Raw genomic sequence first — 72,089 nt, forward strand, 5'->3', positions numbered from 1 at the left:
AACATACAATACAATCACTCTTACAATGATCTTCCACTCTCAGAATATACCCAGAATGGTATATTTATAAACGCTTCGGAGGTTTCCATCCAATCACATTAACGTTCGAATTCAAAATTCAAAATTAGCCTCGTTGCCCCGAGCCAAACCGTCAATGATTTCAGGCAGAATATAAATACAGCCACTGCTACACTGCTGCATTCTGATTTCCGTTCATACTTTCCCTTAAAATTTGAGCCACAATTCACAACAATTTCTTTAGTAACGAAAAGGGTAAATAAATTGGATTGCTTGATGCTCTTGCAAAAAATCTCTAGAAAAATTAACAACTGGACTTCAAAAAAAAAAATTCTTATGCTGAAAGAACTCAGTTGATTAAATCTTTTCTGCTAAGCATTCAATCCTTATGGGGGTCAACTTTTTGCCTTCCAAACTCAGTAACAAATGAGTTAAATAAAAGGCTTAAATCTTTCTTGTGGTAAGGTCATGATTGGAAGACTTCTGGTTGTAAGGTGAAATGGGCTAATGTATGTAAGCCTTACTCGAAGGTGGTCTAAATATATATGATATTTATTAATGGAACACTACAAATACTCAAAAGATGTTGTGGCAACTAATTACCAAGAAAGACTCTGCTTGGCCTTCCTAAATCTATGCATACATGCCAAAAGACATAAATATTTGGGCTATTAAACCCCCTCTATTCAATACTTCTACTTGGAAATCTGTCTTAAAAGTAAGAGAAGTATTACATCCATGTGTTAAGCATACAATAGGGAACAGAAGATTTACATCTCTATTATATGATAATTGGCATGTTAACAGCCCTTTAATCAACCACTATGGATCTTCTTTTTAATATGAAATTGGAGTTCAGCTAAATGCAAAGGTAAGTGAATTAATTGCAGGTAGGGGCTAGAAATGGCCAAGGAGAGGCTTTGTAAGAGTTGAAAATTTTAAAAATTCTATATCTTTTAGTCCTAACTCTAAGAGGTAAGATATTATAAAGTGGGTTGCTTTTTCAAATGCAAAATTTACTCTGAATTCAGCTTGGAATTATATGAGGAAGAAGAATTCTACTATGAGTTAGGCAAGAATCATTTGGTTTAAAGGTAACATTCCCAAGAACTCCTTCATAAGTTGGTTGGTTGTTTAAAATAGACTCAATGCTCTGGGAAGGCTTATAGAAGATAATACTTGTAGAATATGCAATAAAGTTAAGGAAGATAGAAATCACTTATTTTTCACATGCGAATATTCAAAAGTTGTCTGCTTCAGGATTTTCTCTTTAATGAATATAGCCAGAAGGTGCTCAAGCTGGAATGAAGTGTTGCTCTCAATCTCAACAGCAAGTAATAAGAAAGCTATCTCCAAGCTTATCTGAAATGCAATCGTATACCATATTTGGAGGAATCAAAACAACTTTCTTTTTTAGGATCTCTCTATGAATGTAGATAGTATAGTAAACAAGATATTATTTGATGTAAAAGGGAAACTGTTAGGAAATTGAATGGGTAGGAACAGTATCACATAGTTAAAATAAGAAATGAGAAAATAGGAATTGACACCAAGATTTACATGGAAAACCCCCAAACAAATTGAGGGAAAAACCATGGCAAGAGTAGAAGGAATCCACTATGAAAAATAATGATACAACTTCTCTCAAATTAGGAGAAACTAGAAACACAGGCTACAACAGAGACACTTTGCAGGAGAGTACTTGATTTCTCTCTCTAAAGAATGAGTTGGAAATGCTTGGGATGATTTCTTCCTTCCCCACCACTTCCTTATTTGTAGGGATTTTGTAAGGTTCCTTTTCAAAGCCGTCAAATGAATAGTGCAGCCACCTTTGTAGACTTGTGCAGCCACTAAATGAATAGTGCAGTCACCTTTGTAAGCTTGTGCAGCCACCAAATGAATAATGCAGCCACCATATAAATAGTACTGCCACCATATGAATAGTACAGCCCCTATTTTGGACTTTGAATGCTAGAAATGACTTTACAATTCAACAGAAACCTTATGGTATTCAATCATAAAGTTCATGTTTTGAACCTTTATGTAAATTTTTACCCTTAACTAATATATATTCTCACATTTTTTTCCAAAAAATAAAAAATAAATTTATTTTTTGTAGTATCTAATAGAGAACAAAAATATAAGGAAAGGGATTTTCTAAGCTTCCTTTTCAAAGCCGTCAAATGAATAGTACAACCACCTTTATAAACTTGTGCAACCACCAAATGAATAGTGCAGTCACCTTTGTAGGCTTGTGCAGCCACCAAATGAATAGTGCAGCCACCATATAAATAGTACTGCCACCATATGAATAGTACAACCCCTATTTTGGACTTTGAATGTTAGAAATGACTTTACAATTCAACAGAAACTTTATGGTATTCAATCATAAAGTTCATGTTTTGAACCTTTATGTAAATTTTTACCCTTAGCTAACGTATATTCTCACATTTTTTTCCAAAAAATAAAAAATAAATTTATTTTTTGTAGTATCTAATAGAGAACAAAAATATATGGAAAAATAAGTTTCCTCCTTATTTTCCTTTCCTTTCCTTTTCTCAAGAAAAATCTTTGATTCGAACAAACCCTAATGCTGAATTTGAGAGTATGAATTTCGAATCTTGGATTTCAATTTGAGTGGATTTGAATAAATTTCAATATAATTTTACATTACACCTTATCCAAATCCAACACAAATTCAAATCTAAAGTCTCTCCAAACATGGGTAAGGGTATTTGGAAATAAGTTTTCATAGACTCAAGGAAGAAACCTTAACCCAATTGAGGATAACTTCACACTTAATGCAATTGAAGCAATTAATTCCTCCAAAAGTGAAATTAGCTATCCGAAATTTGAATTATACACAAAATGACAAGTAGCAAGAGATCTCAATTAATTGGGTGTCTAAAGTAGCATCTTTTCATTAAATGATTCTTTCTCAAGTTATCTTAAATTATTTTTCATCCCTTATAATTTAATCCTCTTTATTTTCAGTTCATATTTTAGAAATTCAAGTAGTGAGTTGTTCAATACCTGGGATGCCTAAAATAAATATTTATTTTATTAAATAATTAAAAAAAGCAACTAGAGGACAATAGTTTTTTTCAATAATCATTAAAGAAAAGAATGTGCAAATGCTATGCAATCTAATTTAACTGTAATTTTAAAATTAAATAGCTTATTTATCTTTTGAATGATTAGCTTATTTATTCTCTAAAGTTTATCATATTCTATCAAAATTAAATAGCTTATTTATCTTTTGAATGATTAATCGTGGATTAATTTTGAGAAACTTTTAAATAGAATTGTATATTACTCAAAAGCTTGTTATTTTATAAGTGTACCATTTCACCTTTATTAAATCAATCTCTTTCATACCAAATGATATTCATTTTTGGGAGGCTTGTCGAGTTCTCTTGGTAAGCATTGGATTGGAACAAAAGAGAAATTTTCTGACCCCCAAGGCGTGGTTCAGGTGGTAGTGCGGATTGCGGGAGTGCCTTTCACGAAGTCAGGTGTTCAAATCTTCCTGGATTCGTTTCCGCCCCTAGACTCTTGAATTTACCCTCTCTTTGGAGTTGTGGGGTCAACTTCAAGGGGCGCAGGATTAGTCGCGTGGACCGTAAAACGGACACGTGGATACTCGGTGTGTAATCCAAAAAAAGAGAAATTTTCTGATATAAAAATTTGAATCTAAAGATTTGATCTTGTTTTAGATTGGATTTTTCTTTTTGTCTTTAATTATGTCATTATGCGTATGTATAGTTGGTATTTCCTCATAAGAATAGTTTTATGTGACTAATGAATTACCCATTCTGGATCTTATGGAATTACATATATATATATATATATATATATATATATATATATAATATTTTTGGAGTGAAAGTGTGCATACATAACGTTGTTATATAATCCACGGCCTAAGATCGATTTCGAAAACTGTATTAATAAGTGGTAAGTTGTAAATAGTGAGATTAATGCATACACAGAATTAATTTGAGTAGTCATTAATTTTGCCTAAATTTTTCACATAGTTCTTTATTATTAGTAATTAAAATCTGACTTGATAATTTTTGTTAATGCATTCAAATTCATCAAACTAATCAAGTTGTTACTCTCAACTTGATTCAAATCCTATCAAGAATTCGTGCCCAAAATTAATTTAACCGATATATTTAAATCATTTAATTTTAGTAATTGAAATGTTCATGTACCAATATTTTTCACTTTAACATATGTCAAAGTATCTAAAAAAAATAGTCATAAAGCTCTTAGGACTGCATAATTTGTATGCCTAGTTGGTGGTCTAATTCAATTGGCCTATTTGCATTCTATAATATCATATTTAAACCTATGTTTGCACCTTACATGATATTTGATGTGAAAATTATTTAGTTTAACCACAGAAACATTTGATTTTAACACTTATTTAAATGTAGACTAAACTTTACTTATTGACACAAGTACTTATAAAAAGTAATTTTCAATTCTTAAGACATCCAAAACAAGAACTATGGGAATGTTTAGATTTGAATAAAATCTTCAATTTTGTAATATTCGTATAGAAAATTAAAAATAACTAAAATTTTGACAATATTTACATTTACTTGTAGAATATAGTTTTATTTTTAAAAAAATATTTTCAAAATTAGTAAATGCCGCCTTGTTTTCAATTTTTTAGGTTTGTATATAAAAGTTAAAAAATATTTTTTAATTTTTTTATTAATTTCAAATTTCTAATATAATTTTTGATACATTGAAAAACAAAGTATCTTTTTTGCAATTATTTGGATATCTAGAAATGTAAAAATGAGAATTATTTTTCACAACCACAAAAACCCTATTTCTATTTTTCAAAAAAAAAATGAAAAAACTGAATAAAATAAAATAAAGAATAAAAGGTTGATATTTTGTCTATTCTTTGAGAAACTAGACACATAAATCAAAAAATTATTTCCAAGTGGTTTCTTTTCTTCTTTTTTTGTATCGAGGTGAGGAAGATAAATAGTTGTACGTACTGAAACGAATCAACGGATACAATTTTTTTTTTCAAAAATTATTTTTAAAAGAGGGGTGCAACACTATCAACGGATACAATTATTCAAGTTCAACAATGAGATCTTTTTGAATTAATATATAAATACATTAGGAAATGCACATTTGGGCAGAGAGAGAGAGAGAGAGAGGAAACATAAAACACATGCATGGAGATCCCAACTAAGGAAAAGGCAAGTGACAACTGCAGTCTGTTCTCCATTTTCATTAGTTCAAAGGAATGTATGACATAATTACAATTCCCAAACCAAATTATAAGACAACAAAATGGCTCACAATCTTTAACTAGACAGTAAATAATTATCAATTTTACATTCCTAAATTCTGTGTCCATTAATTCCATACCTTATGATTTCTATACCACTTGACCCTCATCGTCAGCCTCTAAATGCTCTGCTTCGCTGGGGTTTTGTATGGATCAGACCAACATTTATCGTCCTGAACAGCCTTTTTCCATCGTTTTTTGAAGATCTCCAACTCCATATAGGACTGCCGCCTCACCTGAAAAAAAAGAATTTATTATATTAAACCTGTTGAATGACAGTAGCTTATGATCTTAAATCACATCAAGCAGTTTGCAAGAGGCTGTCTGATTAAAAGCATCATCGTTTTTTCATGTCAGTCTCAACTTCAACTTCAATGAATATCTGTACTCACAAGTCACAATGGAACCTAGTACATACAGTTTGTGCCCTAAGGTCCTATGAGTAATCAACTGATACCCAAATGGAAGCAGAACAGTAGGAGACCACCTACTAAAACCTAAACTATGGGAACAATGCATGAGTTTCATATTGGGAAGGTAAATTTTGTACGGTAAATTTTTGTTAATCAACCAGGGCATTGGTGTCCTGTTCTTGTCAGAGGCTTCATATGCAGCTTACATGGTGTTACTCTCATGTGGCAGAAGTGGTGGATACCCTTTGCTTTCTCTCTCAGTATCCATGTTGATGTGTGGCGCATATTTAAAGGGTATGATCAATATCTGGTGGAAGGTTTCATGTGAAGCGCAAGAGATCTGAAGAATTTTTTTTCCTTTTTTAATTAGTGCATTTGTTGTTAAAGAGGTTAGAAGCCAGAGATTGAGAGCAGGGGCTGTGTTGGGCACTGCTAGACCATGTAAATGTTGCTATGCTGTTCTGGGAACCACACCCCCCCCCCCCCCGGCGGGGGGCGGCATTAATCCTACGATGTTCATTTCCCCAGAATCCAAGATAAACACTCTACTCTCTTGGTTGTGTTTATTCGTAAGCTTACATCATTTTGATTTTCAAGGAGCCAAAATCTCAAAAAATGCATTCTAAAATTATGTAGTGATGACGTAATAAAATCCTTTTGCAATTCAGGAATTGTTAACAAGCATTTCCCATGATAAAATCAGTAATTAAAGAAGCACACAAGCTCGTGCATGAATAAAAAGTGAAGAATGGGAGCAGTTTCCTTGAAGTTCATTTCAAAACTTACTGAAACTCTGTTATCATTTGCATGAGACTCAAGTGAACCCTGCAATTCAGAGGGCATTAAATGGTAAGCTGCAACTCTCAATCAAGGAAATGCTACAAGGAACATTCTGGGTATAGCAAAGATACCAGTTCTTTCACGCTTGGCATGTTCTTAGCTTCAGAATTATGATTGTGTGTCGCCAAAATTGTCTGCATCAATGAACATAGAAATCAGTATGAACCATCCGGAGGGACACCAGGTAAGCATAAGCAAAGTGCATCTTGTTGCATGACCTATATATGCTGGTAGATCTAATGACTTGAAATCAGCATATGCATAATATGACACAGAAGCATCCATATGGGGAAGAACCTTGAGAAATGTTGCCAAGCGTAGCAACAAAGCTCTAAGCCAGTAATTGCTTTAAGTACCACAATTGCTTTTAAAGCACCTAGTACACACAAGTATTAAAGATCGACCCGCTTCACTGCAAACTAGCACAGTTGCACTACTTAACACTTTCTTCCCATAGAACATATTTCTTCATTTTCTATCCAATGATATCAATAAATGGCTCAAAATGGCAGAAGAAAAAAACCGAGGACCTTCCAATAAATAAAGTTAGTCACCTCATAAATCCATTGAACTTTAAATATGCAGAATATCAATGATGATATTGTGACTATAGGCTGTCATGACTTGGTCTTAACAGTTTATTTGTGTAATTTAGCAACTATTTTTCCATGTCCCTAAACAATCTTTTTTGGAACTTGTTTTGATAGTACAGGATCTAGTAACTGCTTTTTTACAAATGGAAGTTCCATTAGTTAGAAGGAATTTCCCAATTTTGACATTATATCAGATACAGGAAGCTGCAGTTTTTCCTTGCCTATTAGGTCGATCATAATTGCCCCACTTTAAGAAGATTTATTAAAGAGTGATAAATGTTCTTCAGAGAGGCAGGGACAAATGAGTGTTGAAGGATACTTGTAAAGACAACATCACTGACACAATTCCCATGACTTGGCAAAAAATGTTCAAGCATCCCTCCTGCCTTCCCCAAAACAAATGAAAGGTCTTGTTAGAGAGAGGAAAAGATATGCACATGGTACAACCACAATGGTCTTACTGATCAATGCTGATTTATACAGTGGAAAGGGAATACCACAAGGAAAGCTGCCCAACTAGAAATAAAAAAGAACAAAAAGGCATCAAGTCAGGAAAAGGTGTAATTACAGTGAGATCTTAAGGGGTAGGAATGCCTCGATAACAACCCAAAGGATAGGCACCTGCAAAATTGTATGACCAAGAGTTTCCAGATGCTGGAATTCATTGAAGGGTATCTCCAACGATGTACCAAGATCCACTATCTATCACAAATGATACTAATTTAGTGTCTGAAGTTTCTTCATAACTAACATCAGCGCACTTAGTGGCGCTAGTCCCCATCAAATTCTTGAATTAATGTTCAGGCACAAAAAATAGGCTGGCTAGTGCTAGCTGATCCAGGTTTCGTCATGATCAAAATTTCCATTATTGTGAGATTAATGCTCAGGACACTTGCTAGCATTCTTCAGCTAATTTTTTGGTGGCAGCCGCACCCATGTTCACACATGCAAATTCTTGGTTTTGAACCAGAAAAGAAATGAACTCTAGCCCTTAAATTTAGCACAGTTCAGTGTTTATTTTCACTGATATTGTATCCTCAATACAGTTTTTATTATAGTCCCTGTCTCATTTCATTCGATTTCTAGGAATACACATTCGGCAAAGCAAATGTAACCTTTGTTTCATGAAAAGGAAAGAAATGGTGTGCGCTTAATCAAGTTCGGAAGTGGAGTACTGGGCAATCTCCCGTATTTACATGTGAACTAATGTGGTATCATCTCTTGCAACAACATGGTTTTACTCCTATACTATCAATGAAATATACCCTGACAATTAGTTCGCTATTTATAGAGCTTCGAATTAAATCTTTCATGAGCACACTTAACACAATGAGGTTGACTCGCTTGGTGTGGGGAAAAACTCTTTGACTGGACGTGTTTGTACTACTTGCATCTCTCCTTGTATGCAATTGCTGATTTGTTTTCTAAGGCATTAGTTTCAGTTTGTTTTGGGATCTCATGTGACAAAGGCTATAATATTTATAGTTAAGCTTGAGGGTGAGAATTATGAATAGCTATTAATGTATATAGGGTATGAGAGCAATTTCATACATACTTTAATATAAATACATCCCTAAGAGAAGGAATAGTTGGAAGATTTCTTCTCTTCTCATTTCTCAAAGCTTAACATATCTACTTTTAACAACGAAATAAAAATGAAAATTCACAAAATAAATGCATTGAAAATAGTGACAATACCCGCGTATGTCATAAATATCAAAGGGGTTATCATTCTCAATATTTTAAAAGATAATTACTTCTGTTTTGAATCCTTGCTTCAAGCATTGGTCTCTCTTTTTTTTCACCATGGGGGAGAAAGGAAGGGTGGGTGTATTTTCAAACACCAGCCAGATGCCTCCTTCAAATACCCCATGATTTTCATGTGATCTTGGCTGTTAGTTAATCCTAATCTAACACAGGGCTACCTGATAATTAACTTGAAATTAAGTAGGACATTAGCTCAATTAAAACTTTAAAATGTGTGGTTTGGTGTGGGGGGAAAGGTGGATGTTGAAAACTAAAACTTCCTCGACAGAAATTTTGAGGGCCTCAATTTACAGAAATTTCAATTTAGACTTGAAGAAACACTGGAAACTTATAATAGATTTCAACAATTCCCAAAACTTCAGAAAAAATTATTCAAAATGGAAATTGAAACCTGTTTTTCTTTAGAACCCTCTCAAAATCCAAAATTTTGGCAAATTTTCTGAAATTTAAAACTCTGATTGAAAATAACGCTAAACCTTGGAAGCAAACTAAAATTACGTCCATTTTGTCAAGCACAAAAACATTACTGCAACAAAATTTAGACCATGTCTGTCAACCATCATGGGATTGTACGATCTATGATCCTACTTTGCCAAAACTATCCCTAATCCTGTATAAAATCACAAATTGGTAGGATCAGTATAGGATCATACTACAGTCCTGGTGTTCGTCCTGTATTTATAGAAGGATTGGACAACTAGGGAAATCATTTGATTTATCTAACATTAACAAGATTATGGACTCAAATTTATTTTTAGATAAATGTTCATTAAGTGGCTCAAACATCAAACATCAGTATTTAGGTTGAGGATGAATTTAGATAATTTTTTACTAAATTAATTGTTTTACAGTCTTGGTGTATGTTTTGTATAACTTGTAGAAAGATTGGACTACTTGGTTGAGAATGAATCTAGATATTTAATCCACTGATGCATTGGATGATAATAATGATGATCACCACCAAAATTTTAATGATGGGCTTCATGAGACCACCCATGATGATCTCACTGATAGAGGCAAACCAAATAGTGGTAGTGAGCTAACTTGAAAATTTGGCTCTGGTTACTTGTTTGCTAATTTTTTTACATATATTTTAGATGTTCATGTTTTATAATTGTTTTTTGACTAATTTGAGTAAAATATTATGCTTTTATTTTCTTTTCTTTTTCTATAGTATCTATTTTTTTCCCATTATAAGGCGCATTTTGATTGAGTTAAGAATGCAACAATTTGAACACTTGTCTCCTTGTTACATGGGAGCTCTACCTTATAGCTACTTTTTCCTAGTCTTGAACATATACCAGATAAATTTTAGGTTTATGACATTTAAATTTATGAAAAGTAACATATAAATTCTTTTTTATACTTATTTTACATTGTTAGTAGAATCTTATAATCCTTGATTCGAGTTTATGATCCGCTGCAGCCAACCATCCCAGCAATCCCATGTATGATTCCAATTTTGACAACCTTGGTGTCAACTTAGGACTTTAATCGGAGGACCTTTATATATAAACCTTCATAGCCCAGTAGATGTAAGATATAGTTGCTAGAAATCAAAACCACACACCACCAAAAAGGAAAACAACAGCAGCAATAGCCCCCGTTCTTTTAGTGTATGCAGGCCATGATTTAACATCATGATGTCATCATGATGTCATTGCCTCTTTACTTTCACCCAAGGAAACAAACCTATTTGTTAAGAGTTTGCATGAATGGGGCCAGAAAGTAACCAGCAAACCCATGCCTAGAACAAGCGTTATGTGCACATAAAAAGCTAACAAGAGGATCAAAGCTCAAGTGACCATCTTACCTACATTAAGGGGAGAGTGAGAGGTTATGTAATTGTTTAAGATGCTTGACAAGATTCGATTCAAATTAAGGCACCTTTAAAAGAACATGATTGTAAAATTGGAGGACATGAAATGCAGTGACATTAAAAAAACAAATGAATGCAGCAACAAACCAGACCTGGGCAATGAAGTACAAAATTGGGAATGTAAATTTGATAAGAATAACACCCATAACCTGGTAGATGCAATATCTATCTAGGAAATATATCAAATAGATGGAGACATACTCTGAATCAACCAGACAAAAGTTCAATATGATGACATTATATTGCAATTTGTGTGGCATGGATACTATTTCTAACCTTGTTTTCAGCAATGCCTCCAAGCGTGGGGAAACCGTAGTGAACTATGTACTCAGAGTCCACAACCCCTACATTTTTAGTTCGATCGCCCTGTCACAGGAAGGCCACTAGAATCAAATAAGGCACGAAAACATGATAGAGAAAATGACAACAAGAGAAAAAGAATGAAAAGAAAGATTGCCTGTGCACAATAACCGAGCTGCATATCGAGGCCCCAAGCATGGACCAAGTCATTCTGTGAAAGGTACGAAAGAGCAATTAATGTAATAACAAAGCTATAGTAAGCCATAAAAACCAACATGATAATCAATGTTGGTAAATTGGTTATAAATTAGGAACCTTCATGCAACCCCACCTTCCCCCTAAAAAAAAAAAAAAAGAGTAAAACCCCAGAACCAAAGGTGAAGAGAGGGAACTTAACAACCTTAGCAACCCAATCTCACACCCTACAGTTATGTTTAGCTCACAAAGTTATCCAATAATGATAACCAAATAAATGTTATATATATATATATATATATATATACATATATTATATATACATTGTGTGGATAATGATAACAAATTATATATACATATGCATGCACATATACACCAAAAATACAATAAAAGCAATTAAGAAACTCATTTCTGTTCATGGTTTACTCAGTTTGACTTCTAATAGCTTAAAAATATTGCTCCTGCTGTCCTGCATATTGCATCTAAATAGCCAGAATAATAAATATGCCAGAGAAGGCACACCTGAATCATATGCCATACACAGCGCCAGGCAGCTTTTGAGAAAACAGGAGCCATCACTTCTATCCACCTGTAGCACAGACTCCTGATCTCAGGTCTCCTCAAGTTATAGCTTCCATCATTTTTTTAATGAGAGGTTTAGGAATAGATAATTTTTCCAAAAAAATAATGTAGAACAGCACCACCTTTTACCAGCATTTAAGAATATATAATTATTTACCCCGTGCATGGAGGAGCTCTACTATTCTTGTCACACCCCTTACCGCTAGCACCAGGCTTGTAAATTCTCCTGCTAGCACAATGGAGTGAAACCACTTACAAAATGCATATTGAAGTAAACTGCCACAAAGGCAAACCTTATTTCAACCAAAGTCAAAAGAATGCATAGCGAAACAGGAGATATCTATAATATATATGGCTAGAACTTTAGTATTAATCGATGAACAAACTCAAAGGCCACACATTACAAGAAACAAATTTAACATGTCATGCAAGATAATACATAGGTCAACTAAAGCAGAGGATAGCAACTAGCCATTTTGAGGCACAACGGTTTCAAGATTCCAAAAATGCACTAACAGATAATTTCAACTGCCCTTTTATGCGAAATACCTGTGCACATTTGATCTTCTCCCACGAGCAGTAATTTGGTGATGCACCTCTGATTTGACAGGATCAAGAGCAGGCTGTGAAATCTCAAGCCCTTCGGATTTAATGATTGATAAATATCTACAAGTATCAAAGGCAATCTAGTTTAAGAATCTAAAAAATAAATAACCATATAATATAAACTACTACTTGGCTTCTCATGAATAAATAAAAAACAGATGTATTTCCTCAGCTATAATTTATCAAGAACTCGTCTGGGAGGATTTAAATTGCTGCTAAGCAATTCAAAATAAGATAAAATTAAACAAGATTCTCCCCCCATGAACGAAGCAAAAAGAACTATCTATTTCTTCTGCTATAGTGTGGAATTTTGCATAGTTTTGCAAGAACTCGTCTGAATGGATTTCAGTTGCTGCTAAGCAATTGAAACTAAGATACAACAAGAAGAAGATGTAGTCTTAAGTCCCAATAGGTGGAATCGGCTATATGAATCCTTTTCCACCAATTCCCCGATCTAGCGCACTTTCCTCTGCCAATTTAAGGGTTATATGATCCTTTCTCACTACCACTTCCCAGGTTATTTTGGGTCTACCTCTACCCCTTCTACAACCACTAACAATAACTTAGTCACTCCTCCTCACGGACCTCACTGTTGCACTACTTGGCCTACGCTTCAAACGTCCAAACCATCTGTAAGTCGCCCCTCTCTTATCTTATCTTATCTTTTTCTAGAGCTATGCCGACCTTATTGCAAATATGTTTGTTCCTTAATTTGTCCTTTAAAGTTACACCACTCATCCACCTTAACATCCACATTTCTGCAACTTTTACTTTTTGCAAATGTTGCTTCTTAGTCGTCCAACATCCTGATCCATATAGCATGGCTGGTCTTATAGTCGTACTACAAAATTTTCTTCTTAATTTTAAGGGTGTTCTATTGTTACATAGCACACCTAAAGCATTTCTCATTTTTAGCCAACCTGCTTTAACTCTATGTATTACATTCTCTTCAAACTCTCCCTTCACTGGCATGATAGATCCAAGGTACCAAAATCTACTAGTGCTATTAATTCCTGGATTATCAATTTTGATCTTATCTCCAATATTCCCCCCTCACTAAAGTTACATTTCATATATTCTGACTTATATCTACTTATTCTAAATCCTCTAGACTCTAAAGTTTTTCTCCAAAGTTTTAACTTCTATTCTACTCTATTTCTACTTTTATCAATAAGAGCAATATCATCTGCAAACAACATACACCAAGGGATCTCATTTTGGATACTCCTAGTGAGTTCATCAATTACTAGGGATCTTTTGAAACCACTTATGCAAAAATATTGTTTAGAAAAAGTGCTGAATTTAATAAATAAGTAGTTTTAAATTGGAAAAGTGTTGATAGTTATAAGTGGTGTTTTGTTATATTTAAAATAAGTAATATTTGGATACTTACTTTATTATAAGGTGCTACATAATTATTTTTAAATACATTTTAAATTAAAAATATTAAAATTTTTTAATTAACAATTTCATTAATAATTATTTTAATTAAAATTGAAATATTTTCTATTAAATAAAATAATATAAGATTTTTACTTTTAATTAATAATAATGTTGTCATTAATGCATATTTATTTATTACCACCATATTAATTTATGATAAAATAATATTATTCATTAAATTAAAATTTTTAATTCAATTAATGTTAATTTAAATTAATAGATAGCTTTTGTTAAATCTAGAATTTAGTTATAATAACTAATGTGTCATAATACATAGTAAAATAATATACAATTACATTTAGATATATTTTACATAAAAATATTAATATTTTATGATTAAAATTTTAAATGATAATCATATTAAATTTATAATTAAAATCTAAATATTTTCTATGAATTAAATGATATAATATTATTATTTATTGACTAACAATAATCTTGTTATTAATATATATTTATAACATATAATTATCACATTAATTTATGTTAAAAATGGTATTAATAACTAAATTAGAATTTTCAATTTAGTTAATGTTAATTTAAATTTATAGACGGTTCTTTTTATTCATTTCCAAAATTTAATTATACTTTATTAATATATTATAATACATAGTAAAACAATATATAATTATTTTATAATATATTCTAAATTAAAAATATAATATTTTTAATCAAAAATTTAATTAATAATAATGTTAATTGTTATTTTTAATTAACATTCAAAAAATTTTATTACATAAAAATAATATGATATTATTTTTTGATTAATAATAATCTTGTTCTTAATTTACATTTATAACATATGATTATCATATTAATTTATGTTAAAACAATATTATCAATTAAATTAGCATTTTTTATTTTTAAATATTAATTTAAATTAAAAGATAGTTCCTCTTCCACATTCCAAAATTGAATTATGTTTCATCAATAATTAATATATTATAGTACATAATAAAATAATACATGATTATCTTCTAATATGTTTTTTAAAATTAAAAAAAAAAAAAGCCACTACAGTTTCTTATATTTACAAAATTTACCCCACCTATGAACAGTCACTTATAAGTGGCCAAAAAGCTATGTTAGATTGCTTCTCAAACTTCATTTCAACTGTTCTCAAAAAAGAGGTTCTGGAAAAGCACTTTTTCCAAGAAGTGTTTATTGCAGTCTAAGCCAAACGTCACTTTTTTAGTAGAAGCGCTTATTTTAAGTGATAGGTTCTATAAGCACTTATTTTTAAGTGCTCCCAAATAGAGGCTAAAGCAAAAAGATATACACTCAAATTAGAACCCTTATGTACCCCTCTTGTGATTGGAAATTCTTTAGATTCTCCTCCTTCAGTCTTAATACTAGTCACTACTCTATCGTACATATCCTTGATGGCATCAATATATCTACGACAAGAATTCAAAAAAATTAACCCCAAAAAATAAATAAATAAATAGTCTCTGTTTGTGGTCTTTCGAAGTTAACTTCTCCTTGTTGGAAAATTTTAAAATATCAAAAAATCCCAAGGAAGGTGCAGAACACAACAACAAAGGGCTATCATTAATGGTGAAAGCAATATTCTCCAAATCCATAAACTCTTAAGATCAGCAAATAATGAATACCATAAACTCATTAAGATCGGCGAATAATGAATACGTGTTGCTTCAGGTAAAACTCTAATGATGAGAGATTAAACATCCTAAATACAATTTCTATTAACATCATCACACAACTGAAAACAATCAAGGATATGATACCATTTCTTGTTGAAATCAAATATTATGGATAGTTTGTAAGGAAATTTACACGAAAAAAAAAAATAAAAAAAGAGAAGAGAAAGAAAAATGCATATTGTGACCCCCGCCCTTGGGCCCACTAAAAAATATTTAATTCAAAAAATTACTTAGAAACTTATATTATTTTTAAAAATGATATTTTTGCAAAACATGGATTTCCAAATGATGAAATGGTTTTGGATTCTTTCCAAGTTTTTCAGGATTGGGACAAACCATTATTCCTAAATTAAGAAATCATGTGATAGGAACCCTAGATTGGGCCAACAGCACAAATGTATTTAATTTTGATTGAGTAATAGAAACTTACCCATCCTAATGCAAGGACCACAACCCTTAAGCCTTAAGTGGATAGAAATCCTAGTGGACCACTACCTCTTAACACATAACCTGATGTTGAGAAGTCCCCATCTACCATCATCCCCAAATAAGCAACCTTTAAATAATGGGCATCCAATCACTCGGAAAATAAGCAAAAAAACGTACTCCAAGTTTCAAAAGGCAGCCTAAAAAAGGGAGTCTAAGATTCAAGATTAAGTTACAAATTGAGAAGCTTAATGAACTTCAACTAAACCTACCACCGTCAAACATAAACAAATCAGATGGTGGAAAAAAAACCGAAACAAGAAGAAAAAAAGATAGACATTCCCAATCAACAGCCATGCTCAAAAACCCTTTTCATCTACTAGTTAACCTCTAGCAATAACTAAAATAAATACATTAACGATTGCAAAATCACCATATTCTAAAAGGAAAAAAATAATAATGTTAAAGAAAACATAAACGTGTTTTGGTCATGGATTTGGACTTCGGATGAAACTCCAAGAAACCTACTTGCACTCATTTGAATAAGGAATCAAATCCATAGTAGTTCATACCTTCGCTGAAGAAAGGGGTTGAAACAAAATTCATGTTGTTAGCCTTAGTGGCTATATAATCATATTTAATGTGTTTTGATGATATTAACCTATTTGTAGTTCCAAGTGTATTCTATCTTTGCAGATCACGTAAAGTACAGGAATAAGTGACAAATACATGAAGGTACTGGATCAAAGGCAAAGATCGGACCAAATAGACGTTCGAGTAGGAAAGATCAAAAAGACACTCGGAAAAACTCAAGCACATCCAAGGAAGCTAATGTAGCATCATATGTAATGGGGAGTGTTTGATGTAGTGTTTATTGTAACTCTTGCAATATTGTTTTCCGTATGATCATTGAGCAAGAGTTGAGCAAATTGCATGTGCATGCTAGTTCGTAAGAGTACATAGGATATCACTAAGTCATAAGTTTAAGACTCATGGTTTTCAAAGACAAAACAAAGAATTTTATAAAAATATCCTTTACTCAAATGTATTTTTATATGGGACAAGTTTTAAATCATATTAGTGTAATAATCTTTTAAAAACTTGGTCCTCGTTGGGTTTAAAACCTCAGTTATGCACCTCTCAAATTTCCTAAACATCCTTCAGTACTTGGAGCATAACTTTTAAAACTTTCATGTTGAAGACTTTCACTAATTTGGGTAATCAGTCGACGGTTTGGGGTAATCAGTCGACGGTTACAGGCAGAATGTCGCCCAAATGAAACAATCGACTGATTGGGGCAATCAGTCGATGGTTTGTGCCTGGATTCAAGCCCCAATAGCTATAAATGACTAGTTTTCAAAGTAATCAATTAATATTTTAAGCCAACAGCTATAAAACAGCTAGGAACCCAATTTGCCCATAAATACAAGTCCAAAGACTTGTTTAAACATTGATTCTTAGTTATTAACATTTAGTGATTATCGTTCCCAAGCAAACTACATTTTAGTTCATCATTTTTGTGTTCAATCTCTCTTTTGCTCTCTAATCTTGTGTTGATTCATTACTTAAGAGATTTGGGTGAGGTTTGTGTTGTACCAAATATCCGCTCATTCAAGGAGCTTTCTTTGTAATTCATCTTCTTGTTGCAAAGGGTTCTTGGTGAACCGAGTTGCGAAGGGTTCTTGTTGAACCATGATTGAAGGTTCTTGGTGAACCGATGCAAGGATTCTTGGTGAACCTTGCGGCTCTTGGTGAGCGAAAGGGATTGGTTCCCATGTGAAGGTACTTGGTGAGCAATAGAGATTTGTTCCCGTTTGTAAAGGTTTCTCCATCAGTGAAGGATTGTGGAATCCTTGAGTGTGTCTCAAGGCGTGGACGTAGGCAAGAGATTGAACCACGTTAATATCGTTTGTCAAACTTCTCTTTCCTATACTTTTTCATTTATATCTTGTGCATGATTTACATTATTTATATTGTGATATAATTGTTTGCATCTTGCCAAGATTTGTTATTTTGTAAAGGAAAACTAAAATCCTCAAAAGAGTCCATTCACCCCCCCCCCCCCCCCCACCCCCTTCTCTAGACTTGACTCTATGGTCAACACATGCACATGCACACACAAATTTCACACAATCATTATGCAATATAAGCACACTATAAGAAAATGCACAAAAACAATTATCATGCTGCCAACTAATCAATAATCGCATCCCTAAAAAATGCTTCTAGAGAACTAAACTAAACAGACTAATCCTTTCGAAGTATGCAACGCAAACAACATGATGAGAAAAACATAATCATACTCAAACAAATAATCTAAAAGCACACAACAATGGAACAAGCAACATATGGTTGATCAAAAACATAGCGTGCTCTCAGTCACATAAATCAAAATAATATTCTAAGCATGTTCATAGTGATACCAATCAAACATAATGGATGTGCATTTAGAACGCATGGCTCTCTCTAAGAAAATTAAAGTGAACTTGAGTATGCAAGAGAAACTCACTCCAATGTTGCAATATCTCTCTATCTCGTGCACCAAAATAATCAATTTTAAGCGTGTTTATAGTGATATCAGTCAAACATAATGCATGAGCACTATATTCACTTTCTCTCTCTTTCTTCTGTCCCATCTTTGGGTACCTATCATAAGATGTATGGGTACTAGTTTGGTCAACATTTTTTTCTCTGGAGCACCAAAGGCAAGCATAGCATTTATATGTTCCTAAGTTCCCCCTAAATCTTATGTTGGTCAGGAAAATTGCAAAATCCTTGGATTGTTCCATAATGTTTTTTTTCTCACTCTATGGTCATTTAAAATTTGGAGTCTAGTTGTTGATGCCTATCCTTGTCCATACCAAGGGTTGCTCTTGCATTGCATTGGCATACCACATCATATGCCCAAGCCTCCACATTTGCAACAGTTGAGCATGTGCATGATAAGCCTACGCCATACCTAATCAAGCACGTGCCTACACAATAAGGTTTCCAAAGTTCGTAATAGTGGTTGTTTTCCATGCTTACCAGGTCTCCTACTCCCCTTGGGCACAAAGTGATTAAAAGATTTGGATTACAGGCATATGGTTAGGATGCTAACATGGGTTTAAGATCTTCTTTTGGGTCCTTTGGGATGTACATCTCAATTCTATATTAATGGGGCTGTTTCTTCTTTCGTTCTATGTAATGGGGAGAACATTTCATGGGATATCCACTTCAATCTACTAATGACAAGGAGGTGGAGGAATTATATTCTTTGCTAGGGTGTCGTCCTTCCAATAGGGAGGATGTGCGGAAGTAGGTGTTGGATTCTTCTGGAGACTTCTCTTGCAAATCATTCTTTTGAGTTTTTTTATCCAATGTAAACCAAAGTTCCCTATAAAATTAAAGCTTTTTAATTTGGTTGGTTGTTCATAATAGAGTTAACAATAATGATCTGATGTAGAATAGGAGGCATTCTAAGGCATTACCTCCAAATATGTGCTTCCTCTGCTTCAATATAGTTATAATATGCCTCTCATTTGTTTATGCACTGTTCTTTCTCAAGGAGGAAATGGAACAAATTATTTGGTATTATTGGAGACAATTGGGTTTGAAAGACTCACAAGAGAATATGCTTGCCATTTCATTTTTAGGTTGGTAGGAGTAAAGAGAGGTCAACCTTATGGAAAAGTAGGTTATATGCTGTGCTGTGGGGGTATTTGGATGGAAAGGAACACTCCCATATTTAGGGGGAGGAAGACTCATTGGTTTTTGGTTTAGGATAGGATTCAATATTTGGCTTCCTTATTAGAATCAAGAGAACAAGGGTAAGGATGAAAGAAGTATTAAAGGAGACATAAGGAGAGAATAAAGCCAACCAGAGGAGAAGACCCTCCTGGATCAGTCACATTATAATATAGTATTTTCTAGAGAGAAGATCTACCCACAGCTTGATAAGCCATAAATAACCATAAACAAGGCAGCTGCCTCTCTAACATGATTGAATGGGCAGTGATCTCTCTGGGTAGTGTTACGCAAAAATTACTGAAAAACTGAAAACCAAAACTTAACCAGACCTAGATAAGTTTTGGTTCGGTCTTTTTTTCTTCAGTTTCAGTATCTGTTTCTGTTTCTAAGAATAAACGAACTGGAAAAACCAAAAACTGAATTAAAATATATTAAATTTATACATAGTGCACAATATATTCATGCTCTATTAATTTACTGTGCCCTCTAATTAGTCATTACTTATTCCAACATTCAATTAAAAATTATTATAATTTAAAAGTTAAAACCTGCGTACAGCACATTGTTCGCTACAGTAGTTCAAGGGAAGGCCAGAAGGGGTTCTATAAATGTGGAGAGTCTACGCTACTTCTTTCACACCTCCTGGCACTTGTTAAGAGTCCATGAAGACTGTTGCCCATGGGCAAAGATTCTACATTCAGCTTGGCTCCTTGCCCCAGCAAGTTGAACTTTTAGTTTAAACATTGAAAAACAAAAACTAACCAAACCGAACCGTTAAACCAACGGTTTGGGTCTTTGATGCAAACAGCTGTAGAAATAGAACAAGAAATTCAAAAAAAAAAAGGACTGAGATTTCAGGACAGTGTTTTAGCAACTTTTCTTTATTCAAATAACTACTAAATCCTCCAAATAATAAAGAGATTAGTGCTGTTTCTATGCACATCAAAAAAATAGGACAGTGTTTTTGCACAACAGCAGGTTAAACCTCAGATTAGTGTTTTGGCACTGTTTCAGAACTGTAACAGCAGCTTTCTGCTAGTCTCTCACGCATTTAGCAGTGATGGAGACATTAGTAGGTGCGCAGGACCGACTCCTCAAAATCTAAGCCTCAAAATATTCAAACCATTGCTGGTCTGGAGCTGAGCTCTGGAAAGAAATCTTCTCAAAGATAAATGCTAAAAAAATGCCCTGGAAAAGTGGCAGAGGACTTCTATTTATATTAGGCCTAAAGCTTCTAAGAGAAGCCAACTCCTATTTTGCACATAACCCCTCTAACAACCACTTATCTTCTAAAGCCCCACCAAAAATATCTACAATCACAAAAAAAAAAAAAAAAACCCCTGAAATATTACAGAATGGCCCCTCAAGCTAATTTGACATAAACAAACCCCCAAAATTCATAAAATAGAAAAAATAACCATGGCAGCCATAAATAACGACACTTGGCATAAACAGAAAACTAAATTTATATTGCAGAATTGCATCATTCCCCCCTCCTTAGAAAAGGCTCACCTCCATGCGAGTTGTCATCTTTGCTGCACAGCACTTGTTAGGGTCAATCATCATGATTCCTTATAGCTAATCCATGAATTCTCATAATCTGGCCTGCCAGCCCATTTTACCAAGAATCTGAAATAAAGTCTAGCCCTAGTCTTCACCTCTCGCACATGCATGACATCCTCAACTTTGTTTCTGCTTTTCTGGAAGTGACTTTGGTGGAGTTATTGCACTCAACACTTTGTATATGACCATGGAATGGGCACAAATCAGCCACTTTAAAGATTGGTGATATATCCAAGCCGTGAGGGAGTTCAACTTCATAGGCATTCTCATCAAATTTGCACAAACTTTGCAAGGCCCAATCTTTCAACTTTTCAACTTGTGGTAAGCACAGAAATCTCTCTTTCCGAAGGAAAACCATCACCTAGTCACCAACCTGATACTCCTTGAACTGCCTATGTTGATTAGCAGCTTCCTTGTAGAGTTGGATCATACATCTTGACATCATTCAACATATGCTCCTATTTGCTTATCTAAGACTTTTGATTGTCAGGCTTTCCTTTCCACATGACTATAAATCAGAAGTGATTATCATTCTCTTTCAATTTCCTGCTCCTTGTTTGCCCTTTTTGCCACATCTTCTCCTTTGCCGGTAAACATTTTTGAAATTTTCCTAGTTTGGAATTCATCCTTATGACTGCACTAAGTGCACTTCATAGCCCATGTCTCAATTTATCATTTCTAAACTTGCAATGACGATCAACAGATTCTTTGTGTCTCACATGTGAAGATTTCTCTAGAGATAGTAGAGCATCCCCCACATTTCCAGCATTCTGTTGCTGTCTTACCCTTGATTTGGCTCTGGTAGAAGCAACTAATTTATCAATTTCTTGTAGAATATGCAAATTGTCAACAGACTGAGAAATTAACAAGGCATCTTGAAGAGATGATTATCTCATTTCCTTTGTTAAACCACAAAATCCAATATGGCAGTGGATGTCTTCCTATTTTCAATGCCAGCGTGTCTACCATCTCTTGAGAAACCAGATTCTCACTGTTCCCACTATCAATTATCAAGTTGCAAAGCTTTCCACCAGCTGTGCATTTAGTTCGGAAGATATTTCTTACCTAGCCAATTATCACAGCTGGTTGAAGGGGAAAGTAATCACCTTCGAATGACTAAAGCCTCACCAAGGACATCACTCTCAATCCCTTCTTCCACCGCATCCTTTTCAGCTTCCAGTTGCTGCTCTCGGTCCTCAAGAATTGCAAAATTCTCTTCACCATCAGCCTCCAGATCCTCAGTAAGCCTTCATCTTGTTTTGTACACTTGTTGGACTTCTACCAAGCTTGAAGCATCTGTAGCATTTCACCACTGTATTCCCCTGGTTAACTTGGGCTACTTTCTCACTATTGTTGCTGTTAGGTTTATTAGCACATGTAGGGACTGCTGCCTGACCACTTATGGTGCTTCTACCCACCTTACTAGTTGATGCACCACCGCTGCATTCCATACCAGGCTTCTTAGGCTTGTTGCGTATAAATTGTGACTCAACTTTTAGTGCAAGCTAATAGGCATCACTAACCTCATAAGGACGCTGCAAGCTTACTTGGTCTTGTACAGTCATTTAGACCATTCACATAGCGACCAACCCTTAAACGTCAGTTTCAGAAAGATTGCACCTCAATGAAATCCTATGAAACTCCTGGGTGTACTCTTTGACTGACTTCCCAAGCTGCCTTAGGTTTAGAACCCTTAGCACAAGGTTTTCTCATAATACTGGGTTAGAAATTGAGCCCTCAACTTCTCTTTCATCTAATCCCATCCTCTGATTTTCCTTTCCCCACTGTTCTTGCGATCAATTTGATAATGTTTGCATCAAGTAGAAGCAGGTCCCCTGAGCTTTGCTCCCAAAAGCTTCACTTTCCTCCCTTCAGGCACATCTTTCCGTTCAAAATTACTCTCAATACTATCAACCCCGTCCAAGAATTCTTCAGCTTCCACATCAGCACCAAATTTTGAAATATTTACTCATACACTATACTTTAGGATTTTTTCGAACACATATAATGCAATCTTCCCATCTTGGAGGCCTTTCATTTTGTTGTGCAGGCCTTTCACTTTCAGAACTCCTATCATCACTAGATCTGTCAATTTCAGCCTCAAATTGCTCATTTATTTCATTTCTTGCTCCCCCAACAAAATCATATTCATTATCACCATCATTTTGACAGCCTTGATTACCCCATAGATTGTGTAACAAGCTGATTAAGTAGTCCAACTCTATGCCCCCTATTTCCTCTTCCACCCCTTGCAGCCATGAACCCACGAGATCAAACTTGCTCCGATACAATTTGATGCAAATAGGTGAAGAAATAGAACAAGAAATTCAGAAATAAAGACTGAGATTTCAGGATAGTGTTTTAGCAACTTTTTTTTTATTCAAATAACTACTAAACCCTCCAAATAATAAAGAGTTTACTGCTGTTTCTATGCATGCCCCCAAAAAAAAAAAGCTTTTTAGCACAACCGCAGGTTTATCCTCAGATTTGTACCTATTTTGGCAATGTTTTCATATCTGTAACAGCGGCTTTCTGCTAACCTCCCACACCTTTAGCAGCAATGGAGGGATTGGTAGGCACCACAGGGTCAACTCCTCAGAACCCAAGCCTCTGAATCTTCAAACCCTATCTGGTCAGGAGCTGAGCTCTGGAAAGAAATCTGCTCAAAAATAAATGCCAAAAAACCTCCCTGGAGAAGTGGCTGAGGACTCATATTTATACTAGGCCTAAAGCTTCCACAAGAAGCCACTCCTATTTTGCACATTACCCCCTTTAAGCCACTTTGCTAAAGCCTAACCAAAATAACTACAATCATAAAAAATAAAAAAATAAAAATAATAAAAAATAAAAAAATAAAAATAAAAAAAACCCTGAAATATTACAAAATGAACCCCCCCCCCCCCCCCAAAAAAAAGCTAATTTGACAAAAATAAACCCCTCAAAATTCAGAAATTACACAAATACCCCTAGCAGCTATAAATAACAACACTTCACATAAACAGAAATTAAATTTATATTGCAGAATTGCATCAGTTTTTTATAAACCAATGGTTTCTGGTTTGGTTTTGATTTATGATTCATAAAAAACAAAGTGTTTCAGTTCAGTACCCGACTACCCGATTCAGGGCATAATCGAACTGAATAAAACTGAGTACACCCCTATCCCTGGGTTTGATGCCCTGTTTAATATCAGGTAACTGGGTAAGCAAAAAACTAGGGTTTTCATCCCTAGTGCAAGCCCATCACCAATTCATTTCTAGCAAGTTCACCATTAGTGATTCATGCGATTAAGGTTTTTATCGTCATGTTTTAGATTGATGGAATCATATACATGTATAATTGCTAGATACATGTTTACCAGGTGAATTGGCTGCCCATTCATAGGGGTATTAGGACACTGGGGCTTTGATTCCTTTTCTGAAAGGGATACGTCAGCAATTGATTTAGTTTAAAAGTGGCACATAAACACTTTAAGCTTTTTAACCACAAATTGTCAACAGGTCACTGTACATACACACTTCAAGCTGCAAGGAGATCCAAAATACCAGGTGCTTCAACATTTCAATAGTATCACCTTACTCCAACTTTTACCAACTAAACAAATCTGACAACTTGGCAGTAGGCAACATCTAGACCAAACTCACAGCTCATGACATGTAAGATACGCTGCATTTGTTTGCTCGAATTGAAGGCATCACTACTCCACAAACCTTACATGATAATAATATCAAACTAATATTTTGAAATACACATTACAAAGATGCAATAAAAAATAACAATAAAAAATAAAAATAAAAATAAATAAAAAAACTCACATGTAACATATTGTGTTTTAATGCTCTAACATACCGTTTAGGGTGGAAATTTTCCACTCCCAGGTCCTCATCCCATAGGAAAACATAATCATAATCTGCAACTATTTCTGGATGTAGGAAACGCTTGGCAAACCACCTAAATCATAAACAATGTCATAATTGACAACCAGGGAAACAAATTTATTAAAATGTTTCATCTGAATTGATGATCCTAAACCCTAAGAAAGTGATAACTGTAACCTGCAATTACTTCTTAACGAAAGAAATTTGACAGACCACTAGCTCATCATCATCATTCATCAATAACAAAGATGGTGACCTTAAAGCACATGTTTATGATGATTGATGACATAATTTCCATTAAATTTTTTTGAGAAGCTAAGGCCTTACCATTTAGTTTGGTTGATTGCTGATACATGTATAACACGATCATTCCATTTCAAATCTTTCCATTCATCAACAATACCGTCATAATGAAAAAGCATGACAATGAAACCACTTGATAGAAACTGAAAAGGAATAAATAGAGCAATTATCCATGAATATAGCCAGAAATTTGGGAGTAGCAAAACATACAAATTTAGATGATTACCCTCTTAACCATCTTATTTACATATTCTTTCTGTCTTATTCCAACCGCAACAGCGAATAAATTTGTTGAAGAGCTTATTTTCTTCTGTTTTCAAGATAAATAAAGTCAATAACTATTTTCAACTAAAGAAAATAAATGAGGCAAAGCAAATTATTTGTATATATGTGATGCATTAACCAAGTAAAATTATACTGAAAAACACCAGAGTTTTTTTTTTGTCTCTCATAAGTATGAGATACAAGCATTTAAAAAGACTGGTTCATACAGAATTTGTTCTTAGTTGTTCATACTTAAATTACACAATCAGTTATTTGCCATTTTAGAGACTCTGCATGGAAAATCCAAGACTCACAGTCAAAGCTTAGTGCCTGAGACAAAGCTGAAAAATAAATAAATGAATAATGTAACAGTGGCAAATTTATCTAACATTGAGAAGTAGCAAACAGATCTATTTGAAAAATTCACTTGAATTACAAATCATCCTCCAGGAAACCCTGTGATGAAGTTCATAGAAAGTGTAACTGGTGTCATATCACAAACAACTCAAGTAAATGAATATTCACAACGACATGGGATCATGCAGCCAAAAAATAAAGGAAATAAAAAATCTAGTGGGGATCAGCAACATGAATCCTCATTTGCATTTCCACTACATCCATGACCATACTACTGTTATTTTCCAGGAAAAAAAAATTGCATTTTGTCACAAGTTTAACCCATCTGTAATTTCATTTATTTTTTCTTGGCCTCCATCTAGCTCATTTAGCACCTTCAACATGAATCAAAGGATTCAAATCTCTCCTGCATGATGGTGCATTTGTTGGCCTTCCTTGTTGATGCTCAACCAGCTTGAATGACTTGCTCTCTTAATTCAAATTCATCCTTCTACTGATGTAAAACTTAGTGAATGTTTAATGCGTTTGTTGGCCTTCCTTGTTGATGCTCAACCAACTTTAATGACTTGCTCTCTTAATTCAAATTAGTCCTTTTTACTGATGTAAAACTTAGTGAATGTTTCATTCAGTAACATGGACACTTATTTGAAGATTTATGAGGACCTTTAAATTTATAGGATGGAAGTGTATATTGGTGCTTCATGAAGTACTGATCCTTCAGCAGGTTTTCAGCAATGAAAAGCAGGATACCTTACACAGAACATAGGACCTATCTCTTTGAAGCCTTCTTTGAATCGAAGACAGTTATTCAGAAAGGGTGCGGTTAGATCACCACTTTACCTAAAAGCTTAAGCTGTAAGATTAGCAATGTATCTCAAGCCTAAACACTACCCCGTTCATGCAGCCCTATTGCATGAGGGGAAATGACCAACGATAAATAACAGTCATTACAGGAAGGAGTCAAAAACTTTAAGAACCATAAAATAAACACAACCCAAGATCTCTTCACAACCATGGCTTAAATACCATGTCAGATACCACTTCACTAAAAGCTTAAGCTGCTAGGTTGTGGGCCAGCAATCTATATCTACGTCCACATTCCAAATTCTACTATTTGTTTAACATCTATATATTATCTGTCTAATGCAGAACTTCATACTAAAATCCCAACTTGCAAGAAGAGATATTGGATCTCAATGCACTATTTTTGAAACAATTGTGTTTACTCAACAATTATTCAACAGATCTAAACATTTTTCATTCTTTCAGCTCTGAGCATCAAAAACATGACTTTGGAAAAGCTGGATGGTAGAGTTGTAGAGATCTAAGGATTTTAGGTTTGCAACAATGGAGGGGACCTGTAAATATTTCTCTTTTTTATATATGCAATTGATACATTTTCTCTTATGGAGATCTAGCTTATGGAATTAGGAAAGCTCAGATATGCCCAACTTCGGCTACAATCTAATTTAAAAGTAATTTGTGTAGGATTGAAACTATTCAAGTAACGCTACAACTTTTTTCCCCTTGTGGACACACAAAAATATCCACTATGAAATGCCAAAACGGAAATACCACCAAAGCATATGTGCCACGTACAGAAAGAAGCCAAAATTATCTACAGACAAATTTCCCGAAAAACTCACCCAATTCGTAAGAAGAGGACCGCTGAGCTCACAAAAATAGCATGTACTAAGTTTTAAAATATTCAGCTCGACAACTTTAAACACACTCTAACACCTATCCCAAAGGCACTACGTCAACCCCACTGAACTACCTTCCAAATAGGGGGAGAGAGAGAGAGAGAGAGAGGCTAAAGGGTGACATGAATCCTTGAGACTAAGAAAGAAAAAGAATAAATGAAAGTACAGACAAAAAATAAAGAAACAGCTAATTCAAAAGGCCCTCTTTTTTAAACTCTTCTCCTCATAGTTCATGGAGCACTTTTGATTATCCAACTCTATAAATTAAAGACATTCCTCTTACACTGGCACCTTAACCTAGCAATATCTGAATTAATATTATTATCATCATTAAAAATTGGATCCTCTTCCAAGTCAGCTGCTGGGACGCAAGACGTGTCATTTGCTACCAAATGAAGAATTACAGCCATACTACACACAGATTTCATACATTAATAAACTGCAGTCAAATTCAAAATCACTACCAAATTCACTAAACTAGTGTCTAGAAGCTTGGTGTACAGACCTTGGATCGTATTCATGTAGATTTGGTCAGAATGCAATATAAAATTGTATTGAATTTCGTTCAAATCCATACAAATACAAATTCAAGCTCTCAAACACAAAGTAGCTTCATTCAACTCACTCCATTTTTTAGAGACAACCCTTTTCTCCATTATTTTAAATTTTATATCCTCAACTAATTACTGTATCAAGCTGACACTCAAGCAGTTAAAACTCCCATCACTATTCCTCTAAAGATTTTTTTTCTTTTGTACACCACTCCAGATAAAGCCTTTGCTCCTCCAAAAAATTTATGTCTCAATCCTTACTGGTATTGTCCTCAATTAAGCAGCATCTTTCTCATAACAGGTGCTCAAATTCCTCAAATCACCGCTAAACTATCTCAAACCGCAATCAATTGCTTTTGACAACCTACAACTGTATTTAAATGCTATTAAACACACTGTGACAACCCTCCCCTGACCCTTACAAAGCGGGGAGCCTTAGTTTCTTTTTCTTTTCTTTTCTTTTCTTTTTTTTGGAAAAATGATATTTTAGTAGCAGTGCTAGGATCATGTGTGCCTTGCATCAAAACCAAGTAGCAATTTTTTCGTTTTTGAAGTTATAAGTAAACAATTGATAATTTGAACTTTGAAGCTTTGAAGTGGCTGCCTTTTTTTCTAAGTGTGATTGCTTGGCAAATGCTAGTTGTGATTATCTAAATATATCTTTTCAAATAGAAAGAGAAAAACATCACAGAAGAATATAAGAACAAAGAAAAGGGAGAACAAGATGTCCTCCAACAAAAGATTAAAGATAACAAGGCAACTGCCCTCCAATCTATTTTGCACCACTCAAAAAATGCCACAAAAAAGCCAGACGAGAAAATAGGTGAACCACTATATCTCAAAGGAAATAGCACGGTATAACATATCCTTTGAGGAAGTGCTTGACAAAATTAAGTGTTACGTGTTGGAAACTAAATGAAGTTAAATCTGTGAACTGGGTTCTGAAAAAGCTGGAAAAAGTCTCTCTCTGAATGCAAAATTACTTCAATGGTATGGTAACTAACCTCTGAATATGTGTGTTTTTTGCTTTCTACCCCTCTTATCTGTTAAGAGCAAAAACAATTGGTTAAAGACTAAAAGGCACTTGCAGATGTCAAAATATTTCTCCTTTCAGCAAAAATAATCTCCCCAGTCACCTTTGTTTTAATACAAATATAAAGTGTTGTAATGTTTCAGATGGAGAAGAAAAGAAGAGGGGGAGAAGAAGAGAATGAGAGAGAGATAAAAAAAAAAACTGATGACAGTTTCCTGGAGCTTTACATACGTATGCCCTCTTATATATTAATAATTTAAAAAAAAATGAAAACACCCAAACTGGCACCACATAGCTACACAAATAGTCTATCCTCTTCTAACACTCCCCCGTAAGCTGGAGGTGCATAAATATCACCTAACCCTGGGTAGTTAAAACCACTAGACCAAGCAGGCTTTAATAAAGCCTTCATGAAAACATCGCCTAACTAATCCACAGATTTTACAAACGGAGTTCTCACAACCTTCTTCAAGACAGAATCCCTCACAAAATGAGGATCAACTTCAATGTGCATTGTCCTCTTACAAAATACTGGGTTGCTAGCAATGTAAATAGCATCTTGGTTATCTATGGGCCTTGAAACCAAAAATCCCATCATCAGAATAAAAGATTTCAACTACGTAACCTCGCCAACACTATAAGCAATGCCGTGGTTTTCTACTTCAGCACTAGATCTAGCAACAACAGATTGTTTCTTGCTACACAAGATAACAAGATTACCTCCCACAGATGTATAGTATCCAGTGGTTAACCTTTGATCATAAACTGAGCCAGCCAAAGCTACATCAGCGTATCCCATGATCTCACAATATTAAGCATACTAATAGACCAAACCTCTGCCAAGAGAGCTTTTAAGATACTGTAGAATCCTACAACAGTGTTCCAATGTGATTGTTTGGGATTTTCCATAAACTAACATAGCACCGCACAATAAAGCATATGTCCGATCTAGTGATAGTCAAGCAATGCCAACCAATTGCCTATATTGACATTTGCCTTCAAAGTCTGGTCCAACATCCCTAAAGAACTTCATGTTGCGATCATAAGAGTATCACTTGTCTCCTTATAGACAAAGATTGAATGATCAGATGGTAGTGGATAACCCAAAATGTTATGACCATCATACTAAATTTGTCAAAACAAGCTCGAGGATACCTTGTCATTCCCCCTGCCCCCAAAAGCAACAAACCTAGGAGGTTGTTCCATATATACCTCTTCCTACCAATCTCCCTACAAGAAGGAATTTTTCACATCTAGTAGAAGGACAACCAAATGAGATCAATACCGGAATAGAATTTAGTCGAGGAACAAGAAAGGTCTCAAAATAATCAATGCCATATGTTTGTGTGTACCCCTTGGCAACTCTCTAACCCTTTCATGGAGCTGTTAGGAAGATACTTAATGGTGTAGATCCAATCACACCTATCCAACTCCTTACTAGGAGGAAGATCAACCAAATTCTGTGTCCATCAAGTGGTCAAGGCATCCATTTCTACATCCACTGCATGCTTTCACCAAGGGTTAGCAAGTGCTTCAACAAGTGAGAAGAGATGGGAAAAAAGGAATAACAAAGAAAAAGAATGAAAAGCAAATTAACTAGTTTATCAACCTCACACTTATTGAGATTTGAAAAAAAAAATGAAAATCTAACAAGAATGAAATCTCCAAGGAATTCAAAGATGATATTGGAGCACAATAAGTCTACGAAACCCTAAAAAGTGAAGAAACGATGTAAAGAAAATGAATACACCCAACCAAATTATCTTCATAAAAACAAAAAAGTCATCTACAACTTTACACCGGGTGGAAAGAAAAGAATGCGTAATCTAAGAGACACTTCTAAGGAAATGCATGAGTAGCATAAATGCCCCCTCCCCCAACATTCACCCATTATGAAAGAGACCATACTTTCTTCTTATAATCTTGTGCCCCAAGATCTATCTTCTCAGATTATTCTTTCATTCCTCTCCATTTTTCTTATTTAATTTCCCAAAAATTCTGCTAAATGCCATGATTTGCAAATTAAAGCACAAATAAACCCATAAGAAACATTAATAGTTTGAATCACACCTCAAAATTATCATACTTATCCGAAATGTCCAAACTAGTGCAAAATTTCTAATAAATGCTGCATCAACAGCCTTCACTGCCATGCCAACTGTCACACTAAAGACCTTGTCGCTTCCACAAACACCACTCGCACCACCACCACTGCTTCCATCTAAAGCAACACCATCACCTCAACAGCATGACAGCTTTGCCCCTAGCACGAAGGACCATCTCCACTGAATTCTAGTATTCAAACTTGTGGACTTTCAATTCCTGAAATTATAAATCCTCAAAACCCCTAAAACTTGAAATCCGATGACAAGAACAAGAACTTCATAAAGAATAAATTTCAGCAAAGAGTATGAAGAATTTCCAGGACAGAAAAGGACTCACATGTAGGTGTTTAATACAGAGGCTGTAACTTCCACATCAATTTTTTTTCATTATCATCAATTTTTTAAATTGTAAAATATGTAATAGATCTCACCATATAATATAAAAGACCCCAACTTGCAAGCATATACACACTCTGTAACTAAAACAAATTGCTGTAGTTTACAAAACAATCCAACCGATCAAGCCCAACATAAACATGAAAGGACACTAGCAAGGTTTGAAAAATCATCCTCAAAGGTACTGAGATACAAACAAAAGTGCACAGTGCACATCAGCAAATCAAATGTGTGCATTACTCCTTCTGGGGGCAATAATTAGTAACTTCTAAGAGGGTGAGTTCAAGCTCCCAGATCTAGAAGATTTGAACCCCGGGAAAGCTGTAAAAAATAATTGTATGAACAGAGTAAGGGGTTTGAATGATGCTTTAGTGAAGAGAACTAAAGTTCTACTTTTAGAAATTCAAAGAGATAAACACCTTAAAATACTAACAATAACAAAAACAATAACAACAATGTTCAACCATCAGCAATTGAAGGTGAAGCTTCCATTCAGTCCTTTAACAAAGATTTACCCGTCGAGTGCCCCACAATGGCCGCATCTCTAGGTTAGATGTCCTGGAGACAATACCTCTGGGTAATGCCTCACTGCCATAAGGCCTGCATTGATTCTAAAACCAGGTAAACAACATAAGCAACAAACTCCACAGATTTAATAGGAAAGATTAGGATACCAAAATCTAGTTAAATCAAATAAAAGAGCGTATTATAAAATTTTAAATGAAAAATGATAATTATAGGACCTGTCTGAAAGCATAAACATACCATGCAAGTGTTAGCTTTTGCATTCTGCATATTATCAGCCATTCCCCATTTTGATAATTTCTGCCAGAAAATATCATAAACTATATCATATCAGCAATGCAAATAAAATTACCCATTTCATGTATCAAACAAAGGCAGGAAAAAATAACAGTTCTTGTACACAAAAGCAAAGGGCACAGACCAAAAAAATATTTTGACAAAACTGATAAGAAAAAAGAATATCAGAGAACAGTTTATAATTTAAGTCTACGCTGTAGAATAACAATTACCGACAAAGCAGAAAACTACATGAAAATCTAAGTAGGGGTAAAGGACAGTTCAGAAAATCTGTACCTCTTGTGGTTCAATGAATGCACTCCCTATAAAGAAAACTAGACAAAGTAAAGAAACTGTAGGAAGAAGGCTGAAAAGACATAATCTCCTACTTTTTGTATCTGCCAGTAGAGATGCCTGGAGAGAAATAACAAACCAAAATAGTCAAGTAGGTGAGGTTGCCATAATTGATTTTATATACCCTACTTGCACAATGAATTGCAATTAACAAATTCATTTATTTGGTAAATTCTCCTTAAAACACATCCAAACAAGATGTTTCCATCTTGTGCATCAGTGACAAAATATAAGTAAATACATAAATAAATGCAGCACCAAAATTAGTAATGTAAAAAGTGCATGCATTTATCAACTGGAAGAGAATCACATAGAATAGCTTCAGTTATTAAATTTCAGCAAAGTGGTAAAAATGAAAGAAAAAAATATACCATCAAACACAGAAAAAAAAGTAGAACATATTTCCTTTGCAAAGGTCTATAGTTTATGCATTGCTTCAGACCAAAGAATCAGTCATGTCACATGGTGACAAATATAACCAACAGGGTTTGAACTGTATCCAAGACTGCTCCGAATAAAAAACCCATGTCAGGGATGATGTGCTGGACTTTGTTCAATTCCAAAGGGGGATAGGTGTATTTGTCTGTTTGATGTGGGTAATCTGTTTCTTGAGAGCATTACTGATGAAATTATCCAAAGCATCTTGCTCAGAAGCAAGGTCATCCAAAAACCACTATCATGGAGGTCCTATCCTCAGGGTCACCAACAGAAAGTTCAACAATGGATGAAGATTGTTCAGCTATACTTATACCATACTTGAGGAGATAAAAAAAGGCCGTTTATTTGAAAATCCTCCTCCTGAAACGGCTGGTAATGCAGAGGGAATACAGGAAGAAGCTCAATTTTTTCTCTCAGGTGTTGAATTATATGGAGAGTATCTTGTTACCCATCTGAACATAGGAAAGGATTTGTGGGAGTACTTGAGGAAGTTATATTCTGAGAAACATAATTTATGACATTCATGATCTATCCCAAGGTTTTATCAGGTTCTGAAAGGTAGTAGGACTGTAACCCACTATTTTACTCATTTTAAGGGGATGCATAACGAATTGGACCCCCATCATCCAGTCAAAGTAAATGTAAAGATGATGCAGGAGCAGAGGAAACAATTAGCTGTGATGAGTTTTTTGGCTGGCAATCAGGTATATGGCCAGAATATGTGATGGTTCATTCTCAGATTCTAGCTGATGCTGTGTTGATCCATGTTGGAGGCTGTCCCATGATTTCTCTTTGAGTTTTCTCAAGGTGAATCTACTAATAGGTAAGTGTTGTTTTCCAGGGTGAATCTACTGATATGCCTGCATTTGTTAATCTTATGCCTTTGAGTAAAGATACTCTTGCAATGAACTGTTCAGTGTCATTTCATCTTGGTTTTTGTGTTCTTCAGGATCTACAAAGGAAGACAATTGGAACAGGGCATGAGTCTACTCATCCCTATCTTCTTGATGATGTCTCCACCTGTTCCAGCTGCATGTTTGAGTGCTATTTCACCTCTTCAAATTGGCTGCAGCTGGGTCATCCAACTTGGAAAATTTGAAGAAAATTGTGCTTAGTTTGAGTCATTTACCTACTTTAGAGTTTGTCTTTTCAATTGGAGAAGTACCATCAGAGGGACTTATCCTCCAAAAATCAATAAGAGGTTCTGCATCCATTTAAGTCCATTCTAATGGTTAGGGTCCTTGTCCCATTATTTCTAATTTGGGATTTCAATATTTTGTTCCATGTGAATGAGTTCCCTCATGTTAGATGGCTATTTTTTATTAAGAGTCGTTTTGAATTACTTCCCATTTTTGTTCCTTCTGCACTAAAACAAAAAACTCAATTTGGCTCTCCTGTAGATATTCTAAGAAGTGATAACGCCATCGAATATTTCTCCGGATCTTTCTCTACTTTCATGACTCAAAATGGCATGATTCATCAGCAACATGTTCTAGTACTCCACAACTTAAAGGGGTTGCTGAAAGAAAAAATAAACGCTCAGTGGAGGTCAAAAGGAATTCACTTTTCCATATGAATAGTCCTGAATTTTTTGGGCAACTTGATTAAACGCATGCCATCTTCTATTCTTTGCGGCCAAATCCCAGATTTTTTTATGTTCTCCGAAAGTATCTTCAGTTCCTCTTTTACCTTCAGGCGTCTTTACCTGTTCTTGAATTGTTCATGATTGCGCAATCCTTGTTCAGGTGTGTCCAAATTAAATTCTAAAGCACTTGTACGATAACCATACCCTTTAAGTTATAAAGGGCATCCCAGGGCCACAAGGCTCCCTGTTCTGCAAGGGTGGGGGCAGGGTCGTCACAGTGTACGCAGCCTTACCCCTGCTTTTATGCAGAACTGTTCCACCGAGTCAAACCAATGACCAACCAATCACAAAGGAGCAACCTTACCGTTGATCCAAGGCCCACTCTCCATATCCTTTTAAGTTATGGTTAGTTTAATTCAATTTCATAAACTGCATAGCTGATTGCCTTTCCTTTTGTGTTGAATGAATTTACATTAAGCATATTTTGCATTATTTAAGTGGTAACCAGTATGTACTCTTTAAGCTAATAGATATAGGACTAATATTAAGTTCAGGGTGGTAGAAGCCAAGAGGAGATTGAATGACATGAAATTAACCCTGCATTTGGACCCATGGATTATTTTGGGTCTTGGATATGGATTTGGGTGGATTTGTACAAAACATGGCATAAAACTGTATTGAGTTTCTTCCAAATCCACACAAATCCAAATCCTAAATCCTACATCCATGCTCCCCAACACTACTTAAGGGAATACATGTTAAATTTTGAGTAATACAGGATTTGGGGCAAAAATATAAAAAACATGAGTTTGACACTGCTGCAGCCAGGACTAGACACCTCGCAGCACACTTTGCAGACCACTAACAGCAAGAAGCAGCCGTCCTGTTTTACTGCCTCCAGCAATAACAATACCTGTTACCATTGCTACAAAACCTAGTTCTAGAGAGAGGGGGGAAGGTAAGAGAAAAAGAGAGGAAGTAGAAGAGAGAAAATTCTGCAAAAAATAAAGAAAAAACAGGAAATTTGAGCAAAAGAAGCATCAAAATAAACTGGAAAAGCTAATGATCAAGGTGGGGATTCCTTAATCCTCATTTATTCGTCTAGGAATCTTGGGTAAATATAGAATTCTTCAATAAAAATAGTAGAAACTTGTAATTAATTGAATCCTAATAGGGAAGGATTTGTTAGTTTCATCTGCAAATTCATACACATAGCAGCACATGAGTTCTCCTTGGTTTTCATGTGCTCGTGTCTTTTTTAAGCAGTTAGGAAATTTCTATGGCTATTGGTCCCAAAAGGAAGACGGTTGCTTGTTTGCTATGGCACAACCTGTGCATGCATCTATAAGTTCCTATTATGTAAAATGGCTGGATGTGTTTTAGCATTATGTGTTGTTTGTGCTTGTGCTATTGTGAAATTTGAGTAAGAAAGGGTCTTGACACTGATGGGTGAAGGCCCTAAACATATGGAGGGTCTTTCCTCTTCATGTGGTAATTAACCAAGCTGGAAATTGGCACTTGTTTGGTATTTCCACATTATGCAGTGGTTGGCTAGGATGGAAATTGGAACTCTTTTGGGATGGCACTACCTAACTCTCTCCAAATAATCCAAATAGTTTGTTTCAGACCCTCCAGGAAAATGAACAATGAAGGAACAGTGAGAAGCAGATTCTGAACTTACAAAACAAAGAACATACATCTGAAGACAAAGCCTAATAGCCACCTAGCATGCAACAGATTGTTGGTGTTAATTCATTAAATTTTATGGTCCATTAATTAAATTTAAACTTAGAAAACTAACGAGCAATCCAATTATTCAAAATAAATAATCATAAAAAAATTGCTCTAATATGCATAATTATTTGATTAAGGAAGTGAATTCATATTTTGGTTGTTGGGGCTCTCATAGTTTATATTTGTGCGCCCAGATACATATATCAGTCGGCCATCATCACAACATATTGTTAAAGAAGTAAATTGATGCGCTGATATCCTAGCTAAAAATGGTTCCTGGCAGAATCAGGGAAGGAACATTTAAATAGTAACCCTCCCTCAATTCCAAACTTCCTCCTATTCAAAACTGTCACACCAGCCCCCAGCAGGCTCAGCTAAGATATCTCACCTAGTGAATTTGGAATACTGCATTTCCGAGAGTTCAGTTTGAGTTCCTAGTCCTTTTTTTGGATAAAGAAAGAATTATGTTTAAGAAAGAGAGAATTAAAAAAAACATAAAGGAAAAAAGAAAAACAAAGAGGACAAGATACCCTCCCTTTACAATGAGAAAGATACCAAACAACAAGTAGATACAGAGGTAGCAACGCAGCAATTCAAGACAATAGAGCCAACCAGCAAATATCACTGCATGTCTACTAAATAAACATGTCGGAGGACTCCATTAGCTGAACACCAAAGAGACATCAAGAAAACCACTCTGCTCCAAAGCATCTTACTGGAAGTGGCAACCCCTTTAAATATCCTGGCATTTCTTTCCATCTGGATGCACCAAATAATAACCAGAACAGTACCTCCAAAGAACTTTCCTCTCCTTTCTCTTACCAAAACCAACATGGCAGTACAAAAACATTTCTGTTCCTAGTCTTTCCATTGTACCAAAAGTAATAATTATTCAGTTGGGTACATAAAGCCTATTATCATCATATTTATACATACTTACATAGTATAATTTCGAAGCATATATTTGGTAAGGCTGAGATTTATCACAATAAATACCAAGCCCAATTTGCATTCAAATATATTATTTTTTAATCATGGAATTGCTACATAATTTTTAAATTTCAAACTTAATTAATGGAGCATAATCCATTACTTCTACTACTAATAGAAAGGGGACTCTCCATTCTACCGTTGCTTTTGGCCTATTTTCTAAAGGGAGGTTCAATTCACACTCCAAAAACAAGCCACCAACACTCCATTTTTCGTCACGTGCTAAATGATGAATTTGTCCACTCTCCTTTTTTATCTTCTCCAATGCAAACTTATCATTCTTGAAAATATTTTTCTAATCATGGGTAGGAAATTTATAATTAAAAAACTCCAAAAACCAAATAAGAGAGAGAGAGAGAGAGAGAGAGAGAGCAGTAGATAGCAATAACTACCGTTACACAGACTGAACATTGCTTGCTGTGAATTGCAGAGAGAGGGTTGCAGTGAATAGGGAGATGGGGAGACGAAGGGTAAAGTAGCCATTTAATAATACATTAAAAAATAAAAGTAGAATGCAGTGGCTTTTTTGGAGTTCAAATAGCGCCTCACTTATCTAACTTCTTTAAAGGCCCTGTAACTATCCATCTTCTCTACTTAAACAAACTTGAAAGGGTATAATAATAGCAATTAAAAAAAGAAAGAATAGTCTGTTTTTGAGTCATCTGATGCTTTGGGATCTACCGTATGTGCCACCATCTCCAACGCAGGGTTTGGAAGGTATTCCTATTTTTTAGGATGATGGGCTGAGTAAAGAGCAGCAATGTTCAGATGGGATTTTGCCTATTCCTACAGAGAATTGATGGAAAGGGTGCCAAAGCCCAAGAACTACCGGATAAGTTGGGTTATGGATATCAGGTCCTGGAGGAAATGAAATCCACTTGGATGGTGTCCCAAGGAAGGAGAAGGAAGTCCTGCAAAAATTAGAAAATTTCCAATGTTCGGTGAATTACAATGGCAGAGGTTTAAAAAGGGGTTTTCTTATTTAGATTCAGTTAGTTATTTTTTATTTTATTTTTTTTCTCTTCTTTCTTTTTTTGGCTGTTTTTATCTCCTTTTTGAAGATTTCTTGTCCTCCCCTAGGTTGTAATTCTCTTTATTCTTCTTCATTAATGCATTTCTTTTCCTATCAGAAAAATAGTAAAAATAAGAATACATTTGTTTTCATTTTGAAATGCAGGGTGTAATCTCAAGATAATTTTAAATATGGGGTGAGCCATTGCCACAGTTGAAACATTAGGGAGGAAATGAAAATGACATCAAACCTTCAGGAAACAATGTGAAATTAACACTAAATGTAGACAACAGTCCCTAATTTCCTTTTTTTTTTTAGTCAAATAATAACTGCATTTTTAACTTTATAATTGTACTTTCATTGATTTCTTGTTTAAGTATGAAAAAGGAGTAGTAGCATATATTTTAGAAATCCAAAAAAAAAAAATCAGGCCAAAGCTGTAATATACATGTTGACTTGAGGTTGAGATTGATCATAGTTATTGCCAAATACCCAACCAAGCCCAGTTTGAACTCAAATACGTTATTCTAGATAATGAGATTGCTCCTTCATTGCTTGATTTTAAATTTAATTAATGGAGCATAACAATTAATGAATTATATTAAAGTCAACACTCTGTAAATGGCTTCAAACTTTGGGAGGCCAGCTAAGTGAAACTAACTTTAAAACTGCTAAAATTAACCCTAAAATTTAATAGCTGTGAGTTGCTCCATGGCTCCCAAGCTCTCTATACTTTAGTTCTAGAAAGAAATGATTTTTTTTTTCTTTCAATTGTACTACTCTACTTCCATAGGTTTCTCTCAAGTAGGGTATTTTAGAAATTCAAAAAACTAGAACAAAAGTGGCAGTCAAGACCCTGCGAATATATACGGCATGTGGGAGAGAGGGGGGTCATCAACTTCAACAGTGCAAATTATGTTTGATGAAATATGGTAACATCACAGCAAAAAACAAGCCAAAAAAACATCAAATTTGTAAAGAATATGTAGAAATAAGGCGGCAGAAACTCAGAAGAGCTTACACAACTCGTTGACTGCATCTTCCATGAAACTCCAGACTACGCACAAAACAATCAGGCAAAGGCAGGACGAAAAACCGCCAATCAAATCATTGAACTCCACGAAAATGAAGAACTGGTCTGCGTCCTCAGAGAGAGAGAGAGAGAGAGAGAGAGAGAGAGAGAGAGCTTCAGGCAATAAGAGAAGGAGGGCGAGGAGAGAGAGAGAGAGAGAGAAGAACAGAGACTCTATGGACTTTAGTCTTCCCCTCCGAGTTTACGGCATGTGGGGATGTTGACGAACCAAAAACCGCGCGTTTTAGGCGAGAGCACTCCGAATTACACGGCAATTAAAGAATCCTTAAAGAAAAAAAACAGTTAAAAATGACCACTAGAAGATGTTTCCTAAAAAACTACACACAAACCCATGTTTCTCTCATTATTCATATAATTTCTTTATGCATTAAAAATCTTAAAAAATATATAACAATTAATCAAATTTTTGTATAATTAAATAAAAATACATTGAAGTACATTGGTATATCCTCGCATGCTTCAAAATGGAAAATCTAATTTTCTTAGTTTTTAAGTTGTGTAACTAAATTTTGATAGGTTGATTTTTTATCACTTGAAATGTTATTGGTTTTCGCTTTCATTGCATTAGTCACTCTCTAAAACCCTTTTGCTCCCCCCCCCCCCACCCAGCGGCGGTGGCAGCGGCACTCTCTCTCTCTCTCTCTCTCATATTTCTCTCTTTGGCATATCTTTCTCTTTGGTAAGTCATTCTTGCACCCCAAGAATCACTAAACATTCCAATTGGTCAATTTTCAGCTCATAGCTAAGAAATTCTAAATTTTCCTATTCATCGAACATGTATATATCTATTACATCCACATTTTTTACTTTATATGATATGGGAGATTTTCAATATTGAATTTTGTTTTGTATTTCTCCTACATTTATTTTTTTTTTCCTTGAATTTTTAAATGTCATAAAGGTCCTATTATTTAAAACTCCTAATTTATACATTCTTACCATTATTTATCCAGCCTTTTCTCTCACCTATTTTGTTCAATTTATAAGATCAAACCTCCTTAATGCATACTTCCTCTTCTTCAACTATAAATTAATTTTTCCTACTTTCTATAAATTTATATGTTAGATTCTACTAAGATTAACTTTTACAATAGTTTTTGGCAACTTAGTTTCTCTCTCCTCTCTATTTTTTACAATACGTTTAGCTCTTATTATATTGTTTGATATTACATATGCATTGTATCAATGTTGATTTTAAGTGTTTTTAATTTTTATTTTTCCTGGTTTAAGTGTTTTGATTCAACTTTGCTTAATGATTGTCATTCTCTTCAACGGCCCTTGATTTATTTTATTTTTCCCCTCAAAACATTTCTTTACTTACTACGCCCTTCCTCGTCTCTAGGTACTTAGGTATCCACCGTAAGTCTTTCTTCATTTGGGTCAAGTTGATGTTCACCTATGTGTATCAAGCTCATTCATGGGCTCCTCTGGTGCTAACAAGTAGTATAAGAGCCAATGATTCGTAACTTCGGACAACACAAGAGCGTAAAATTGAAGTGTGAAACTAATTTTCTTGACATGCTAACAGTTGGAGAACCAAGTGTGTGACTAAAATCAATAAGGAACATCTAGGTCTGGTATGGATCCGAAGAAGGTCAAGACGTGGGAGGTAGGATTGGTTTAGAGGCACGTGGAATGCAATCCGAGGCATGTAAGGCGCCTGTGGTTAGGTCCACTTGAGCAACTATTGGGGAATTGGGGTTACTCCCATAAGGGAGATGGTTTACGTTCAAAGGAAAGCAGTTGGAACACACAAGTGAGGAGTAGATTGTTAAGAATTTCACTTGTAAGTTTGTCCCACATTGGAAAAATTGAGTGGATGATGGGTGCTTATATACATGGTTGCGCCCAAGATCCATTAGGCTTAAGCTTTTTGGTCAAGTTGGTGTTCACCCATTTGTATCAAGCTCACACATGGGCTCCTCCGGTGCTAACACTTTATACTTTAAAGATATGATATACCCTCCTAAGGCGCTGCTAAATGGAAGGATCTTATCAACATCCATGAATGATAAATCATAGATCAAACCGTCTAATCATAAAAATTGGGTGCTATCATATCATATCATATAGCTTTGTATTGGCTAAGCTCACAAGTTGGAGATAAGTAGACTCAAACCGCTAACACCCGCTATTAGCCTTGGTGGTTATGTAATATTTATTGTCATGTTTTGATGATATCAATCCATTAGTCATTCTAGGTGAACTTATCTTTGCATGTCAAGCCATGATTAGTACAAACTTATATGCAAAGATTAAGTAAAATCTTAATAAGTTAGACATCATAAAAAAAAAAGGGAAATTTGTTAGCCTTGGTGGCTACATAATCATATTTAATGTGTTTTGATGATATTAACATATTTGTGGTTCCTAATGAATTACATATTTGTAGATCATGTTTAGTACAGGTACAAGTGACAAATACATGAAGTACTGGATCAAAGGCAAAGATCGGACTGAGTTGACATCGAGAAGGAAAGATCAAAAGGACACTCACTTGAAAAGGACTCAAGCGTATCCAAGGAAGTTTAATGCAGAATTATATGTAATAAGGAGTGTTTGAGGTAGTATATTTTATAACACTTGTGATTTTGTTTCATGCATGATTTCTGAACAAGAGTTGAGCAAAATGCACATGCATATTAGGACACAAGAGTATTAGAATTTCACTAAGTCATAAATTCAACACTCATGGTTTTCAAAGATAAAAACAAAGAGGTGGACAAAAGAATCCTATACTCAAATATGTTTTCATAAAGGACAAGTTTTCAACATCTTAGTAAATATTGCAAACTTTTATATACTTTGTTGACTTTGTGAATCTGATCTCTATTTAATGCTAACAAAACACAGTGAACTTATGTGTGTATTTAGCATGTGCACAGGTCCACAATTAAGATCACATATAAAGGACAAGGAGAATAGAAGCCAAGACGGATAATACAAATACACCCGACGTACTTCATAGAGTGAAGAGCAAGAAGACTGAAGACATTTGTTTCTTATTGTAACCACATTTAGTTTTCGGGTCTGTAATAATGGACTGTAACTTTTGCATGTTGTGCATGATAGGGAATATGCTTAAGAGGCCTTAGAATGATCATAGGAATCATCACCCATATAACCTAAAATTCCTTATGCTTAATTACTTTGGGTTGATGAAACATTGAGACCAAAACAAGACTTAAATGCACATTTTAAGTGGTCTCGGTCGATCAAACTGAAGTCAACATTTTGACTTTGCTCGATTGACCGTCCGAAAATAAACTTAACACTTACAGTCGACCGAACTAACATGTGGGTGACTCTCAACAACCTGGTCGACCAAACCATTAGTTCAAAACTGACTTGGTCGACCGAACCTTAGAAAATGGTCAACCAAACCTGCCTTGGTCGATCGAACCTCGAAGGGTTCAAAATCGCCTTGATACAGTCGACTATATCTCCAGTTCAAAATGGCCATGGTCGATCGAACTCAATAATATGGTCGACCGAACCTTAAATATGGTCGACTAAAACCTCTCGGGTTGAAAAATTTTTACTGCAATAAATCAGGATTAATTTTAATTAAACTCAATTAAAATTTTTCGAAAATACCCAGCGTGTCCCCAATGTTTTTTTTTTCCCGACTTTATATATACCTCCTCATTTGTCATAATTAAGATAAGATTAGAGTTTTAAATTAGCCAATTTGCTCTGAAAATTTTATTGGGCTAAATCATTCATACTCCCATATTTTTCAAACATATTGCCAAAATCTCTTTCATACACTCATCTAGCCATTTATTTTGAGAGAGATTAGTTTTTCATATTCATGTTACAAGCTTAAACTCTCCCACACTTGCATTCGATTGTGTATTGATTTTTGGAGAGTAGCTTAAAGTTTTTCCCATTATATTTCACTTATAAATATTGGATTGGGAAAAACTCTTATTTGGCTTAACATCTCATAAGCTTGCTTTGTGCTTTAACAAAATTATTTTTAGCAAGCTTAAACTCTAATATCTATTGTGTTTTACATTTGAAAATATATTATTGTGATATTTGTTTAGGGTTGTAAAGACTTTTTGACTATTCAAATAACAAGCATATTATCTTGAAATCAAAAGTTTCACTCTCACATATACACATTGACATACATATTGTTGAGAGTTAACACATTGGTTAACAAAATCTCACTTGAACTTCACGTCATATCATTTGTGAGTGCATTAATTGCATCGTGTGTATTGGTACATATCTGCTTGTATTAGAAGCAATCTGGTTGTATAAAATATTTCATTAGAATATTTGTTGTATTTTCAAAGTGTGATCGGAAGAGGGAGACTTTTCCTGTGAAAAGTCTCGGACTGGTTGAGACCGGGTTAAGAGAACTAGGAGCACCATTCTAGTAAGGTGTTGTAAACAGTGTCGCTCCACCCGTGAAGTGAGCAACTAGTGGAATCCTCTTACTTATGAGCTTGAGACGGGGACGTAGGTAGTATTGGCCGAACTCCGATAACATACCATGTGTCTGCTTTTAAATTTCCTGCACTTTATATTCCTACACATGTATGTTATATTCAATTGATTGTGAATGTTGTGCATGAACTAATTGTTGGGCTTGTGTGGAGCCTAGTTGTGTTAAATTTGGAGGATGACCCGACCTTTATTTAATAAGAGATTTCTATCCTAAGGCTTAGTCCATGGAGCGAAGGCTTGGGCCCATTCGGAACGGAACCCTATGCACAACATATAAAAGGATTATTTTTGAGTGATTAGGGTTTGTGGTTGTACTTGCGAGAGAGCGAGAGGGAGAGCATTGTATCACCGCACTCACTGTGTTTTCTTCCTGATAATATTGAAATCCCTACAACTCCGTGGACGTAGGCAAAATTGCCGAACCACGTAAATATTGTCTTGTGCGTGTGATTGATTTTTCTTTGGCGTGTATTCTTTCTCTATTTTTTTCTCATTGGTTTTGGGAATTTGTTCTTAATTCCCAACACTAATTTCTTCATATTATATTTATCTGCGCAAATTGGTATTTGCTTAGACAGACCCTAGGTTGTGTTATACTGCTGCTGGAATTTGAATTGACCTAGTAAAAAAAATTTTAATACCTAATTCACCCCCCTCTTGGGAATACACCAATTTCAACATACTTAGTCCCAGTTTTGCCAAAACATATGTCCTAAAGCCTCAAGAAATTCAAGTATATTTTTATAAAGAACATATTAGCATATATGATATCAAAAGAGCTTTCAAATGTGTTTTCATAAATAAGATATCTTATATTTAAAGGAAAATATCTCTTGGGCAAGTATTAAACATCATTAGAATTAATATCTTTCATATACTTTTGTCCAATAATGGTTTAAATCATTAAAAAGCTTTTTGATATGAAAAAACAGGGCATTAGTCGATCAATGGGGTGCATTCATCGACTAATTAAACCAGTAGCCTAATTGAATTTTTGCTGAGGCCAATCGTCGATGAATGGCATTGAATCATCGAAAAATTGGGGAGACTCGTTGACGAATTTTTTCAGTAGCCAAACGAGTTTTCAACCCAAGTGACTTGTTGACTAAAATGGGTTTTCCGTCGATGACTAAGGGTGACTTGTCGACAAATCGGGTACACTCGTCGACGATTAACATTGAGACCCAAACACCAACGACTAGAAAACGGCTAGATCCCAATCCGATATTTTGGGATTCACTCCCAACGGTCATACAATGGTTAGCTCACCTTTTTGGCTATAAATACAAGTCCATGGACTTGATTTAATAAGTTTTTGAGGGTTTACAAGTTTTTAGTGAAAAATATATCTTAAACATCAACCCTAAGCACTTTGAATTTTAGTTCATATTCACAAGTGCTCAATTTCTCTCTTGCTCTCCAATCTTGTTTGATTCATTACTTGAGAACATAGTGTGAGATTTGATTTGTATTTGATATCAACTCAATATGGAACATTTTATTGTGATCATCTTCTTGTTGCAAAAGGTTCTTTGTGCACCAAGTTGTAAGGTTCTTTGTGAACCATTTGGTGAAGGTTCTTGGTGAACCGATTTGCAAGGCTTCTTGGTGAACCTTGTGACTCTTGGTGAGCCGTGGGACTTGTTCTCGTGTAAAGGCTCTTGGTGAGAGTTGGGGGATTGATTCTCTTGTTGTAAGGCTTCTCCACCGGTGACAGAGCTTATAGTGGATTGTGGAATCTTTGAGTTGGTCTCAAGGCGTGGACGTAAGCTTGGTGCCGAACCACTTTAAAATACCGATGTTAAGCTTCTCTACTCTACTCTTGATTATTTTTCTTGGGCATGATTTACATTTCATATATTGTAATATTATTGCTTGTATCTTATTAAGAATTTTATTTTGTAGAGAAAGTTGAAAATACGCGAAAGAGTCCATTCACCCCCCTTCTTGACTCTATATACTCCCGAGCCGACGAGTGGTACATACCACACTTTCACCCTTCACAAGGTAAACCACCGCCTCTATGGTCCTCAATTGATTCTACCATAGAGGCCAATGATAGACTATACTCCCCTCCCCCCCCCCCCCCCCAAAACACAATTTTCATCTTCTCTAGATTCTTTTGATAATTGGTACTGTTGTTTGTGGTGTGACTCTTATACTTTGGATTTCATAAACAAAGAAGAAAGAAAAACATGAAGGGGTAGCACTGTAAGGGCTCGTCGATGAGTGCCCTGTAATCGTCGATGAGGAGATAGCAAGGACTCATTGACAAGTGTTATGTGCTCGTCAACGAGAAGATCCCGAGAGGCCCAAAAGTTCAGAGTTTCTGAGATACCAAGAGCAGAAAAATGGGATCGTCAATGAGTGGAATGATCCGTCGACAAGTGTTCTTGGTCTCGTCGATGAATTCGTTGTTCTCATCAACGAGAAGTTCTAGGTTGCGGACAGTTTTTAAATTTTGAATTTGAATATTGGGGTGGTTGGGTAAACGGAGGGAAACCTTTGAGAGAGTTTTATATATGTCATTTTGGGCATGTATTGAGAGGTGTGTGATCATTTAAGAAGTGTATTGTGTACTTTGTAATTTCCATAGTAAAATTTGTGTGTCATTGCTTCTGTGGATGCAGGCTTTGTCAAACCACGTAAATCTTGTTGTTGTTCTTATTCTGGTTGTGTTGCATTTACTTGTTAATTGTTTTTTATTCTGCTGTGCATCGTAAGTATTCGATTCATATCTCAACAGATACTAATTTTTTTTTTTTTTGTTTATTCTTTTGTTGAGTTGATGCAATATGCTACAATCAAATTAAAAAGTTTGGATTTGTATTTAAATGATTTAGGGTGAGTTTGACTCCTTTTTTTTTGCCTCAACTTCTCTTTTTATAAGTAAAAGTTAGATTTATCATAATTGGTAATTATCTTTTTTGGGAGTTTTTAAAAATTAGGGATTTGAAACTTTTAAAGGTAAAAAACTAACTTTTTTGTTAGAAGATAAACCTATTCTGTGGACGTTCCTAATAATTTTTAATGTTATAAAGCTATGCACTCACCTCTCCCGCTCTCTCTCGCCTATTTTTTTTTTCCTTCTTTTTTTATAACCCAAATAAAAAAACTTAGGACTCATATTGGTAATGATATTGTTTTATACAAAAAAAAATTGATAAATAATTTAATAACCATTTCAAATCATATTATAATATGTTAATATCTAAAAACTATGTTATTAATACGAAGTTTAGTTTTTGATAAATAATTTAATAAAAATACTCATAAATTAACATACCTATTTTAATCATTTCAAACATTTTAGTCAACTTATAGCCTTTTTACCAAACACTGGACATCCATTTTTTTTTTATTTCGATAACTTATTTTTCACAAAGGAGTCAAACAACTTTTATAGTTATTTGAAAAGCTCTTTTTTATCAGCTCCTTTTAAAAATTCCTTTTGAAAAGTCACAAGGGGGAGGGGGAACTAAGCCTTAAGGGATAAAATTGTAAGAGACACAAGGGTCTTCAAGTTGTACACTATTTATAAATAAATCTTATTGTATTTTAGGAATTGTAAGAATTATTTTGTTCTATTATGCACGTTTTTTAATACAACTATCATTTGATATCATCAAATTCTTCTTCTTCTTCTTCTTGCCCATTCAAAGTTATAAGTCAATTATTTTTATGTGAGGTATGCTCCATTTATTGTTCCTCCTTCTCCTCCTCCTCCTCCTCTTCTTCTTGTCCTATAATTTATCATGCCTTTTCTCTCACCCATTTGTTCAATTTATAAGATTAAACCTCCTTAATATATACTTTCTCTTCTTCAACTATAAATTACTTTTTCCTACTTACTGTAAATTTATATGTTAGATTCTAGTAAAATTAACTTTTACAATAGTTTTTGGCAACTTAGTTTCTCTCTCCTCACTATTTTTTACTATGTTTTTTGGAATAATCCCAGAAAAGGATATAGAAGATTAGTGGAGTGATTTCAAAAAAAAAAAAATTATTAATTAATTGGATTTAAAAAAATAATAATAATAATAATTAAAATTTATTTTTATTTTTATTAATAAAATATATTATTATTAATATTAATTAAATATATTATTATTATTATTATTATTATTATTATTATTATTATTCTCCTGAAGCTTAGATTCAATTTTCTTTCTTTTGGTTTTCTTTGTTGGTTCTTTCTTATTCTTCCTCTTCTTCTTCTTCTTCTTCTTCTTCTTCTTCTTCTTCTTCTTCTTTGTTTCTTCTTCTTTTTCCTGCTCGCAAACACTCTTTCTCTCCTCTCATTCTCTCTCCCTCTCTCCTCGATTTCATGATGGATTTTCGCCCAATCAAAAATCAAATGATACCATTGGATTCCATTCTCTGCTGCCGTCATTTCCACCGGAGCGGATCGGTGGTAAGAGTGGAGTAGACGTATTTCCTAAGGTAAGTCAATTTCCTTCTTTAATTTCTTACAAATTATAAGCCCAATCGATAAATGGACACCACCACGAGAATCTAGGGATGATTCTCTACAAGTCTAGCGGGACGGATTTCTCATGGGGTCGTCGTGGGCAAAATCCCAAATTTGGGGTACGAGGGTTATTAAAGAGTTTATTTTTAATTAATTAGTATGAATTTAGAAATGCTAAAATATTGAGCATTTGGGGTTAAAGTAGGATTTCTGAAATTTAGGGTCTGGGTGAGCGCCGTGGGTGTAATTTTGGGACCCGCAGGCAAAATTCAGAAAATTAAATGGGAGTGTTAAATAATAGTTTAAATGATAATTTGGGGTATATGGAGCTTAGGGAAGGTTAGTTGAGTATTGTTTTGGGGGAAATGAGTTAATTAATTTAGGAAAAATACAAATTTCAGGAGTTGAATTTCGGTCGCCAAGGGCATAGGATTTAGGGTTCTAGCGAGACTCTCAGTAAGTTAGGTAAGAAGAATAAATTATAGCAGTGTTTTTAGAATTATTATTTGAATTAATATGTGAAAATGAGCTTATAATATTTTATCTGAAAATTATTATGAGATAAATATCAGATAAATTGTGTGGCATTTGAGTAATTTTAAATTGTGATATTTTGGAGTGTGAAAATAATATGTTATGAATATTAGATGAAAAATATGTGGCACATGACATGTGTTGAAAATGTGAAATAAAATGATGGGTATTTTCTGAGAAAATATTGAAATGAGAATGATTGATGTGATTAGTGAAAAATAATGAAATGTGATATATATGTGAGTGGAAACTATTTGCATGAGAAATGAGTTTGTACAAATTATTGATATGAGTATTTTGGGAAAAAGTGAAAAATACGTGAAATATGATATATATTATTACGAGATGATGAAATGTGCACAGAAAATGATGAGAATATTTATATTGAACTGAATTGTGATATACTGGAATATAATTGATAGAATGTCAATACCGCATAATGATTACGGGTATTGGATAATAAACCCTGTTGGATGGTTATGATATTGAGCACGGTATCGTTGCTAGTGGTGTTAGTGCAACCAGACGGACTCTTGGAACGTGTGACGTGACAGTCGACTGTGTCATTTTGTAGGGTTGTGGCTCCCCTGAGTTCGGATCAGGGTTATAGGTCGGCCAGTCGTACTACAGACGCGATATGTGATATGATACTTTGATCTAACCATGTCGGCCAACAGCGGTTAGATCTAACCTTCGAGCCGCACAACCTTGACCATGGGGGGAAGATGGCGTGGATAGAAAGATCCTCAGGGTGGCCATGAGTTACAGACGCGATGTTGGTATTTGATACCGAGGATACTCATGAGACGGAAAGTAAAATGAAAATGAAAAGTGAAAGAATGATAAAATTTGCTAAAATGAAAAATGAAAGAAAGAATGGAAATTAAGAAATGGAACCGTGTGAGTTAATAAAATAAATAATTGGGGCAAAGTGAAATTCTCCGCCTGAGGGCTTACTGAGTAAGGTGAGTGCCCTGATAGGTATCAGATGTGATCATGCCTGACTGCATAACGTGTTAGGGCAGAGGGAAGCTACCTGTATGGACGGGCAATCTTCCTTATTCTCAGGAATTTCGCGGGTAATTATGTGTGTTGGAAATGAATAAACTTGAGAAATGGTTTTAAAGCTTATAAAAGCTTGTGTTGTATATCTATATGATTATGTGAATGTGAATATCAGTGTATTTTCTCATATGAAATGTTGTTTTGAAAAATAAAACATGTTATAACTGAACTCAAATGGTCACACACTATAAATAATTTATTCCTTCTTACTGAGATGTGTCTCACCCAAATTATTTAAATTTTTCAAGGAACAGGGATAAACCAGGTGATAGAGTTTCGTGATAGTAAGGAGCTGGAACCCTGATATACAGGGTGAGTTTGGACTTGGGGGGTGTGATTCCCTAAGGTTGTATCGTTTTTGGGTATGATATAGTATTGTGTAAATATGTATGTTAGTACTCTGGATATTGTATTATGGATGATATGATTATACTGTCTTCCGCTGTTAGGTTTTATAAATAAAATAACTTTTACCCGGTACCCAATGCGGGTCGGGTCGTATGGATGTTGTCGATGACGTGTAATTTATTTATTATTTTTTATGAAAAAAAAATTGGTACAAAAATCGGGGCATCACAGTTTGGTATCAGTGTCTAGGTTGTTAGGTTTTGTATACTTTAGTAGACTGTGGAATACAATACCAGAGTATAGGAATGGATTTTGAGGGAAATAGGAGATGGGTAGATTGAAATGTGAGTTAGTGGTTGTTAGAGAGTGAGGTGAGAATTTAGGATTCTATCTTGCGGCTTAGAGGCAGGAGTACCAGGGTTGTTTCTGTGTTTTTCCTGGGGTGACGATTTCAGGAAAACCATGGATACTATTGCTAGGTCTTGTTTCTGAGTGGTAGGACCGAATATTAAATGGGGATTAAAGATGTGGATAGAAGAGTAATTTATGAGTTATAGCAGTCTATGGGTTGTTGGATAGTTATTGTATGCTGAGATTAGTACTCTCCTGGCAGGATGGATCCGGGGAACAGTAACACGAATGCGGGAGGTGGTGGAGTAGGACTTTCCAGTATGGGTAATGCAGACCCTGACGCGGTGTTGTGTAGCGTCACTCAGCACGTGATGGCTGAGATGGTTAGGAGTTCGGGGGAGCGGAGCTGCACGATCGAGCAATTCACGCGTATGCGACCCCCATCTTTTGCTGGAGGAGCAGACCCACTAGTAGCAAAGAATTGGGTTTAGGGCATAGAGGACATACTGGCAGTCCTCTCATGTACAGATGAGCAGAAGGTATTATTTGCCACGTTTAAATTGATCGGGGAAGCAAAGCGCTAGTGGAGGTCAGTGAGATTACTTGAGGAGTAGAGGCCTGACCCTGTAGCGATGACGTGGACTCGCTTCAGTGAGATTTTATTCGAGCGGTACTTTCCTTCTACAGTCAGGAGTGCAAAGGCATCAAAGTTTCTGTATCTGACACAAGGGTCTATGACGGTACAGCAGTACACAGTAAGGTTTGTTGAGCGGTCCCGGTTCGCCCCATATATGGTGTCAGATGAGGAGAGGAAGGCGAGGAAGTTTGAGGAGGGCCTGAGACAGAACTTGTATGAGCAGGTAGTAGGTTTCCGAGCTTAGACCTTCTTGGAGATAGTGGATAGGGCTGCGATGATTGAGAGCAGCATACAGAGAGGTGCAGCAGCCTAGAGCCAGAGGAAGATATGATAGCAGAGGAAGACGACGACAGGGAGGAGGAGAGTGAGCAGTGCTGGGCAGACAAATGCCCCCTCCTTGTCCAAGATGTTTGAGGAAGCACCTAAGAGAGTGCCGAGCGAGGGAGGTTGTCTGCTATCAGTGCCACCAGTCTGGGCATATCGCGAGGAACTGTTAAGCACCGCCAGCGGTAGCGGCTGCTCCTTGACTATACAGAGGAGGCTACCAGGCACCTCGAGGTGGACAGTAGAGGAATACTACTCCAGCACGAGTGTATGCACTGACGCTGAGAGATGCTGAAGCAGCAGGAGATGTGGTGACAGGTACTGTTTCAATACCATCATTTAAAGCTACTGTCCTTTTTTATTCTGGGGCGACGCATTCTTTTATCACCCGGGAATATGTTAAATTGTGTGGGTTTGAGCCTCAGCAATTAGATATTAGTCTGTCTGTTGCTACGCCGACTGGGGCTATTGGGATATATAGAAAGGTACTCAGGGACTGTCTAGTGAATATTCAGGGGAGGCCTTTTTAAGCTAATCTAGTGGTTCTTGATATGCATGGGTTTGAGGTAATCTTGGGTATGGATTGGCTAGCTACCCACTATGCTAGCATTGATTGCCATCAGAGAGAGGTAGTATTCAGACCTCTAGAGGGACAGGAGTACAGATTTGTGGGATCACGTTTGCGCACCCCACCTCAGTTACTATCTGCTATTCAGGAACTTGGATTGCTATTAGAAGGTTGTCAGGGATATTTAACCTGGGTGAAGGCAGTATCCGAAAGGGAGCTGAGGGTGGAGGATATCCCAGTGGGGAGGAACTTTCCTGATGTATTTCCCGAGGATTTACCGGGACTACCTCCTGATCGTGAGGTAAAGTTCGTTATTGATTTGGTTTTGGGGATAGCGCCGATTTCGAAGGCGCCATATAGAACGGCACAGGCAGAGCTGAAAGAATTGAAAAAGTAGTTGCAGGAGCTGTTAGATAAGGGGTTTATTCAGCCTAGTGCGTCGCCCTGGGGAGCACCGATTTTGTTTGTGAGGAAGAAGGATGGTTCGATGAGGTTGTGCATCGACTACAGGGAAATAAACAAAGTGACTATCAAGAATAAATACCCGCTCTCGCATATCGATGATTTGTTTGACCAATTACAGGGGACACAGATCTTTTCGAAGATAGATTTACACTCTGAGTATCATTAGATGAAATTCAGGGCGGAAGATGTTCTGAAGACGGCATTTAGAACACAGTATGACCATGAATTTCTAGTTATGCCATTTGGCTTGACGAATGCTCCTGCAGTGTTTATGGATTTGATGAACAGGGTTTTCACTAGTACTTGGATTAGTTTGTGGTAGTATTTATTGATGATATACTGGTGTATTCGAAGAGCCCGAAGGAGCATGAGGAGCATCTGAGTATAGTGCTTTAGGTATTGCGAGAGAAGAAGTTTTATGCGAAGCTCAAGAAGTGTGAGTTCTGGTTGGAACAGGTTACCTTCCGTGGACAAGTTATATCCAGGGGTGGTATTTATGTTGATCCGAGTAAGATTGAGGCGGTAGTAGATTGGGTACGACCAAAGAAAGTGCACGATATCAGGAGTTTCCTAGGATTGGCTGGGTACTACCGCAGATTTGATGAGGGCTTCTCTAGGCTGTCAGACCCATTGACTAGATTGACCAGGAAGGGAGTGAAGTTTGAGTGGTCTGAGGAATATGAACAAAGCTTTTAAGAATTGAAGCAGTGACTCATCACTGCGCCTGTGTTGAAGATTCCTTCAGGAGAAGAGGGGTTCTTAATTTACAGTGATGCATCCCATAAAGGGCTCGGATGCGTGTTGATGCAGCAAGAGAGAGTGATAGTCTATGCCTCACGACAGTTGAAAGAATATGAAAAGAACTACCTTACCCATGATCTAGAATTGGCAGCGGTTGTTTACGTGCTGAAGATTTTAAGGCACTATCTATATGGGGTTAGGTGTGAAATATTTACTAACCATAAGAGCTTAAAGTATTTCTTCACGCAAAAGGAATTAAATATGAGGTATAGGAGATGACTGGAGCTAATAAAGGATTACGACTGCATTATCAGCTACCACCTAGGAAAGGCTAATATGGTTGCTGATGCTTTGAGCTGGAAATCAGTGGATTCATCTGTATCTGCAGTGGAGATTCAGCATCCGATGGTGTGGAGACGGTAGAGGGCGATCACCAGGCATTCACTACTAACTTGGTTTTGCATCCAACTCTATAGGAGAGGATTAAAGTAGCTCAGAGGAATAATGCAGAACTAGTAGAGCTTATGGGGAAGGTACAGGTGGTCAGGAAACCGAGTTCAGCATCTCAGATGATGGAGCCTTGTGATTCCGTACCAAGTTATGCATTCCTACCGATCCTGAGATCAAGAAAGTTATTCTGGAGGAAGCACATCGGTCTCTGTATACTGTACATCCAAGTCGCATTAAAATGTATAGGGATCTTCAAGAGTCCTTTTGGTGGAGCAACATGAAGAGGGAGATAGCTCAGTTTGTGGTTCAGTGTTTGACGTGTCAGCAAGTGAAGGCTGAGCATCAGAGACTGGCTGGATCATTGCAGCCACTCCACATTCCTGAGTGGAAGTGGAAGCATATAGCGATGGATTTCATCATAGGATTGCCGCCGACATTGCATGGACAGGATGCTATTTGGGTAGTGGTGGATCAATTGACAAAGACTGCCCACTTTGTGCCGATCAGAGTTAGTTACTCCATGGACAAATTAGCTGAGTTATATATCCAGAAGATAGTTAGGCTCCACGGCGTCCCAGTGTCCATAGTTTCAGACAGAGACCCACGGTTCACATCTCGTTTTTGGAAGAGTCTGCAAGGGACCATGGGTTTTCAGTTGTCATTCAGCACAACTTTTCATCCTCAGACAGATGGGTATACGGAGAGGATGATACAGATTCTGGAGGATATGCGGCGAGCATGTGTGCTGGACTTTGGAGGTTGTTGGTGCACTATTTGCCACTGGTCGAGTTTGCGTATAACAACAGCTACCAGGCCAGCATTGGGATGACACCGTATGAGGCGCTGTATGACAAGAGGTGCCGATCCCCATTATTCTGGGATGAGATCGGGGAGAGACAGATATTGGGGCCAGAGCTGATACAGTAAACTCAAGATAAAGTCAGACTCATCAGAGACAGGATCCGAACAGCACAGAGCTTGCAAAAGAGTTCTGCAGATACTCGCCAGCGAGAATTGAAGTTTGACATAGGAGACCACGGTGTTCCTCCGCCATAAGTGAGGGTAATTAATAAAATTTGGGTGTTTTCTTTTTAAGGATGGAAAGCTGATGAATAAGAAAATTTTGAGGACGAAATTTTTATAAGGAGGGAAGAATGTAATAACCCCAAAAAAGGATATAGAAGATTAGTGGAGTGATTCCCAAATAATGATAATAATAATAATAATAATAATAATAATAATAATAATAATAATAATAATAATAATTAATCAATTAATTAATTAATCGGATTTAAAAAAAAGAAAAAAAATAATAATTAAAATTTATTTTTATTTTTATTAATAAAATATATTATTATTAATATTAATTAAATATATTATTATTATTATTATTATTCTCTTGAAACCAGAAGCTTCAGGAGATTCAATTTTTTTTCTTTTGGTTTTCTTTTTTGGTTCTTTCTTCTTCTTCTTCTTCTTCTTCTTCTTTTTCCTGCTCGCAGACACTCTCTCTCTCCTCTCATTCTCTCTCCCTCTCTCGATTTCGTGATAAATTTTCGCCCGATTTAAAATCGGAAGATACTGCTGGACTCCATTCTCCGCTGCCGTCATTTCTATCGGAGCGGATCGGTGGTAGGAGCGGCGTAGACGTATTTCTTAGGGTAAGCCAATTTCCCTTTTTTCTTTAATTTCTTGCAAATTGTAAGCCGAATCAACGAACGGACACCACCACGAGAATGTAGGGATGATTCTCTACAAGTCTAGCGGGACGGAATTCTCGTGGGGTCGTCGTGGGCAAAATCCCAAATTTGGGGTACAGGGGTTATTAAAGAGTTTATTTTTAATTAATTAGTATTAATTTAGAAATACTAAATTATTGAGCATCTGAAGTTAAAGTAGGATTTCTGAAATTTAGGGCCCGGATGGAGCGCAGCGGGTGTAATTTTGGGACTCACAGAAAAAATTCAGAAAATTAAGTGGGAGTGTTAAATAATGGTTTAAATGATAATTTGGGGTATATGGAGTTTAGGGAAGGTTAGTTGAGCATTGTTTTGGGGGAAATGAGTTAATTAATCTAGGAAAAATACAAATTTCAGGAGTTGAATTTCGAGCGCCAAAGGCGTAGGATTTGGGGTTCTAGCGAGACTCCCAGTAAGTCATGTAAGAGGAATAAATTATAGCAGTATTTTTAGAATTATTATTTGAATTAATATGTGAAAATGAGCTTATGATATTTTTTCTGAAAATTATTATGAGATAAATATCAGATAAATTGTGTGGCACTTAAGTAATTTTAAATTGTGATATTTTGGAGTGTGAAAATAATATGTTATGAATATTAGATGAAAAATATGTGGCACATGACATGTGTTGAAAAATGTGAAATATAATGATGGGTATTTTCTAAGAAAATATTGAAATGAGAATGATTGATGTGATTAGTGAAAAATAATGAAATGTGATATTTATATGTGAGTGAAAATTATTTGCATGAGAAATGAGTTTGTACAAATTATTGATATGAGTATTTTGGGAAAAAGTGAAAAATACGTGAAATATGATATATATTATTACGAGATGATAAAATGTGCACAAAAAATGATGAAAATATTTATATTGAGCTTAATTGTGATATACTGGAATATAATTGATGGAATGCCAATACAACATAATGATTGCGGGTATGTGATAGTAAACCCAGTTGGATGGTTATGATATTGAGCATGGTACTGTTGCTAGTGGTGTTAGTGCAACCACACGGACTCTTGGAGTGTGTGACGTGACAGTCGACTGTTCCATTTTGTAGGGTTGTGGGTCCCTTGAGTCCGGATCAGAGTTATCGGGCGGCCAGTCGTACTACAGACGCGATATGTGATATGATACTTTGATCTAACCGGGTCGGCCAACCGCGGTTAGATCCAGCCTTCGGGCCGCACAACCTTGACCATAGGGGGTAGCATGGCGTGGATAGAAAGATCCTCAAGGTGGCCATGAGTTACAGACGCGATGTTGGTATTTGATACCAAGGATACTTATGAGCTGGAAAGTAAAATGGAAACGAAAAGTGAAAGAATGATAAATTTGGCTAAAATGAAAAATGAAAGAAAGAATGGAAATTAAGAAATAAAGAATGATAAAATTGAGAAATGGAACCGTGTGAGTTAATAAAATAAATAGTTGGGGCGAAGTGAAACTCTTCGCCTGAGGGCTTACTAAGAAAGGTGAGTGCCCTGATCGATATCAGATGTGGTCATTCCTGGCTGCATAACGTGTTAGGGCAGAGGGAAGCTACCTGTATGGGCGGGCAATATTCTATATTCTCAGGAACTTCGCGGGTAATTATGTGTGTTGGAAATGAATAAACTTGAGAAATGATTTTAAAGCTTATAAAAGCTTATGTTATATATCTATATGATTATGTGAATGTGAATATCAGTGTATTTTCTCATATGAAATGTTGTTTTGAAAAATAAAACATGTTATAACTGAACTCATATGGTCACACACTGTAAATAATTTATTCCTTCTTATTGAGATGTGTCTCACCCAAATTATCTAAATTTTTCAGGGAACAGGGATCGACCAGGTGATAGAGCTCCGTGATAGTAGGGAACTGGAACCCTGATATATAGGGTAAGTTTGGACTAGGGGGTGTGATTCCCTAGGGTTGTATCGTTTTTGGGTTTGAGATAGTATTGTGTAAATATGTATGTTAGTACTCTGGATATTGTATTCTGAATGATATGATTATACTGTCTTCTGCTGTTAGATTTTATAAATAAAATGACTTTTTACCTGATACCCAATGCGGGTCGGGTCGTATGGATGTTGTCGATGACGTGTAATTTATTTATTATTGTTTATGAAAAAAAAATTGGTACAAAAATCGGGGCGTCGCACTTTTAGCTCTTATTATATTGTGTGCTATTACATATGCATTGTATTAGTGTTAATTTTAAGTGTTTTTTTTTTCCTAGCATATGTGTTTTGATTCAACTTTGCTCAATGATTGTCATTCTCTCCAACAACCCTTGATTTTTTTTATTATTCCCCTTGAAGCATTTTGTCGCTTACTACGTCCTTCCTCATCTCTAGATGCCTAGGTATCTACCGTAAGTCTTTCCTCGTTTGAATCTCGTCCTTAACTTTTTACTTTAAAGTTATGTTATACCCTCTTAAGGTGATGCTAAATGTAAGGATCTTGTCAACATCCATAAATGATAAATCATTGATCGAACTGCTCAATTAAAAAAATTGGGTGTTATCATATCATATCATATAACTTTGTATCGACTAAGTTTTTTATAATCCAGATAAAAAACTTTGCACTTATATTGGTAATGATATTGTTTTATACAAAAAAAAAAAGTTGATAAATAATTTAATAAGCATTTTAAATCATATTATTTATATATTTTAATATTTGAAAGTTATGTTATTAATACGAAGTTTAGTTTTTGATAAATAATTTAATAAAAATACTCATAAACTAGCATGCCTATTTTAGTCATTTCAAACATTTTATTCCTTATTTATAATTCCTTATTTATAATTTATAATTCCTTATTTGCACATTCTTAGCATTATTTATCCCGCCTTTTCAAACATTTTATTATTAAGTTTAGTTTTTGATAAATAATTTAATAAAAATACTCATAAACTAGCATACCTATTTTAGTCATTTCAAACATTTTATTCCTTATTTAAAATTTCTTTTTTATAATTTAAAATTCCTTATTTATACATTCTTAGCATTATTTATCCTGCCTCTTCTCTCACCCATTTTGTTCAATTTATAAGATCAAACCTCCTTAATATATACTTCCTCTTCTTCAACTATAAATCATTTTTTCCTACTTTCTATAAATTTATATATTAGATTCTAGTAAGATTAACTTTTTTTGGCAACTCAGTTTCTCTCTCCTCTCTATTTTTTACTATGCTTTAATTTAGCTCTAATTACATATGCATTGTATTAGTGTTAATTTTAAGTGTTTTTTTTTTGTCCTATCATAAGTGTTTTGATTCAACTTTGCTTACTAATTGTCATTCTCTTCAACGACCCTTAATTTCTTTTATCATTACCACACCCTTCCTCATCTTTGTATACCTAGGTATCCACCGTAAGTCTTTTCTTATTTGAATCTCGTCCTTAACTTTTTACTTTAAAGTTATTATATACTGTAACGACCTGCTTAATTAAATGGGTTTTTTTTTTATTTTTTTATACACTAATATTTTACATGCTCTGATACCATACTGGGGAAAAACCCAATCATAAACCTAGGCAGCGAAAAGCATAAACTAAATAAACATGTCCATATCATACAATATCAATACCAGAGTGCTACCATGTTTTTCCTAAAATATACACATATATCTGCTTTCCCAAAATACCCTCAACTAGCTAGGGTAATACAAAAATGCTCCCAAAAATGATACTCACTCTCTGTTAGGACACTACTGAAGCCCTTCTATTTGCGAGCCTGGTTTGCTCGCATACCTGGATCACCTGAAAAATATATCAACACTGGGATGAGCCAACGCTCAGTAAGGAGAAGTATGCTATTACTAGTGTGTGGCAAATGAGCTACTATATATATCATGAAATCTGTTTTCATATAAACACGAATAGTTGAATACAAAGTACAGTACCAATAATAATATACACCACCCCTTTTCCCTTTTGCTTAACATAGAGTATTATGGTTATAACTCAAAATACTTCTAGTGTACATAAGTAGAGTCCCTATTTCTATAAATCCGTGCATATGTAATAGTAACTGAAACTGTTCCCTGTGGCTATCTGTGTGTCATGACTTGCCCCCCCTTATGACAGGGTTGTGTGGCCCGTAGGCTGGATTTACCCTGACTGGCCAACCAGGAATAAATCACTGAACTTCATCAGTCTACCTGCCCACCTCAACCCACATCTGGATGGGGAGCCTAACCTCTTCAAGGGCCTAGGTGGTCGACCTTACCACGTATTATCTGAATAGGTGGTTGCACTAAATAAGTAACATAGTATCTATAGCAACGGTACCGTGCTCTGTAGCTACAAGTCCAACAGGGTCTGATATCATATAATATATTTCTATACATATCTATTTGATTTACCATGATTCTGAAGTAATCATAATAACCATGATGCTACAAAACGTACTGAAACCTGAATAATCATAACATGGAACTGCATATTCGTAATACTGGCATTCGTATAATCATGATACTAAAATCTGAAAAATCATGGTACTGAAGTTCACATAATCATAGTACTTGAACCAGTAAAATCATGGCACTGAAATTCATAAAAATCATGAAACTACAATTCGTAAAACATATCCCCGTACTATATACATATTCACAAGCCACACCATACTTTAATACATAATTTTCGTAAATAAATACATTGTATAATATTTAGAAATTTCCTAACATAGCATGTTTCCCTTACCTTAACTACTGGAAAGCCCCTAGGGAATACAAGCCTAACACCCGTAGGGCCTCCTACAAAACACCCTGAAACCAACATATGCCAAAACATAATATCAGTATTTTTTCGTATATATCATTTCCTATAACTGTCAGAAAGTCAAAAACTAGCTAAAAAGGTCTTACCCTGAATTTGGGATGAAATCCAACTCTGTTTTCCTGACGATCCGCTTCGGCAGATGTGCAGAGAATTCCTCCAAGAGTGTCGTGGTAGTTTCGGATCGTCGATCCGACAACTGGTGGGGCCGAAATCAAAGAGAGAAGGGAGAGGGAGACATAGAGAGAGAGAGAGAGAGAGAGAGAGAGAGAGAGAGAGGAGAGAGAGAGCTCGGTGAAAAATGATAAAAATCCTGGGTTTCCACTATTTATAGGACCAGGTTCGTTGACGAGACACGTCACCTCGTCGACTAGCCCTTCATAAAATTCGTTGATGAGACCCTGTGTTCGTCGATGAAATTCAGAGTAGCCAGAATTGTCTCTCGGTATTTTCTCGTTGACGAAGCCCTGTGTTCGTCGACGAAGTCTATGACCTCCTTGTGTTTCTGGTTCTATTTCTCTCCCTCTTATTATTACTAAAATGTTATTATTCTTCGGGTCACTACATATACTCTCCTAAGGTGCTGTTAAATGTAAGGATCTTGTCAAGGTCCATAAATGATAAATCACTGATCGAACAGCCTAATCAGAAAAATTGGGTGCTATCATATCATATCATATAACTTTGTATTAGCTAAGTTCACGAATTGAAGATAAGAAGACTTGAACCGTTGACACCCGCCACAGGGCAAACCATCGCCTCTACAATCCCCGACTGATTCTACCATAGAGGCCAATGATAGACAATAACTCCCCCCCCCCCCCAACTCAGCTTAGAACTTTCATCTTGCCGAGATTCTTTTGGATAATTGGTACTAATTATTATTATTTTTTTGGCTTTTTTTTTTCGTTGTATTGATGTAAATTGCCACTTAAAAGTTTGGATTTGTATTTAAATGATTTAAGATGAGTTTGACCTCATTTTTTGCCTCACCTCTCTTGCCCATTATTTTTTCCTTCTTTTTTAAATAACCCAAATAAAAAAAAAAAACTTAGGGTATATTGGTAATGGTATTGTTTTATACAAAAAAAAATTGATAAATAAATTAACAACCATTTTAAATCATATTATTTATATATGTTAATATCTAAAACTTATATTATTAATATGAAGTTTAGTTTTTGATAAATAATTTTATAAAAATACTCATAAACTAGCATACCTATTTTAGTCATATAAAGCATTTTAAGCAATTTATATATATATATTTTTACCAAACACTCAACATCAATTTTTTTATTTCGATAACTCATTTTTCACAAAGGAGTCAAACAAATTTTACAGTTATTTGAAAAACTTCTTTTTATAAGCTCATTTTTATCAGTTCTTTTTTAAAATTCCTTTTGAAAAGTCACAAGGGGGAGGGAGAACTAAGCCTTAAGGGATAGAATTGTAATAAACACAAGGGTCTGTTGACTTTTTGAGTCTGATCCTTGTTTTAATGCTCACAAAGCACCAACTTTTTATGTGTGTTTTTAAGTGTTTGAACATGTTTACTATTCAACACACACATAAAGCAAAAGGGAAATGGAAGCCGAAAGACTTAAAAGTTACTTCAACTGGTGCATTCCATGGAGTGAAGAGTAAAAGAAGAAGACATTTTGTTTTTAGTTGTATTGCATTTAATTTTTATATATTTTGGTCTGTAATAAATGCATACATCTTGCATGATATGACTTAATACTCAGATAGGTCATAGACAGACCTTAGGATTTCAGTCGACCGATGTTGGATTTTTGGGTTACTTTAATAGCCCCGGTCGACCGACCCATTTCAGTTATAAACACCTTGGTCGACCAAACACTCTGTTGGCCAAAAAGTCAAAATGTTGACTAAGCCTCGTGCGGCCAAACAAAAATGAACGTATCGTCCATGATCGACCAAACCCTGTTCATTGACTGTTCCATTGTCCTTGACCGCCCGAACTTATAGTTAATCATCCCGGGCAACCGAATTGTGAGGAACGATAAACCAAACCAATGAACTGGGCGCCCAAACCTACAAAGGTTTGGGAACGCCTTGGCTTCAGCCAACTGGACTCACCCCACTATCACCCAAACCCAATACAAGCTTTGTGTTTGTTCGGACAACTAGCCCTAAGGACCGGATGATTGAATCTCTCGGGTTACCAAGAATTAACTTCGATAATTGGGGTTAAAATTTAATTAAACTTTTCTAATAATATTGAGTGTGTCCTTAATGGTTATAATTTTCAGAAAAACTATAAATACCCCTTCTTACTCCAGATTAGAAACTTTGATTAACAAATATTTTCTCTCAAGTTTTTCACTTAATCAAAGTTCCCCCCCACACACTTTTATTTAAAAAATCTCTTTGAGGTTAAATTTTTATGCTCTCCAACTTTATTTATTATTCTTTGACAAATATTTTGAAAGAGAGCATCTTTATTTTAAGGCATTTATTTTTGCATCAATGCTTTCATAGATAAAGTTTTATATTGCAAAAATTATTTGAAAAACCAAAACCCTAGTTTCTCCTACTTCTCATTGAAAAATATTTATGAAGAAATATTTTATAGGGTTCAGATCTTTAAGCATTTTATCATATACATTATTTTTCAAAGATTGAAAATGTTATTAGATTAACACCCTTACTGTACTGAGCATAATGCATATCATTCGAGAGTGCATGTATTGAGCTTAAATGTGTACATTTCTGATTGTATTTTTCAAAAATATTTTTATGTACAAAAATGATTTTATTGTACTGGTTGGGTTCAATCCGTTAATTGAACTGAAAAGTCTCAGTCACGTAAGTGAGATCAGTTTGATTCAGCCCAAAAATTGAACTGGGGTGTCTTTGCCCCATAAGGAAAACCAGTTGGGCTCAACCTAGTAATTGAGCTGGGGTTTACCTCATCCTGTAAGGAGAGGTTGTAACGGCTTCTACTCCGTCCGTTTAAGTGAGCAGAGCTAGTGGAATCCTTGAGGGGTATGCCCAAGGCGGGGATGTAACGCCGCGAACCCTTAAACCCGGGTCCGGTGCGTTATACCTGATAAAATCCTGATAATCCATAATCCATAATATACGCAGCGAAAAACATAAACACAATCTCTATATAATATAATACCAGAGTTTACTAATTCTAACTATAATCCATAATAAATCATCGGTCGCCTACATTTCCATAAATTTACATAACTCCCAAAACATTTTAGTATTTTTACAATCATTCCTTACTCAATAGCCTTAAAACATAAAGACATAAAACATAAATATTTACATTCCCCAAAATTAATATAGAAATATACCTTTTTATTTTTCTATTTCCCAATAATGCTATAAAAGCCTCAAGCTCTCAAAGCTCGATCTCGAGGAAATCCTGAAAAATATAAATTCATATTCGGGTAAGACACATCTCAGTAAGGGAAGAAACAATATATTAAATAGTGTGTGACTAACATGAATTTATATAACAATATAATATTTAACATTTGAAAATCGTTAACACAATTTCTAAAATCATTCTCCAATCTTAACCAAACACATGCAAAAGATTTAACCCACGAGATTATCCAAGGATAGGGGTGATTACCTACCCATACAAGTAGCACCACTTTGCTCTGATACCTAGGCAACCCAAAGGTCACAGCTAAAGCATACCAGTGCACTCACCTTACTTAGTAAGCCTTCAAGTGTTAAATTGATCTCGTACTCACACTGTTCAACAATAACTTGCTGGAAAATGCCCCAAGGATAGGGAAATCTACCCGCCCATATAAGTAGGTTCCCTCTACCCTAGTACGTTATGCAGCTACTGCCACATCTGAAGCTATTAGTGCACTCGTCTTCCTCAGCAAGCCCTCAGGCTTAGAGTACGCCCCGCCCAATCACATCATGTTCTACGTACATAGGTGCTTCTAATATCATAATACTTTATTCTTTCCGTCATTATTCAATCATTCACATTTGTTCCTGTTCAAATGTTTAAACATTGCATTGCATTTCACTTTACGTAATGGTCAACATTTCATCGTTCACATTTGTCATTTCATTCTATTTCATTCATTTTCATTTCATACTCATTTTTTATTTTAATTCCTAAATACTCGGCATCTTTTCAGTCGTAGTTGGTTAGCTTTGGCATCCTTTCAGCCGTGGTCGGCATCTTTTCAGCTGTGGTTAGTTAGTTTCAACATCCTTTCAGCCGTGGTCGACATCTTTTCAGCCGTGATTGGTTAGCTTCGGCATCCTCTCAGTCGTGGTCGACATCTTTTCAGCCGTGGTTGTTTAGCTTCGGCATCCTTTCAGCCGTGGTTGGCATCTTTTCAGCCGTGGTCGGCATCTTTTCAGTCGTAATTGGTTAGCTTCGGCATCCTTTCAGCCATGGTCAGCATTTTTCAGCCGTGGTTAGTTAGTTTCGACATCCTTTCAGCCATGGTCGACATCTTTTCAACAGTGATTGGTTCCATGGTTGCATTAACACTCACATGCAACATATTTCATATATCATTTTAACATTCAGTTCATTTCATGTACATCCTACATCTTATATATATAACATAATTCCAAACAAAATTCTATTTTACTCATGCCACACAATTTAGTAATAAAATTCATGCACTGCCTGTAAAATAAGTCAACCTACATTTAACATTTATATGCTAAAAATACATTTTTTATTTCTTATATAATTATCCTAAAAATATCTTTCAGTTTCATCAGTTCATGTTCACATATACGTATCTAATAAACAACCCTAAGCTCGGAATATGTAATTTAAATGGTTGGCATTTTTAAATCCATACTGAGACATATACACGTAATTATATCCCAATTCATTTTCCATTAAATTCATAAAAATTTTGGTTCAATATATATTTTTCCCCTTACCTGGTTTCTTGAACTACGCCAACAAGGACTCCAAAAAGATGCATGCGGCGTTCACCCGAACCTTGAAATTAAAATTTCTAATTCCATTAATTAACCTTAAATAAAATATTATTTTAATATTTTCTAGGCCCATAAATTTTAAATAAATAATTATACCATTAAATATAGCCAAATTACCAAATTTCTCAAATCCCACTCTAGCTTTGGAGTAGGATCCAGAAAACCCTAATTGGAACTTTACTTATGTCAAAATGACGACGATCACGACTAGAACCCCATGGTGGTGCCTGATCGTCGATTTAACAACAAATTTAACGAGAAATTAAGAAATTAGGGGAAAGTTACCTTACCCCAAGAACGGTGCTTACGCCACTCCCACGACAAATCCGCTCCAGTAGAAATGTTAGTAGCAGAGTTAGGAATTCAACGGCACCTTCCATTTCCCAATCGATTGAATATTCATCGAGAAATGAAGGGTGAGAGAGAGGCGGAGACGGAAGGAGACGACGACCAGGAGAGAGCACAAAGAGAGGCGCAGGAGATGGGGAGAAAAGAAGGCTTCTAAAGAAGGAAGAAGGTTAAGTAAACTATATATATATATTGAAACTTTAACTTATATATATAGTATATATATATATATTACAATAACTTACCTATATATATATACTTATTACTTTTACCATATATATATACCTTAACCTTATATATATATATACCCATCATATTATTTACTTAATTAATTCAAGTTAATAATGTTTAACTAATTAATTACTAATAAATAATTTTAATTTAATTTAATTCTTTTTTCTATTTCCTTTATTTGTTTATTTAATACATTAATTTAATAATGTTTAACTAATTAATTGATTAATAATTTTAATTTATTAATTAAATTTTTTTTAAAAAAAATTTTCCCCGAGTTATTACAATGGACGTACAGTAGTTTGGCCGAACCTCGATAACAAATATCGTATGTGTTTTTTTTTTTTTTCTCTCTCTCTCTCTCTCTCTCTCTCTCTCATTTAAATTCGTGCACTTTAATTTTTGCACATGTATGCTTGTTCATTTATCGCTATCATTACTTTTGCATACATGCCCTTTATTTAAATGAGATATGCGTCTTTCGTGTATGTTTACTTTCATTGCTTAATCATTTTCACAAACACGCTTTGAAGATTAAATGAGATATGAAGTGGTGATTGTATGCAAGTATTTAATTTACTGAGAATGTCTTATTTGGCTTAAATATTTGCATACTTGATTAATTGAGAATGCTTAGACAGACCCTAGATTGTGAAATACTGGTTGCGAATTGAGTTCTACCTAGACCCCCCCTCTTGGGAATACACCAAATCCAACAATTGGTATCAGAGCCTCGTTGCAAAAGGCTTAACCGCTTATGCTAAAGATCGCAACGGTTCATTTTCGGTGTATCCTTGTTTTGAGGGTTAATATTTTGCAAATCCTCTACTGTTTATATTATATAGATTTTACCGTTTGATTATTGAAAATGTTTTTGTAAAATCAAATGATTGGAGGATTTGGAAAGTGTTTGGAAAAGGAGATCATATCCCATTGAAAATGATTTTTAAAATGAAATGTTTCCCAAACCTGAAAATGACTTGAATGTGCATGACGTGTTTTTTTTTTTTGTTGCATAGCATCTTGTGTGCCATGCATACTTTCATTGTGCCTTAGTCACTAATGCTTTTATAAGTGTATATTTTTCTAAGTGCTGAGAATTTTGGGAACCATAAGAATTTTGAAAAATCAAAAGAGAGAAAAAGACACCACTGCGAGCTCAAATGCTTGAGAAGGAGTAAAACACAAAGATATATCTTTCCTTCGTCTAATTTATTAGTTGGCCATGTTATGATTCACTTGATGCATTTTGTGTTAGATTATTATTGTGAATCATATAATATTTATGTGATTGCATGCCATCTTATGAGAAGCTAAATAGGAATATTTTTTTAAATACTCATAAGATTTTAGAAATTGTTGTAAATAGGGTTAGAATGCCTTAAATGCTTAAATAGTGTATAATGCTTAAAATTCTAAACCTTAATATTCACTATCGTTATACCGAGAACCCTAAGAAAATCTAGCTAATACGTGAGTCTTAATTGATATATCCAATCTAAACTTAATATATACATATCATCATGATTGGATAATATATAAATATAATGGCTATCCCCTTCAAATGGGCAAAGAAGCTTTATTTGCTAAAAGGGTTTTAATGTTATATATATATGCTTTAACATAAAAATGTTAAATATAACATAATTTGTCATTCATACTGTTTCAAGTTTTAGGAAATGTATCTTATGGTATGAAATGTAAAATCCTAAACTTATCATTGAGCTTAAATGATAAATTTAATCTAAGAAAATCTTAAGTTCATCCCCACATCAGAGAATATCAGTCATGTCAATTACTATTAATTGCATAAAATTTTTTTTGGCTACATAACTGATGGGGAGCTGAGAATTTATATTGAATTGCAAATCACTATCCATATATTGTGAGATGTTTAAACTCTTGGTGGATAGTTAATCATAACCATTACTCTGAATGCTCACAATCCATCCTTCATTCAAAGATTAATCATATAAAGATGGATGAACTTTTTTTGTTGTTGTTATTATCTGCTTTGAGCTGAATGCAACTATCCATTGCTTGTAAAATGAATATACTGCATAAATGGATAGTCTATATTGATTGACTATTGGAATGCATGTTTGAACTTGAATGCCTCCTTCATGGCTGATGCAGTGATGTGAATTGCATGCTGGTAGTGGATATAGGTTCTCGCATGCTCAAGTTAGATTATTATATATTGCTTGCTTGAATTTATCAGGTTTAGTGCACGAATTTTTGGGAATTGTCCTATTTACTGATGACATGCCGCAGAAATTTCAGTAAACTTTCCCAAGTTAATTAAAGATTGTAAAACATGCACTAAGATGATAATAAGTTATTCCATGCAAAAATATTTTTGAAAGGATGAGTGAATTATAAAATAATATTAACTTTTCATCCTCAATTGAAAATGCATACACAAGAACATATAGGGAAGACTGCACTAGTCATATGATAAAATGCCTTAATAGATAACTAGTGTAGTTATGTTAAGAGGAGTTCTTATACTGTCTGGTTTACTTAGTGGAATTCATTTTTGATAAGTATAAGCAGCTCGTTTCCCCTTCATAGGATGCCAAATAATTGAATAGACCAGTACATGTAAAATCTAAACCGCTATATAAATTAAAAACATGTACACATCTTGTCATCCTAGGAGACTCCACTAATGAGAAGGGAGAATCCAGTAAAAGAAAGGAAAAATCAAATGCTCCTACATGCTACAACTGCAACAAAGTGAGGCACATCAAACTTGACTGCCCACTACTGAAAAAGGAGGCTAAGAAAAAGAAGAGAGCCATGAAAGCTGTAACTTCATGGGACCAATTCAGCAGCAGCGACTCGGATTCAGATCATAGTGACATGGAGGTCACTAATCTGTGCTTAATGGCACACGGGGATGAGGTATCGTCTTCTAGTTCATCATCTTCTTACTATTCATCTGATGATTGTGATTCTGACAGCATGCCTACATTTAGAGAATTGCAATTTGAATATATTCGTGTTTCAAAATTGCTAGGCAAAATGACCAAAGAGAAAAATGATTTGAAAAAGAAATGTGAAAATTGGTCAAAATTGTTTAACATGGCAAAAACCTCTCATGCATCTATTTTAAAAGAAAAAGATACCACTATTGCTGAGCTTGAGAGTAAATTGGAGGATAGCTCCAAAATCATTTTTAAATTCACAAAGGGCAAAGAAAATTTTGAAAAATTACTTGGTGCTCAAAGAAATTCCTTAAGTAAAGAGGGTCTTGGTTTTAATGGCATCGAAAATGTTAGACGACCTAATCTTTACTTAGGACATTTTACACGTGAGTCAAAATCTCATATCCCTCCTAAAGAACCTAAGTGTAGATTGAAATGTTTTAAATGCAAACAGATTGGTCATATTCAATTTGATTGTCCACTTAGGAATAAGCATGCTAAAATTAGGAAGGTATGGGTAGTTAAGGGAGATCCTGCCACTAACCTCCATGGACCCAATAAAATTTGGGGACCAGCATCAGTCACTTAGCTTATTTTGCAGGTATGCCTAAGATCATCCTCATCCAAGGACCGGTGGTACTTAGATAGTGGGTACTCACGGCACATGATCGGCGACAAGGGAAAATTCACTTCAATTGTTCCCAAGGATGGAGGCTATGTGACATTTGGTGACAATGCCAAAGGACGCATCATCAGGGTAGGTAAGGTTGGTAAGGATTCCTCTCCTACTATTGACAATGTTCTTTTGGTCGATGGACTGAAACATAATCTACTTAGCATAAGTCAATTGTGTGATATAGGATATAAAGTATCATTTGAAAATGACAAATGCATAGTAGAAAATAAAACGGACCACAAAGTGCTTTTTACTGCTGAGAGACATGAAAATGTTTATACTACATCTCTTGATAATTTAGCTTCACAACAAGTAACATGTTTTTCTGCCATAAATGAAGCTAGTTGGTTGTGGCATAGGCGTTTGGGGCATGCTAGCATGGATTTACTGTCTAAACTTGTTAGAAAAGAATTGGTTAAAGGTTTGCCTAAAATGTCTTTTGTAAAGGACAAAATTTGTGATGCATGTCAAATGGGTAAGCAAACAAAATCTAATTTTAAGAAAAAGAAATTCATATCTACTACTAGACCATTGGAGATGCTTCACCTAGATTTATTTGGGCCTAATTCTGTGCAAAGTTTTGGTGGTAAATCTTATGCTTTTGTAATTGTGGATGATTTTTCTAGATTCACATGGGTGTTATTTCTTGCACATAAAAATGAATCATGTGAATATTTCACCAAACTTTGCAGGAGAATTCAGAATGAAAAAGGATATAAAATCACTCACATAAGAAGTGATAGAGGCACGGAATTCAAAAATGAAAGCATAGAAAAATATTGTGACTTAGAGGGCATATCACATAATTTTTCTGCACCTAGGACACCTCAACAAAATGGTGTAGTTGAAAGAAAGAATAGGCCACTACAAGAAATGGGAAGAACTATGTTGAATGAGCATAATTTACCTAAATTTTTTTGGGCCGAGGCTATTAATACTGCATGCTATATTATGAATAGGGTGTTAATTAGACCATCAATTAATAAAACCCCTTATGAATTGTGGAACAACCATAAGCCTAACATTTCCTATTTTCATATGTTTGGTTGTAAATGCTTTGTGCTTAGAGATAATGAGCATCTAGGAAAATTTGACTCTAAATCTGATGAAGGCATCTTCCTAGGTTATGCACTTAATAGTAAAGCATATAGGGTTTTCAATAAAAGAACTTTAACTGTGATTGAATCAATTCATGTTGTGTTTGATGAGTCTAATCCATTTTCTAATAAAGATGATGAAGATGATATTGATATTAGAAAATGCTTAGATAAAATGTCCATTGAAAATAATGCAAGTGAAAATCAAGAAGCAAACGAAAAATCACTTGAAGATAATGAAAATGGAAATCAAGAGTTGCCTAGAGATTGGAAATACATTAGAAGTCATCCTAAAGATCAAATCATAGGCGAACCATCCCGTGGAGTAGCCACAAGATTATCATTGAGAAATATAGTAAATTACTTCGCTTTCTTATCCCAAGAAGAACCTAAAAATATTAAAGAAACCATAGAAGATGAATCTTGAGTAATGTCCATACAAGAAGAACTTAATCAATTTGAAAGAAGCAAAGTATGGACCTTAGTTCCTAGGCCAAATGAGCACACCATCATTGGAACTAAATGGGTATATAGAAATAAGAAAGATGAAAATGGGATAGTAAATAGGAATAAAGCTAGATTAGTTGCCCAAGGGTATAACCAACAGGAAGGGATTGACTTTGATGAAACATATGCTCCTGTTGCTAGATTAGAAGCCATTCGTATGCTACTTGCCTTTGCGTTTAAAAATTTTAAATTGTTTCAAATGGATGTTAAAAGCGCTTTTCTGAATGGCTACATTAATGAAGAGGTATACGTAGAACAACCACCCGGTTTTGAGAATCATAAATATCCCGATCATGTTTACCGGTTGTCTAAAGCCTTGTATGGATTGAAACAAGCTCCTAGAGCTTGGTATGAGAGGCTTAGTGGCTTTCTACTAGAAAATGGGTTTAGCTGTGGCAAAATTGACACTACACTCTTCATCAAGTCCAAAAATGATGA

The 72,089-nt window shown here is 35.1% G+C and overlaps 1 protein-coding gene across 6 annotated transcripts; it reads right to left on the reverse strand.

Annotated features, from left to right (window-relative positions):
* Positions 1-5,239: 5,239 nt before the first annotated feature.
* Positions 5,240-40,178, reverse strand: LOC131154158 (uncharacterized). 6 transcript variants are annotated; one of them, XM_058106725.1, is made up of 16 exons: positions 39,867-40,178; positions 33,030-33,146; positions 32,697-32,756; positions 32,447-32,542; positions 29,402-29,440; positions 25,749-25,832; positions 25,547-25,665; positions 25,191-25,292; positions 12,460-12,576; positions 12,068-12,136; positions 11,851-11,917; positions 11,291-11,344; positions 11,110-11,199; positions 6,666-6,728; positions 6,541-6,579; positions 5,240-5,577 (listed from the first exon to the last, which is right to left on the reverse strand). In XM_058106725.1, the coding sequence occupies exons 1-16, from the start codon at positions 39,882-39,884 to the stop codon at positions 5,461-5,463; spliced, it is 1,251 nt and encodes a 416-aa protein (XP_057962708.1). In that variant the 5' UTR covers positions 39,885-40,178; the 3' UTR covers positions 5,240-5,460. The 6 variants fall into 6 exon arrangements, with proteins under 6 accessions (XP_057962708.1, XP_057962709.1, XP_057962710.1 ...); XM_058106726.1 differs by having other exon boundaries at positions 25,749-25,829; positions 39,867-40,124; XM_058106727.1 differs by lacking the exon at positions 29,402-29,440 and having other exon boundaries at positions 39,867-40,131.
* Positions 40,179-72,089: the final 31,911 nt, after the last annotated feature.

This window comes from Malania oleifera, chromosome 4 (assembly GCF_029873635.1).
Source record: "Malania oleifera isolate guangnan ecotype guangnan chromosome 4, ASM2987363v1, whole genome shotgun sequence".
NCBI lineage: Eukaryota > Viridiplantae > Streptophyta > Magnoliopsida > Santalales > Ximeniaceae > Malania > Malania oleifera.

What these genes read in the sequence shown, in the direction of transcription:
- LOC131154158 (XM_058106725.1), bottom strand. An exon ending in GCAATCAACCAAACTAAATG is followed by an intron (nt 25,293 to 25,546) that starts GTAAGGCCTTAG and finishes TTTATGATTTAG; the next exon opens with GTGGTTTGCCAAGCGTTTCC. An exon ending in TGCCAAGCGTGAAAGAACTG is followed by an intron (nt 6,580 to 6,665) that starts GTATCTTTGCTA and finishes TCTGAATTGCAG; the next exon opens with GGTTCACTTGAGTCTCATGC.